General features: G+C 37.4%; 7 protein-coding genes, 1 long non-coding RNA gene and 1 pseudogene across 12 annotated transcripts; 7 read left to right on the top strand and 2 right to left on the bottom strand.

Annotated features, from left to right (window-relative positions):
• Positions 1-333: 333 nt before the first annotated feature.
• On the top strand, positions 334-3,860 carry LOC103930590 (probable protein phosphatase 2C 34). 2 transcript variants are annotated; one of them, XM_048576538.1, is made up of 6 exons: positions 334-710; positions 2,031-2,250; positions 2,422-2,730; positions 2,884-3,001; positions 3,093-3,316; positions 3,497-3,860. In XM_048576538.1, the coding sequence occupies exons 2-6, from the start codon at positions 2,110-2,112 to the stop codon at positions 3,722-3,724; spliced, it is 1,020 nt and encodes a 339-aa protein (XP_048432495.1). In that variant the 5' UTR covers positions 334-710; positions 2,031-2,109; the 3' UTR covers positions 3,725-3,860. The 2 variants fall into 2 exon arrangements, with proteins under 2 accessions (XP_048432495.1, XP_009338220.2); XM_009339945.3 differs by having other exon boundaries at positions 1,943-2,250.
• Positions 3,861-5,545: 1,685 nt separating this feature from the next.
• On the top strand, positions 5,546-14,383 carry LOC103930589 (topless-related protein 3). 2 transcript variants are annotated; one of them, XM_048576519.1, is made up of 25 exons: positions 5,546-5,856; positions 6,954-7,133; positions 7,240-7,353; positions 7,768-7,926; positions 8,493-8,673; positions 8,781-8,910; positions 9,303-9,382; positions 9,490-9,625; positions 9,759-9,868; positions 10,048-10,117; positions 10,206-10,279; positions 10,368-10,463; positions 10,539-10,631; positions 10,910-11,037; positions 11,189-11,423; positions 11,513-11,683; positions 11,775-11,861; positions 11,951-12,103; positions 12,188-12,298; positions 12,385-12,564; positions 12,651-12,779; positions 12,885-12,980; positions 13,289-13,471; positions 13,553-13,728; positions 13,826-14,383. In XM_048576519.1, exons 1-25 carry the CDS (start codon positions 5,777-5,779, stop codon positions 14,043-14,045), a joined length of 3,372 nt encoding a protein of 1,123 aa, XP_048432476.1. In that variant the 5' UTR covers positions 5,546-5,776; the 3' UTR covers positions 14,046-14,383. The 2 variants fall into 2 exon arrangements, with proteins under 2 accessions (XP_048432476.1, XP_009338217.2); XM_009339942.3 differs by having other exon boundaries at positions 9,267-9,382.
• A 3,871-nt stretch (positions 14,384-18,254) lies between these two features.
• LOC125473549 (pre-mRNA-splicing factor 38-like) lies at positions 18,255-21,480 on the top strand. Its single transcript, XM_048576514.1, has 5 exons — positions 18,255-18,676; positions 19,341-19,462; positions 19,597-19,687; positions 19,843-20,040; positions 20,910-21,480. The coding sequence occupies exons 1-5, from the start codon at positions 18,387-18,389 to the stop codon at positions 21,337-21,339; spliced, it is 1,131 nt and encodes a 376-aa protein (XP_048432471.1). The 5' UTR covers positions 18,255-18,386; the 3' UTR covers positions 21,340-21,480.
• Positions 21,481-23,424: 1,944 nt separating this feature from the next.
• Positions 23,425-29,808, top strand: LOC103930587 (eukaryotic translation initiation factor 3 subunit A). The gene is made up of 14 exons (XM_009339940.3): positions 23,425-23,574; positions 24,008-24,097; positions 24,413-24,894; positions 25,515-25,730; positions 25,855-26,223; positions 26,301-26,330; positions 26,810-27,037; positions 27,126-27,287; positions 27,374-27,595; positions 27,683-27,883; positions 27,957-28,163; positions 28,429-28,509; positions 28,730-28,931; positions 29,111-29,808. The coding sequence occupies exons 2-14, from the start codon at positions 24,052-24,054 to the stop codon at positions 29,530-29,532; spliced, it is 2,868 nt and encodes a 955-aa protein (XP_009338215.2). The 5' UTR covers positions 23,425-23,574; positions 24,008-24,051; the 3' UTR covers positions 29,533-29,808.
• A 140-nt stretch (positions 29,809-29,948) lies between these two features.
• On the top strand, positions 29,949-32,809 carry LOC103930585 (single-stranded DNA-binding protein, mitochondrial). Of its 2 annotated transcripts, none has more exons than XM_009339939.3 (6): positions 29,949-30,397; positions 30,772-30,962; positions 31,265-31,473; positions 31,547-31,647; positions 32,164-32,223; positions 32,462-32,809. In XM_009339939.3, exons 1-6 carry the CDS (start codon positions 30,325-30,327, stop codon positions 32,476-32,478), a joined length of 651 nt encoding a protein of 216 aa, XP_009338214.2. In that variant the 5' UTR covers positions 29,949-30,324; the 3' UTR covers positions 32,479-32,809. The 2 variants fall into 2 exon arrangements, with proteins under 2 accessions (XP_009338214.2, XP_009338213.2); XM_009339938.3 differs by having other exon boundaries at positions 30,769-30,962.
• A 5,196-nt stretch (positions 32,810-38,005) lies between these two features.
• Positions 38,006-38,626, top strand: LOC125471934. The gene is made up of 2 exons (XR_007254012.1): positions 38,006-38,275; positions 38,377-38,626. It is a non-coding gene; the product is annotated as an uncharacterized LOC125471934 (long non-coding RNA).
• Positions 38,627-40,171: 1,545 nt separating this feature from the next.
• LOC103930620 (wall-associated receptor kinase-like 20) lies at positions 40,172-40,989 on the top strand. The gene has a single exon (XM_009339979.2). It carries the CDS (start codon positions 40,241-40,243, stop codon positions 40,790-40,792), a length of 552 nt encoding a protein of 183 aa, XP_009338254.2. The 5' UTR covers positions 40,172-40,240; the 3' UTR covers positions 40,793-40,989.
• A 1,697-nt stretch (positions 40,990-42,686) lies between these two features.
• Positions 42,687-46,126, bottom strand: LOC103930578 (probable protein phosphatase 2C 5). Of its 2 annotated transcripts, XM_009339930.3 has the most exons (8): positions 45,935-46,092; positions 44,889-45,142; positions 44,438-44,609; positions 44,128-44,345; positions 43,899-44,006; positions 43,685-43,810; positions 43,363-43,592; positions 42,687-43,263 (listed from the first exon to the last, which is right to left on the bottom strand). In XM_009339930.3, exons 2-8 carry the CDS (start codon positions 45,096-45,098, stop codon positions 43,044-43,046), a joined length of 1,284 nt encoding a protein of 427 aa, XP_009338205.2. In that variant the 5' UTR covers positions 45,099-45,142; positions 45,935-46,092; the 3' UTR covers positions 42,687-43,043. The 2 variants fall into 2 exon arrangements, with proteins under 2 accessions (XP_009338205.2, XP_048432458.1); XM_048576501.1 differs by lacking the exon at positions 44,889-45,142 and having other exon boundaries at positions 45,935-46,126.
• A 2,142-nt stretch (positions 46,127-48,268) lies between these two features.
• On the bottom strand, positions 48,269-53,923 carry LOC125471926 (annotated as a pseudogene).
• Between the last annotated feature and the right edge of the window lie 7,025 nt (positions 53,924-60,948).

Raw genomic sequence — 60,948 nt, 5'->3', positions numbered from 1 at the left:
AAAAAATACCTCATCGACCATCTCACGAAACAAATCGTATCTTATATCAAATGGATGCACTGTGACCGTCTCTATGAATGACCTGGCTTCTCTTTTCTGCCCTTCATTTCTCATACACTCTCATCATTTTTTATTTATCAACATTTTATATCATTATTATTTTTTGTCTTATTATCTCTATAAAAAAATTAATATCAAACGTTAACGTAGCTTAACCGTTATCGTATAAAATAAGAGGGGATGAGAGTAAGAAAACTGAGAGCGCAAAGAAGCCGGTCCCTCTCTGAAACTTAAACATAAGTTGCCTATATAAGTGGAAGGAAAAATAAAATAAAATAGCTTTGTAAGTTGAAAAAGCAAAAACCCTTTTGGTTTCATGACGTAGTCTCGTAGAGTTTGCGTTGAGAAATAGTGTGTTGTTTGTATGCACAGCAAGCTTTGTTATCTTCTCCTCCTCAGATAAATATATATCACTTCACTTCCACCATTGCCAAACAAAAACACGAACACAAAACTAAGAGGAAGAGAGAGAGACTGGGTGTTATGGATTCTCATCGGTCTCCAATTTCAGTTCCTCAAGTTTTCAGCTGGGTTCGTAGGGATTACGCCGGGATCCGGTCGGATTACCAGCTTTCCAGCAACTTCGTCAAGTTTCCAGCTTTCTAGCTTCTGAAATTTTCTGGTCAAATTTTGCTGGAGTTGATATCAAGGTTTTGATCTCTTTGTCTACTTCGGTTGTTTTTTTCTTCCCTTACTGGAGCCTTTTGTTTGGTTGCTGAGAAAATGAAAAGTTTTGTTTTTGGGGTAGCTTAGAAGCTCAAATTGAATTGTTTTTTGCTTCCTTTATGAATGTTCCTTTCTGGGTTTTGTTTGGTAACTGAGAAAGTTTAAAACCCAACTTTTTTATTTTAATCCTCTCTTAATCAAGTCTCATCTGGGTTTCTTTAGGTTGCAGTAACTTTTGTAGGCAAGGGTTAGGGGGTTCAAACGGCAGAGCTTTTAGTTTATGGAAGCGAAGAAAGTGAAGGAAAGGAGAATAATTTACTTGTTTATTTCCCCATTTAGTATAGATCTAAGGACAAATTAGTATCCGTCCCTAGTTACTAGTTCCTAATGTTCACTGAAATTTTATTAGTTTTCAAATTTTGATCTAAGTACTTAACATTAATGTTGTAATAATGAATTTACATGTCGGTTATATAATTTTTCAAAATAAAAATTAATAATTGATTTAGAATTTTAATACGCGCACCTTTATTAAACTCCTAACTAATTTTCAATTCAAAATATTTCCAAAATACATAAAAAAATTAGAATAAGTTTGTACCCATTAGTTTTTTTAAAAAATGTTTTTAATTTTTTAATCTTATATGTACCCATTCATGTAATTTTTTTCAAAATTTTAATCTTAAAAATTACTCATTCTTAAATATACTAATTTGTTATATGTATAATGTACCCTATTTTTAATCCCACAAATTATGGTTTTTATTTAAAATCTCATTAATATAAACTATAAATTTCAATTTTTAATTTAAAAAATATAGTAACATACATAGAAATAAATTATCATATTCATTTCAAGAACTTTGATAAAAAATTGAAAACCAACAAGATTTCAGTAAAAAAATATTCATAACTAAAACCGCATTCAAAGTCTTCATAACTAAAACCGCATTCAAAGTCTTCCTTCTTGTAATTACCATACACGTATGTTATGAACTTTTGCTCTTTTAATGAAAGAATTGCCTTTCTGAGTCAGAGAATGCCTTTTTGCCAGTGACAGTACTCTCACTCAGGTCAAGTTGTTCAATTCAACTTGCTTAAAACTTCTGCATTTTTCTAAGAAGAATGTTAAAAAAGTTCAAAAAAAACAAATAGGTCAAGCATTTTCTTGCCTAAAATGATGTTTAATTGTTTATAAATGTTCAATATTGTTCAGATTTTGTTGAATCTACAACCTGGAAAATCCGGAATTGGAATAGCTAAGCAAAGACATAGCTAATGGGGCACTTATCCTCCATGTTCAGCGGATTGGCGCGATCCCTATTGTTCAAGAAAGGGAAGAACAATGGTGGGGATTCAGGTGCAAGAGGAGCTGCAGAAGCGATGGCGAAGGAGGCGAAGAAGAATGACATGATCCTACGCTCTTCGGGGATTGTCAATGTCGATGGTTCAAATAACTTTGCTTCTGTTTTTTCGAAGAGAGGCGAGAAAGGAGTCAACCAGGATTGCTGCATTGTGTGGGAGGTAAGCAAATGTTGTGCATTTTTCTTACCTTAAATTAGTACTCATTGGAAATTAAATACAAAACAAACTTATACGCATCGCGTGACGAAAACTTGATAAAATAGACTACGATATATAAGCAAGTAGTTCCACAGTCCGTCTCTGAAATATTGACATTTGTTTTGGTTTTAGGAATTTGGGTGCCAAGAAGACATGATGTTTTGTGGGATTTTTGACGGGCACGGTCCATGGGGACATTTCGTGGCGAAACAGATAAGAGAAACAATGCCACCCTCTTTGTTGTGCAGTTGGCAAGAGACACTAGGTCAAACTTCTATTGGCCCGGATTCCGACTTGGAGTCGGATAAAAAGCATCACCGGTTTAACATATGGAAGGATTCCTATATCAAAACTTGTGCTGCCATTGATCACGAGCTCGAACAGCATCGTAGGATCGATTCCTTTTACAGTGGAACAACTGCCCTGAGTATTGTCAGACAGGTATTGATTCATTTTCACTTGAACTAGTTCAAATTGTTGTTAGGCTTGCAATTGTAGCTGGATGTTTACCAAAAAAATCAAGTATAAACTAATGACCTTATGCAGTTTTCATCGGCATTGACACGAAAGTATCTCCGAATTTTGTTTGTTTAGGGTGAGCTTATTTTCATAGCCAATGTTGGCGACTCTCGGGCTGTTTTGGCTACAACTTTAGACGATGGAAGCTTGATGCCGGTTCAGCTTACTGTCGATTTCAAGCCTAGTTTACCTCGTCAGTCTCTATCCCTCTCCCAACACATAAAACTGAAGAAGATAACATATGGTTACACATATTTACATGTTTTTAATGGTTTTGTTTGCAGAGGAGGCGGAGCGAATAATTCAAAGCAATGGGCAGGTTTTTTGTTTAGATGATGAGCCTGGAGTGCAAAGGGTATGGCAGCCGGACGGGGAAACACCCGGACTAGCCATGTCCAGAGCCTTTGGAGATTACTGTTTGAAGGACTTTGGTCTCATTTCTGTGCCTGAAGTGTCACATAGAAATATAACAAGGAAAGATCAGTTTGTTGTGTTGGCAACTGATGGGGTATGTACTGCATTGTTTTCAACAGTAATTTGAGGTCGTAAAAGCACTTTCTGCACGAAGCACTTGAACGTTTAATGAAGTTTCGATGTGTTTTTAGCAAAAGCGCTTATGAACATAAGTATTTTCTAGAGAGCCATTTCTCGCGGACTCTAAAGACATTTTTGATATTTTTGCTTGTAGGTTTGGGATGTCGTTTCGAATCAAGAAGCCGTGCAGATTGTAGGTTCCACGGCAGACAGGGCGAAGGCTGCAAGGCGTCTGGTGGAGTGCGCTGCGCAAGCATGGAAGCGGAAGAGGAGGGGAATAGCGATGGACGACATTTCTGCCATTTGCCTCTTCTTTCACTCTACTTCCCCTCTCTCTGAATCCCAGCAAGTGCACCCTATTAGTGTTGCCACCCCAAAATAAAAAACGCAGAATCTTTGCTCCTTCTCCTTGTTCATCTTGTACCTTTGAATTTTTATTGGTCTTTTATTTAGGAAATTCCGCAACCAAAAGATCTTGGTTCAAGTTTCAATCCAACAGTTATCGGTGTTTCCATCAACTTAGTCCTAAATTCCTAAATTTTTTAAGATACAAGCATATGAAACACTTGTTCTTTAAACAAAAAGTTTAGGGGGAGGGGAGGCTACACATCTCAAGACCAGGGTAGACTACTTATTTCAGGATCAAGGCATACCATAAGTTTCTTTGAGGACTTACATAGAGAACCTTAGACATTTTTTTGGTTTATCGACCACTAAGAGGGAGTTAATCAGACTCAAACGTAAACCTTGATTTAGCGAAGAGAATGATCCTTACCAACTTAATCAACTTTGCATCTCTTGTGGATTTCGTATTGTAAGGTTCTCATTACGACGGTACAAATATTATACATAATCACTTTTTTTATGGCGAATAAACGTTGTTATTTTTACAAAAACGACGATCAAAGGCCGTATCGTTTGCTAGCGAGTGGGCAGTGTCCCAAAGATGTTAACTCGAGACAACTGTTTTGACAGGTATTTTTCATAATCACTTTTTATTGCGCTGCAACCCCATCCATAATTTTTTTTATCGCAAAAAGATGTTATTTATTAAAAAAGGAGTTTTAACGAAATATTTCCGTACTGTTTATTTTAATAAAAAATGATATTTTTACTCCAAAAAGTCACTCTTGATACTATTCACTCATAATATATTTTTATTATTTTGATTAAAACTCAAAATTTTCAAACCATTTTTATTAGTTTTTCGTTATAAAAAACGACTATCAAATGTCGCATTGTTTGCTGTTTAGTAGGTAGTCTCTGCTCCCACAAAGGCCTCGAGACAACTATTTCGACGAATTTTCTAAAAGCTTCAAGGACAAGACTTGAAAATTACAACCCCTACAAAGGACGAAACTACGCTATCGTGCTATTGGGCTAGCAACAGAAGCCCAACCCATTTGTTGATTAGGCCTGGTTCGGGTTGCGTGGCCCAAAGAAATTAGATGCGACGAGTCGCGCCGACAGGACCACAGGCAATAACAGTTTACGACAGCAATTGTAAGATATCGAGGCGAGCCACGAGTTCGATAAAAACTCGCGCGAGGTAAGCAACCTCGTCCATTCATGCCTGCTGAGTCCCAACAAACAAACCTTATCCAAAGGAGGTAGATTCTTTGCTCTTTTACTTCTTGTGCTTTCTGTGCTCTTCTGTTTGTGTGATCACAGTTAAATCATGTTAACATTTTATATTACTATTCATTTTTGTTTTATTATCTCTATAAAAAAATAATATAAAATATTAATATAACTTAACTGTGATTACACAAAACAGAATATCACGGAAAGTAAGAGAACAGAGAATCTGCCTTCTTATCCAAAAGCCCCGCTCATATCGTCTCACGATTATCTCCCGATATATCGGTGACAGAAAGACAGTCGCTTCCATTCATTAAACTCCCCTAATTAATGCCCCCACCCTCGAAAGCGAAAGTACGAAAAGTAAAGGCATGGTGCTCGAATGGACGTGAGTACCGAACATTCAACTTGGTTTTGTATTTTGATTTCGAATCCGCGACATCTCATTCCCACACGCACGATAACTTAAAAAACGTACGTAAATAAGTGAGACTGCTTATCGATAAGTAGTTATGCTTATCAGTGATAGGTCAGTAGAAAGGGAAAGACTCCTGCATCGAACGCAGCGAGACTTCTATAAATCCATCGCGTTCTCTTTCTCCCCCCCCCTCTCTCTCTCTCTATCTGTGCGGTCTTCAAAACCCTAGAAGTCCTCGAAGCGCGAGGTACAACATCCTCAGAAATATCGATGGTTTCTGGGATTTGGAGGTTTCTCTGAGCTCGGATTCGGAGCTCGAGCGTGTTAATTTTGACGTTAATCTGTGTCTGTTTGTGTAGTGAAAGTTGAGAGGTCTGGTTTTTGTTCGGGAAGAAGAGAGGGATTTCTGGGGGCTGAGGGTTTGAGGATCGAAAAATGTCGTCTTTGAGCAGAGAATTGGTGTTTCTGATACTCCAATTTCTGGAAGAGGAGAAGTTCAAGGAGTCCGTACACAGGTGAGCTGAAAGCTTTCCCAAATCCTCTTGTACTTGCATATATAATATTTGTACACGTGTGCACGTGTGTGTACGGTTTAATAACGGAAACCCGTTACTTTTGAGGCCGGTTTTGGTTTTGGATTTACGTGCTGATTGTGTGGTTTTGATTGATGGAGTTTATGTCTTTTCGTATTCGATTTTGTTGTTTTTAATCTTGAATTTTTTTACGAAAGTGAGTCGTGTTTGCTGGCTTGGCGTTGATTATGCCGGTTTTGTTGTGAAAAATGGACAATTAATGCCGGTTTTTGGCTTAATTGAGGCTTTTACACGCGTTATTGGTATGAATTTTGAGAGATGGAAGGATATACATGTGTAAAGTCCCTTGTGGTCGGTTTTAAATTGCGTTGTTTTGGTGGCGACTTGCGCGGAAAATTGCGTTGGGTGGGGGGAGGGGGAGAGGAGAAATGCTAAGGAGACTCTACACGGACTCTCTGCCACCTCTCAGTTTAATGATAATTTCCGTGCCAACATTATAAAACATTGTGCCAAAAACATGAGGTGGCAGATAGGCCATTGAGAGTCTCCTTAGCATTTCCCGGGGGAGAGAGAGAGGTACATTTTGCTTAGTTTGAGCAAAATAGTAGCATTTAAGCTTAGTTGATTAGTGAAAATTAGAGTCAATAACGTGGCCTCTGTCTCTATTTGAAATCTGAATTCATTGACTAATAAATGAGGTTGTAGTGTGAGAGAAATTGAGAAAGTAAAGAAGAGATGGAAGATGAAGATAGGAATATACAACAAACAATAATGATAGAGAAATTCATCTAAGTTGGTTTATTAAGCTTGGTCAAGCAAGCGTCTTGTTTTAATTGGGATTTAGTTTGGTAAATAATGATAACGAGATCTAACGTAAACAAACAATAGGATAGTAGAAAACTAAGGCAAGATTCAGAAGTCACTTGTTTGACAAAAATTTCAAATGATTTCCATGTGTGATTGATTTTTAGCTAAAGATATCGTTTCAACATTTATTTTCTTTTTTGCTCCCCAAATTGTTCTATTTTGTTGTTTGTAAATTTCATAAAAAAATAAAAGTTGACACCTTTACGTTGTAGGCTTGAGAAAGAATCAGGATTCTTTTTCAACATGAAGTACTTTGAAGAGAAAATTCAGGCCGGAGAATGGGACGAAGTGGAGAAGTACTTATCAGGATTTACAAAAGTTGATGACAACAGATACTCTATGAAGATATTTTTCGAAATAAGGAAGCAGAAATATCTGGAAGCACTTGATCGGTAATCCTTAAGTCTACTATTGTTGTTAGTATTTCTTTGCTTTTTGGAAATATCATTTTCCGGAAGGGGAAGAGTAATCTTATGTTTTGTTTTTCTGTTTGTGTAGGCAAGAAAAGCCGAAGGCTGTTGAAATCTTAGTTAATGATTTGAGAGTGTTCTCCACATTTAATGAAGAACTTTTCAAAGAAATCACACAGCTTCTAACTCTTGGAAATTTCAGGTAGTTTCTTGCATATATTTGTTTAATGTCGGTTTTTATTACGACAAAGCCAAATTAGCATATAAGACAAGAATTTATCGAGGAGTGAGTTCTTTTACGTCTTTGATGTATTGTCATCAACTGAGTGGGCCATCTTGTAGTTGAAATTTTACTTTAAAGGAGATGCAATGCGTATTCTTGACAATTGAGATCTAGAATTAGGGTGGCCAGAGTGTAGCCAATTGGTTGTTGGACCTGTTCTATAATGATCTAAGTTCAAATTCCTCAGCCATATGTCGTAAATTTAGCAGAAAAAAAAAAGGAAAGAGAAAATGTACGGCTATATGGGATTGCTTGTTTTTCTATGATACTCTAGAACTCCTAATTTACGGTACATGTATGTAACTAATCTCTTTCTTTGGAAATAACTACCAGGGAAAATGAACAGCTTTCCAAGTATGGGGACACCAAAACGGCTCGCAGCATTATGTTGATAGAGCTTAAGAAACTTATAGAAGCAAATCCCCTCTTTCGTGATAAGCTTGTGTTTCCCGCTCTGAAGGCATCAAGACTGCGGACTCTAATCAATCAAAGGTCAGAGTGATATTCTTGGATGAAAAAACCTGGATTCCCCCTTGTCTTTCCTCTCATAGGTGTTTTAAACATTTTTATACATTTTGAAATAGAGATTTCTGCCCCTCCCCTATCTCCGTAAATTAGCTAAGCTTTGACTTCCTTTGCTTGTGCTTCAGCTTTTCAGTGTTTTTTTCTTTGGTTTGAACGTTTCAAATAAAGTCTTATTTATCGATTATATTCTAATTGATTCATTTCGTTCAAGCACAGGTTGCTTCTAGCACTTGTGTCACCTTTATGAACGACGATTGAATGACTGAAGCTGGTTTTATTTTGAAATTGTGCCCAACTGGCAATCAATAACATTTGTGTTTTTTCATGTTTTCTTTCTTCTTTCCAAAGGGAAAGAAAATCATACGCTAGTAGAGGCCTTTTGTACTTTTGGGTCGTATAGCAGTCTGGGACCCTGGTAAGGGTTTGGAGGGCTAATGAAGTTCTTTTAAAACTTTCGTATTGTAAAGTTGTCATTATTGTTCGGGTTATTGTGCCAAGCTGATATTTGTCTGGTATCTGATACTTTCATGTAGTTTGAACTGGCAGCACCAGTTATGCAAAAATCCAAGAGTAAATCCGGACATCAAAACTTTATTTACTGATCATACATGTACAGCTCCAAATGGCCCTCATACTTCTACTCCTACACCTGTTACTCCTCCAGTTGCCGCAGTTGCAAAACCCACTGCTTATCCTTCACTCGGACCTCATGCTGTATGATATTTTACATTTTATAAGCATTGATATTTTTTTTTCTTCGCCACCTTGATTATAATTTAGGGATATAAAAGTGCGGACTAATAACTGTCTTCTTTGTATAGCCCTTTTCGGTCGGTGCAGCCGCTGTGAATTCTAATGCTTTAGCAGGTTGGATGGCCAATTCCTCAGTCTCTTCATCTGTGCAAGCAGCTGTTGTTAATGCATCATCCATGCCCATTCCACAGAACCAAGGTAAGAACTTCACTTGGATTTTTTTTTAATATAATATCTCTTTTGTTTCCAGTTGGGAAAGAAAAGAACTATAAGGAAAAAGGATATATGTGTGATGTTGATGTTCCCTGCAATGTTATTCGAGTTCTGTGTTGCACATATTGTGGAATGAACTTTCGACAACTTTCAAGTTTTACGTGGCTAGCCAAATTGGAAACTCTTAGCAATTCTAGGTCTAATGTTACAGTACGGGTTATAGTAATATTCAATTGATTTCATGATCAAAGGAATTCATCTTTTTGAGTATGGTTTCCATTCTGCAAATTTACTTATTTCCTAGCATATCTATGTCGGAACGTTCTATTTTTGAATTTAAGGCGTTGCAATCTTGAAACGTCCAAGAACACCTCCAGCTGCTCCAAGTATGGTTGATCATCAGAGTGCTGATCATGAACTTATGAAACGACTACGACCTGTTCAATCTATTGAGGAGGTAATCTAGGCAATATTCTGTTTCATATCTAATTTTGGAATATCTGGTGTTGCCTTTTTTTTTTTCCCCTTCTGTTTGCAGTAATCTTGTCACTGATTTACATATAGGTTGCATATCCAACGTCTAGACAACAAACTTCTTGGTCACTGGATGATCTACCCAGAACAGTGGCTTTTAACTTGCATCAAGGATCTACTGTCACAAGCATGGATTTTCACCCGGCTCTCCATACGTTGTTGCTAGGTTTGACTTTTTCTCATCTTGTTTGGCTTTTAAAGTTTGATTAGTATTATAAATAAGCTCCTATTTAATACGTTGCCTCGCCCCTGGGCTGTCTGCATTCTCTTCTAAGTCTTCTGCACTGCATGTCTGGCAGTTGGTTCTAATAATGGCGACATTACTCTTTGGGAACTTATGTCGCGGGAGAGGTTGGTTTCAAAGCCGTTCAAGATATGGGATATAACAAAATGTTCACTGCAATTTCAGGTCATGTTTATGTTCTGTTCATTTTTTTTTCATGTTAAAATTTTGCTTGCTATGAAGTTTATATGGTCTGGTGTTAAATAAAGCAATTTTACGGAAGCAGTTTTGGGTTTTGCCTATACGTTTGTGTAGTGTTTGGGGATTTGAAATGCGGCTATAGTAACAATTTAGTTTTTATGCAGGCCACTGTTGGCAAGGACATACCCGTATCTGTCAGCCGTGTGACATGGAGTCAAGATGGGAGTTTTGTGGGTATGTACATTTCGAAGTTTGCAAATATTTCTTGAATTTTTGTTTGTGTATCTTATTGTTTTTTTTTCTTTTTTCTTTTCTGCTGTAGGGGTTGCATTTACCAAACATTTGATTCACTTATACGTTTATACTGGACCTAATGATCTACGCCAACATTTGGAGGTGAGGTCATATGACGATAATTTTTCAAATTGATCAAGAAGGCTAAACTTGTGACAGCTGTTCAAATTGCATCCCTTATTTTTCGCAGGTTGAGGCCCATAACGGTGCTGTGAACGACTTAGCATTTGCTCATCCAAATAAACAACTCTGTGTTGTGACCTGTGGAGATGATAAGATAATAAAGGTAGAATTAGAGTTCTCATCATAATATTTGTTTTTGTATGCAAAGTTTCCACTTTATCTAAATGAAGTGAAACAGGTATGGGATTTAACCGGACGAAAGCTATATAACTTTGAAGGTCATGATGCTCCCGTCTATTCGATCTGTCCTCATTACAAGGAGAACATTCAGGTATGTTTGCGAAACATGGAATGCTTTTGTGCGCTTAATCAATTTCTTGCTAGTTTTTTGGGAAGCAAATCTTTCGAGCAAGTTATCTTAAATTCAAATGATTTTTCTGATTTACTGAAGTTTTAGCCTTTTGCTTATCTGAAACAACTAATTACTTAGATTTATTGGTTGAGGCGATTTGTTTGAAACTTCTTTTGAACGTGTGGTCAACTACCCTGCGACCTTGTTGTCTTCTGTTCATTACCATGTGCAGTAATTGGTGTTCGTTGAATTTTCAGTTCATATTTTCAACTGCTACTGATGGGAAAATAAAGGCCTGGCTGTACGACAACTTGGGTTCAAGAGTTGACTATGATGCTCCTAGCCAGTCGTGTACCACAATGCTTTACAGTGCAGACGGAAGTCGGTATGTAAAATTTTTAAAGATGGACCTTTACAAACTGAATATTTAGTAAAACAATTTACTCCGTGTTATTTGAACGTAAGAGTTTTTACATCATAGTTGAAATGTCTTATCAAAACTTATGCGAGTTCCATCATTTCCAATTATCCTTCAGATTGTTCTCTTGTGGAACAAGTAAAGAGGGAGACTCGTATCTAGTTGAATGGAATGAAAGTGAAGGAGCAATAAAGAGAACATATTCTGGACTCAGGAAGAAATCAGCAGGTGTTGTGCAGTTCGACACAACACAAAATCATTTTTTGGCTGTCGGTGAAGATAGCCAGATAAAGTTTTGGGATATGGACAATAACAATGTTATGACTACCATAGATGCTGGGGGTGGACTTCCGGTGAGTATATTGTTATAACTTCTCATTTATCGTGAAAACTCCCCTGGCTGTCGAACTAGAGCATGATGTTATCATATTATATGTTTCAGAGCCTCCCTCGCTTGAGATTCAACAAGGAAGGAAATCTTCTTGCTGTCACAACTGCAGACAACGGATTCAAAATACTTGTAAATGCTGCTGGAGTTAAAACTTTGAAAGCTATCGAGTCCACCACATTGTTTGAGGGATTAAGGCCTCCCATTGAATCCACTGCTATCAAGGTTTCAATAATTTCTTTAATCTGCTTTTTGTGAATTTGTTTACCAATTTTTTCTTCATTTACATCTTTGAGAACCTTTTTATTTGTCTCAGGCATCCGGCTCGGCTTCTGTTACAAATGCAAATGCGGTCAATTGTAAAGTGGAAAGGAGCTCTCCTGCTAGGTCTACTCCAATTATTGTATGTCAGTCGATCTTTTGTAAATATCTTCTTTTTCTTTTTCCTAAAGTGGCGTTGCGTTGATTTGATTTCTTTGGCTCTCTTTCAAGCTTGGAGTTGATCACCTCAGTAGAAGTTTCGACAAACTGAGAAGCGTAGAGGATGCAGTGGATAAACCTAAACCCTGGCTGTTGACTGAAATTCAGGATCCTATACAGTGCCGGCTAGTTACCATGCCTGACACAACTGATACTTCTAGCAAGGTTTGTTATGTACTTCACGCTCTTGATATTGTATTGAGATGTTTATTTGCCATGAGATTCTTAAACCAATGCATTTCAATTTAGGTCGTTCGACTCCTATATACAAACTCGGGTGCTGGCATTTTGGCACTTGGGTCACATGGTGTGCAGAAGCTGTGGAAGTGGGTCCGTAATGAACAAAATCCAACTGGAAAGGTAACAACTAACCTAGAAAAGTTTCAATCATTTTTTTTATTTTTTATTTCTTGTAAATGCAATCTTCTGAGTTTGTGTGTTTAAAGGCCACTGCCAGTGTTGCTCCGCTGCATTGGCAGCCAAACAGTGGTCTTCTTATGGCTAACGATGTCGCAGGCGTCAACCTTGAAGAAGCAATTCCATGCATAGCGCTCTCAAAGAATGACTCTTATGTAATGTCAGCTTGTGGCGGAAAGGTCTCGTTATTCAACATGATGACATTCAAGGTAAATTTTTACATGCATGTCTAGCTAATTTTTTAAAAATTGGGATTCTTTTTTTATGGTTCCCCGTGATTTTGTTTGCTTTGTAGGTAATGACAACATTCATGGCGCCTCCTCCTGCTTCCACTTTCCTAGCATTCCATCCTCAAGATAATAACATCCTTGCCATCGGAATGGAAGATTCTACCATCCATATTTACAATGTTCGAGTTGATGAGGTAATTGCTTCTGTTTTCTACATAGTCTTATTTTCTTTCTCACCACAAAGATTTTAATTCTTATGTTGCATTGCTAAAGACCTACATGATTTCTGTTGATTTTAGGTGAAATCAAAATTGAAGAGTCACCAAAAGCGGATAACTGGTTTAGCTTTCTCAACCAATCTTAATATACTCGTTTCGTCCGGTGCTGATGCTCAAGTAAGTGAAATTTGGGCTCTTTTTTATCTTGTTTATCTCGTTTAACCACGGAGAATTTTTGTTATGCAAACTGTTACAAATGTCATATTTGAAATGAAAAATAGTGAAGCGTACGTGTGTAAAAAGTACAGTATTCTAGTGCATGATATTTGTGCATATGTTGACCCCACGTGTTTCGTTCTAATCTACCTGCTAAATGAATTGGTTTCTTATGTGCCTACTTTGATAAAAGGCTGAACGATCCTTTGCCATGCTTGATGGTTTTGCCCTTTCCATATTTAAAGTATACTTTTAACTGCATCCTGCAGCTGTGTGTGTGGAGCATTGATACATGGGAGAAGCGGAAATCGGTTGCAATTCATATGGTTTCTGCAAAGGCAACTGTTGGTGAGACTCGAGTGCAGTTCCATTCCGATCAAATTCACTTGCTGGTGGTTCACGAGACACAACTAGCAATATATGATGCCTCAAAGATGGATCGCATCCAACAGGTAGTAAATTCTCTCGAATGTTTGACATAAACAAGGGCTGATCACAGATTAGCTTACTCTGACTTTGTTCTTCCATTTCAGTGGCTTCCACAAGATCCACTTCCTGCACCAATATCTCATGCAGCATACTCCTGCAACAGCCAACTAATATATGCCGCCTTTTGTGACGGTAACATTGGGGTGTTTGATGCCGATAGCCTAAGACTCAGATGCCGTATTGCTCCATCAGCATACTTACCACAAGTGGTCTTGAACGGGTAAGCTGTCAAAAACTCACCACGAACATTCAAGATTGTTATTATTAGTTCTTGATTCAGTCATTATTAATTAATCGTGTGGCGTACTGCATTGTAGAAGCCAAGCCATGTACCCGCTGGTCGTTGCAGTGCATCCACAAGAACCAACCCAGTTCGCTGTTGGGTTGGGCGATGGTTCTGTTAAAGTTATTGAACCCAACGAATCAGAAGGAAAGTGGGGTTCGTCTCCACCTGTTGAGAACGGAATACCTAATGGAAGAACATCGTCGTCTACCACCAGCAACCACGCGCTCGATCAAAAGCAAAGACGAGAGTAGCTTCGAGTTCTTGGCACATGTCTTTGGCTGTAATTTACGAGTACAGATTACAGAACTTAGGTTAAGTTGCTCTTTTGTCCCTTATCAAAGGTATTGTGGACATTTTGTGTAGCATTTAGTTGTAGTCAAGTAGTCAGCTCGAAAGTGACAATTTTTATGTCATGTTTGCTTATTTTGGTAATTAAGATGATGTTATGTTACTTCAAAGGGACTTCACGAGACTTTAAGAAAAGACAAGGTATTTTGAGCAAACAGAAGACTTGATGTAAAACTGGATGTAATGACGTTCTAGGATTCATACAACCGATCTCATTTGGTGGGATAAGGTTTTGTTGTTATTTGTACCCATGTAAAGGGTTTATGTGTTTGATTGTTTTCCAAAAGAATCCCTACGTTTGGTTCTGATTAGACAGTAAACGAATCAGATTTGGATTGGATCGGTGTAATCCAAAATTCGAGTTCATTTAGGTCGCGTTTGGTACGCGGGACGGGACGAAACAGAGTGGGACGAGGCGTTCCGTCCCGCGTTTGGTGCGCCTAAAATGAGTGAAACGCGCTGTTCCACGGAACAGATTTTGGATGATTTTTTGTTCCACACCCCCACCCTGGAACGGGTTGTTCCACGTCTGTGGAACAGAAATTTCCAATATTTTTAGACAAAAATGCCCTTGGTCTTTTGCAAAATTTACAACTTCAAAATCAGTTAACAAACCCTAAAAACAAAATCTCTTCTTCTCAGCCGTTTCTCTTCACCTCTGCATCCCTTTCCCCTTCGCAACCTTCCTGCTCATCTTCTTCTGTGCAGCCTCGCAACCTTCCTCCTCGTCCCCTTCGCAACCTTCCTCCTCGTCCCCTTCGCAACCTTCCTCCTCGTCCTCTTCCGTGTAGCAGCTCTGCGAACTTGGTGGTCCTCAGGTATCTCTCTCTCTCTCTCTCTCTCTCTCTCTCTCTCTCTCTCTCTCTCCCCTCTGTATTTTTGGGTAACTTGAATGTTTGAATTGGTGATCACAAAATCAAGATTTGTTTGTTAGTTACAGTATTAATAAGTGCCTGATTTCATTTGTAAACTATTTCTGTTTACAATAAATATGGATTGGTAATTATTGGATTTATGGATTCGTAGTTTATTTCCCAGCTGAATTAGATAATTTTGGTTTTGATTATTTATGTTGGTTGGTTTGCTTTAAGAAAATTGTTTTATTATTTAATTAGTAGTCGATTCTAATTTGGAGAAAATCTTGTGATAGGGTTATTTGGATGATACAATGAAAGTTGAGGTGATTTTAGGTTATGGGTTTCTCTCAGATTTTAATATTTTTATGGGTTTGCGATTTGAATGGAGGATTTGCATTCTGGGTTTAGCTAAGATCAACAGAGAAGGAAAGGGGAGTTTATTAATTCAAATGTCGAATTGTCGGTTTCGAATGAAAAGGAAAAGGACAGGGTAAAGAATTAGTGTTGAGTGGGATCTTAACAACCCAGTAAAAAATATTACAAACAGGCATCTAGGGATTGACTATGCTTGGTTTTTTGTTCTGTCCTGTTTCTAATGACTTGGCCACTGACAATCATTTAGCAGTCAATGCATCTTTTTATTTCATTTTCTCCAGCAACCAAGAGAAGGGTATCGAGTAGTAGAGCAGTAGAGCAGGCTTTTATTAGCTGGCCTCTTTGCTATGGATTTTGGGTTGATTTTGGTTCATTTATTAGTAGTAGAGCAGGCTTTCTGCTATTATACATCTGCTTAGAGCAGTTGGTTGTTTGCTTTGAAGAATATTGATTCACTAAAACACCTAATTTGGTATATATCTCCCATTCAATTTGATTTGATGGAAATCTGATGCGCAGAAAAGGACGAGGAAAGAAGCAGCCAACATGGAGGGTCTTTTCCTTGAAGGAACTGCACGCAGCAACAAACAATTTTAATTATGACAACAAACTTGGAGAGGGGGGATTTGGAAGTGTTTACTGGGGTCAGCTCTGGGATGGATCACAAGTAATCACTAACTTTTTCAGTTTATGTTTATATTTTTACTCTTATCTCTGTTGGTTACTTAGTTAACTTTAACAGTATATAATTATCAATCTTGGTAATTTTGTCTTTTTGTGAAAGAACAGAGATTAGGCATTGTTCTTGATTTAGTTTCGATGGCTGAAGTCCCATTTAGTATATTTACTGTTTAATCCATTAAATTTATAGATTTTGGAAATGTAATTTTATTTCTTATATTGCTTGATTTAGAGGAAATTTAAGGTTCTTTGGCATTCTGGAGTAATTCAATTTCTGAATTGGTATTATTATGAATTTAGAAGGATGACATAAAGCTGGCTTATGTGGTTAAATATAATTTCATGACGTTTTAGTGCTAGGTTTAGATCAAATGTTTGGAAGCCTTTGTGTTTTTGGTGAACACGCAGACAATCTTGAAAATTTGTATTAGAAGACTAATGTTTGTATATAAAAATTGCAGCCATGTGGTAAAGAACAATGGTTCATTCTAAATGTCAATGGACTAATCCATGTGTTGACTGTGTTGAAAGGCACAAATTTTTTTGACATGTTTGGGTTTGATCTCATGTGGATTATTGGAAAAACAAAATGGTATTGCTCTGACAGATTGTTGGTCGCTTACAGGTCTGAAGACTAATATTACGAATCGTGATTCTAAATCAGCCCAAGATCGTTATTTATCTGTGAGTTAGTGAAAGATACCGATCTGATGGGTATTTGGACCACCTTGGATGACTCACAGAAGCCAGATTTCATTAAAGTGTTTATGGAGAGCCTTTGAGGTTTTAGTATTTGTGGTTTTAGTATGGGGAACTTTATCAACTTCTAAGTGTTTTAGTATTTGTGGTTTTAGTATGGGGAACTTTATCAACTTCTAAGTGTTTTCATTATTACTTTAGCAAGACATTATTTGTTTTTTAAGTCAGGACGAATGTTTGATTTCGGATATTTCATGTTTAAGTTATGCATATTTCATTTTCTTTGTTTAAGTTCTAAATGTTTAAACCCTAAAATGTTTACGATATGCATGATCATTAAACTTATATATTTTTCAACATTTGTCATGTGCTCTTATGTGGTTTGCCTTGTTCCTGCAATGGGGAATATTTAGATGGGTGTCCTTCTAAACAAGGCCAATTCTAATGTTTGTAGAACCTAAACTCCCTAAACAACAACCCACAATTGAAAGGACCAAAATTAGGGACTAAAAATTGAATTGGGGTGTGGGTTTTGCAATTTGCACAATAAAATTTGATGGGTTTGTGGTGAAAATTCGAATTGAGGTGTAGAAAACGGGAAAAATTACAAATTTTAAAGGGGTTTGCATGTGAAACACAATATATACCTATTAAAATTTGGACCAAGAAAAACAAATAATGGATAATAGTGTTCAAATTTGAACAACTTAAAAAAAAAAAAAAAAAAAAGAGTCATGTCCCGTTCCGCCCATAAAATTGTACCAAACAACAGCGAAACATGGGTATTTTAGTCATTTTAATCTTTTGGTTCCGTTCCGTCCATGTGCTACCAAACGCAGGACGGAACAACCGTCTTGTTCCGTCCTGCGCGTACCAAACATAACACAGAACATCTGTTCCGTCCCGTCCCGTCTACGTACCAAACGCTACCTTAGGTATCGTTTGGTATGCAGACGGGACGGAACGAAATGGGACGGGACGGGACATGACGGAACGGAGCGGGAGCAAAGATGTCCTCGGATGGAAACAAGGAGGAAGAAGAAGGAGACGGAGAGGTTATAATTTTGTGTTCCACGGATGTGGAACGAGTCGTTCCAGGGGGTGAGGTGGAACGAAAATTCACCTAAAACTCGTCTCGTGGAACAGCTCGTTCCACCCATTTTAGGCGCACCAAACGTGGGACGAAACGTTTTGTCCTACTTTATTTCGTCCCGTTCCACGTACCAAACGGTACCTTATATTCTGATTATTGGATATGGACACTTGTAAGAAATAAAATTTTGAATATGTAATGTGATAATATAGACGGTTGAATATTTTTGTAAGTATGTAATCATTAGTATTATGACATTTTAAGTATCGGCCGTGATTTTATCACATTAAAAATTCTTTGGTGGCGGTGCTTTTAAGTACACGCTTTCCACAATTCTTTTTCTTTTTTGGAAAAGCACGACACTTCGTTTTTAAACCTGGCGGGGACAATTCCTGTTAATATCCAAAGGCACCGTACGCCAACGGCAACCATATTTCTCTCTCACACATTAATTTTAGGGGTAGGGTTAGGGTTTATCTGTCCTTGTCTGCCCCAAATATCCTCAGTCTCCTCCACTTAAATTTCTCCGTCTTCCAGCTATGGCGAACCGTACGGACCCGTCGGCGAAGAGCATAAGGGGGACGAACCCGCAGAACCTGGTGGAGAAGATCGTACGGACGAAGATATACCAGAACACGTACTGGAAGGAGCAGTGCTTCGGGTTGACGGCCGAAACCCTAGTCGACAAAGCCATGGAGCTCGACCACATCGGCGGCACCTTCGGCGGTAACCGGAAGCCCACGCCTTTCATATGCCTCGTCATGAAGATGCTTCAGATCCAGCCGGAGAAGGAGATCGTTATCGAGTTCATCAAAAATGACGATTACAAGTGCGTTTCACCGTCTCATTAATTAATTGCGTGTTATAAATTGTTTTAATTTGTTATGGATATGCGTATATGATTGGCAATGTGCATGTTCTGGTAGCTGGGAGTGTAATAGAGTTAAACGGGGCTGAGAATTTGGGATTTGTGGTCTTTTTCTGAGAAACCGTAATGCTAAAATTGTGTTTTCAACATTGATTTCTTTCGGATGCGGATATCAACGGTTGATTTTTTTTTTCTTCTGGTTTTTGTATGATTAGTATAATATTAGAGAACATGAGTTGAAATCGGGTATTTGTGGTGGTTTGGGTACATTGGAGTATGAAATGAATAACCCTAGTTTCTTTATGTAAAAATGCAGGAGTGATTTAATATTCTCTGCTGTGTTAGGTGAAGGTAAAGGAAGAAGGCGGCAAGTAATCGGGTCTTCTTGTTAATATGTCATACAGTAGTACAAATTGGTGTTTTTTCTTTGTGAATTTTGGTTTAGGAAGGTTTGAACAGAAATGATTTAGATAGTAGTGCAAGTTTGTGTAGTATGGTGGAGATTGTTTTTGGTTTGAAGTAGCCTTTATGATTCTTAATTCTGAATATTTATTTATTTTCAATGTGGGCGTTTTTCGAGTTCTTCTTTTAAATGTGATTTAACGTTTTTTTACTTGGGTTTCAGGTACGTCCGGATACTCGGTGCATTTTATTTGCGGCTTACGGGAACTGATACTGATGTCTACCAGTACCTAGAGCCTTTGTATAATGACTATCGGAAGTTGAGGAGGAAACTGCCCGATGGGAGTAAGATATATGATCCTTATCTGAAATTTTCCTTGATTACTTTTTATGACTAGTCTATGCTACCGTACTTACTATTGAATATTTATGAGCATGCTAACACAAGTATGACTAATCTCTTGCTCTAATTGTTCCAGATTTTACGTTGACGCATGTGGATGAGGTTATTGATGAACTTCTCACAAAGGATTACTCATGTGACATTGCAATGCCACGAATTAAAAAAAGGTTTGTTTTTGGAATAATTTTTTCAAAGTTGATTTTATCATAGTGGTCTGTTTTGGTTCCTTTATTTTGTTTTAGCTATAGACAGTTACATGCCCCGCCAATCTTTATTTTGAACTTTGGATTTGTATATGTGATTCCTTTCTATATACGTACAGATGGACTCTTGAAGCAACTGGTTCATTGGAACTCAGGAAAAGTGCTTTGGAGGAGGACTTTGAGGAGGAGGAAGAGAAAGAGGAGAATGATCAAGTTGATGGAATGGATGAAGATGTCCATGATAGGGATTATTATCATGGCCGAAGCCCTGCCAGGGAAAGGGAAAGGGATAGAAGACGAGACAGTCACAGATACAGGTTTGTTTTTTTTTCCTGTTTGTGGTTTATGTGGATGCTAGATTGGCTGACAGCTTTGAGCATATCATATTGGTTGGTAGCTTTGAGAATGTCAGATTGTTTAGCTTCTTATTCTTTGTGGTGAATGGAGATTATTTTAGGATTTTGGAATGAACTGAATTTATTTTTAATTTTAGGGTAAGTAAAGTTTTGTTGTAAACAGAGTACAAAAAGTAACAGAATGACAGGCGTAAGAAAATTCTTAGAAAACAAAATAAGCAAGTTAAAACTGATTTTATTCTTGTTTCGTAAATGAGAGTCTGGGTGAACTTCAACTGACTTGCTTTTCTGCGGTTTCGTCTCTCTTTGGGTGAATCATTCTTGTTCTTATTGTGAGAAATTCATTAGAGTTTGAAGTTTTACCTTGTGATTGTATTACTTTTGTAGTGGAAGCTGTTGCCTGTGTATACAAATTCAGACTAGTACATTCATGTCATTGAGGTTTCTACCATAGCATTTTAGGCCATAGGTGTTATATAATGGCTTCCTACAGTGATATCCATGATTTCTCTGCACTGACAGTGTGCAGTGAGAAGTATGATGGATCGTACATTTGCTTGCTTTTCTTTTTTTGTCTGGCGTTAGAGTATAATTTACTATGTATTGGCTGTGATCGATCCCGATGAAAGAATCATAAGCTCTTTCGGATTTAATTCTACGACGTAGTTAATTGAAGGCCACGGTTGTGATTTGTGTCACCTATGCTTTAGTGATGTCCTTTCATTTGTAGATGTTGAATTCTGCTGCGTATCCTTTCCCTTCTTAAAGGATTGGAACTGTCATTTATAAGCTGACACTGTCATTTCTGTTTCTTTCCTTACCTTAAACAGGGACCGAGATTATGACAGAGACTATGATAGAGATAGAGACTATGACAGGGAACGTGGACGTGGGCGTGATAGAGATAGGGACAGAGACAGGGATAGGGATCGGGACCATTATCGGCTAAGAGATGAAAAGGATTATGGTCGTGATAGGGATAGGGATCGGGAAAGGGATCGGGACAGGCGAGAAAGGGATCGTGGCAGGAGGAGGAGCCGTTCAAGGAGCAGAAGTCGCAGTAGAGATCGTGATGGTGGGGATAGAGATCACAAGAGACACGCCCGCAGCATTAGTCCCAGAAGACCTGATCGTGAGGAGCCGAAGAAGAAGAAAGAAAAGAAGAAGGAGAAGAAGGATGATGGCACAGACCATCCGGATCCAGAGATTGCTGAAGCAAACAGACTCCGAGCATCTCTTGGGTTGAAACCCCTGAAGTAGCGATAATCTTGGCGACTAGTTCATGTTAATGTGTCTGCACTGTCGTATTACATCTAGACTTTCTACTGCCAGTCCTTTCAGTATCTGCTGTATATCCATTAATTGGCACCCAAGTTCGTATAGAGAGATGATTTAACGATTGTACATACTTTGCTTGTGTCTTTTATGAGCCTTACTGTTTGCAGTAGATATGCAACCGGACGTCAAGGTGGAATTCTGTCGCCCTGTCCCGGTTGCATGTACGTCTCTTACCCGTCGAAAAACTTAAGAAAATAATGCTAAATTCTTCCATTTAACATAAATACAAGGGATTTGAAATCAAAATATTCACCAACAGAAATCATGGGATGAACTCAGTTACCAAAATGCCATTTTCGTCGTACTGAAGAGTCCCAGATAAACTCAGTGGCTTGCACTTGCCTCCCATGAGAATCCTCTTCTTGCACAACTCCGCCCCTACTCTTTCTTCTTGCTTTGAATCATCTCCCTCATCAAACTCCCTGCTTAACATCCTCCCTAGGGACCTTCCCGTACTCGACTTCCGGCCATCGGTTACAATTAGTTTCGATGGAGCCCGATTCAAGTTGCCAGAACTTCCATGTTCCCCAACCACTCTGTTTCTCTTGGTTTTGCTTTTCGTTAAGCTTCCGCCATCTGGTGACTTGATCCTCATGCTGCCGAACGCATTGACAAACACCGAACGGATCTTCGTTGTCAGAACCTTTCCGGGCTTCTTCCTCACTTCCTTCTTCGTTTTCGCGCAATGCTGCCTGTGCTCATTGCCTCCGTCGGCGTCGTTAACGTTGGATCCATAGCGAAACCGTTTCTGCATGGTTTTGAGTAGCAACTTGGGGACCTTGATCCTTATTTTCGGCTGAGGGATGGAGATGGTAATAAAGTACGATAACGGGGGGTTTTGTGGAATTTTATTCCGGTCCATAGAAATATCAAGACCTCTGAAACTACTGTTTTTTGTGATTTCGTTCATGTTTTTCTCCATCTGCAAATCAAAATGGCGAATGAATGCTTTGTCTGTGCTAATTGCCAAAATATCCATTTTTATGCAGCATTTTTCGTGGCGTCCGAGAAAATAGGTTGAGTTGAATCGAATGAAAGTTTATTTGAAAAGTGGAGAGCAGTTGGGAGACGTGGGCGGAGACGTTGTGATTTTCTTTTTTTGATTTCTTTCATACACGTGAGCGGGCGCGGTTTAGCTCCTTGCACCAGTAATGGGATTAATTTCAACGTGCTATTCGAAACTCGATTTTGATTTCACTTTATTTATTGAGATTCAAGAGTCATCATTTTACTTATTGAAACTTAAAATTCGCTCTGCATTGCCGCGTTTTATGTTATTTGCGTCAAAAAACCGTCAATATGCTGATGTGGATTAAAAAAATATACAGCTTCAGAATAAGTTTTTTAGCTACGTTACCTGGAACTTGATTTCGATTCCACTTTGCCTTTTAAAACTTAAAAGTCACCACTTTACTCTTTCAAACTCAATACTCATTTCCACTTTGACTTGTTTTTGTTATTCCTTCTCCCTCAATCTTCAGCTACCTTATCATTAGTTCCATTAATTTCGTTATTTCTTATATTTTTAATTGAAAAAATAACATAAACAATCCCTGAGTTTGATTTTTTAAAATTCTTTTAGAACAATTCGTGGACGTAGTAGAGGTGTCAAACGGGCCATGGTAGATGAGGGATTTGAATTTCGTTTATGGGAAGAGGGAGATGGGGAGAGATGGAGGATTAGAAAGATATAGGAGCGTGACATCTAATATGGAGTGAAAATTTGAGTTTCCAAAAATAAAATGACTACTTTTGAATTTCAAATGACAAAATGGACTCACAATCAAATTCCAACGTAATTAGAAATAAAGCCTTAACTTAAAGGTTGTCAAACGGAATACATAAAACAGGTCAAGCGAATAATTTAGTTTTCCTTGTTATAAAATCCCTTCTAAATAAGGAAGTTGCTCCTATAAAAATCCAAACTCCAAGAGGAATTGCGTGTATGTCTATACGAAAGCCCAGCTCAATATAATAATGAGCCACCCAGCATTCACTTAACCCACCATATCCACAGATGGCCCAATCTGACTACAACCAATCTCGAATTGGACAGCGACAAACCTAAAACCCTAACACTATCTCTCTCCCCTTCTCTCTCTCTCCTCTCCCCCTCTCTCGCTCCTCTCTCTGTGCATACAATTGCGGCCACTTCAGGTACTCTCTCTCTCTCTATCTCTCTATCTCCAACTTCGTTTCCAATCGGAAACCTTCTTCTGTTCGTAATTGCAGCTGGTAGCAACCGAATCTGTACGAAGATTCTCCCTTTTTTTCGCGATATATAAATTTCACGATGAATCCCTCAGAAAGATTTGATTTTTTTATGTGATTTCGTGAAATCTCGGACGCCATGTATTTCTCGGACTTGGATTCAGGAAAAGTCAGAAAATTTATTCCCCGAAACGATTCTGATTTGCCAATTTTTGCATTTTTTTTTTTGGGATGAAACGTTGAAGTGTGCCCTAAAATAACACAGTATCTGCATATGTTTTTGAATTGTGTGATTGATTGGTGTTCTACGCAGACTGATTTGATTTCGATGATTTGTGGGTAAAGTTCAATATTGACAAGATGGAATTTTGTGGTTCAGGTCACTGTTGCATTGTGTGAGGCGGCTGGAGTTTTGAATTCAACATGGCGAATTTTGCAAAACCGGAGAATGCATTGAAGCGAGCGGAAGGTGAGATATGGCTGATTATGGCCTATTAGCTAATATGAATGTTTGATTCGTTAGTTTTATAATTTTTGTTACTGAATTGTCCTAACCATTTATTGTCAGCATGTTACTGTTTCACTATATTATGGTAAATTAGTAAATGAATAAATTTGGTTAAATCATGATGTCAATGACAGAGCTTCTTTAGAACACACGAGTGGTTTGCTACTGTATGTTGGTTTATGATAGTGATTGGGATATCAATTTTTTGTGGATCAATTATCTGGCTTCAGCAATGCCCTGTATATCTTAGTTGACAATTATAATGTGTGGATGCAGAGTTGATCAATGTTGGGCAGAAGCAAGATGCATTACAGTCGCTTCATGATCTTATCACTTCAAAGAGATACAGAGCTTGGCAAAAACCACTTGAAAAGATCATGTTCAAATATGTAGAGCTTTGTGTTGAATTGCGCAAGGGTAGATTCGCCAAAGATGGTCTCATCCAATACCGTATTATATGCCAGCAAGTTAATGTTAGTTCTCTGGAAGAAGTTATTAAGCATTTCATGCATCTATCTACTGAGAAAGCCGAGCAGGCACGTACTCAGGCCGAAGCCCTTGAAGAAGCACTTGATGTCGACGACCTTGAAGCTGATAAAAGGCCAGAAGATCTGATGCTGAGCTATGTCAGTGGTGAGAAAGGAAAAGATAGGTCTGATCGTGAAGTTGTTACTCCCTGGTTCAAGTTTCTGTGGGAAACGTACAGGACAGTACTGGAGATCTTGCGAAATAACTCAAAGTTGGAAGCTCTTTACGCGGTAATTTGTTTCTTGTCCAGAACAAACTTTTGATACCATTATTTTGGTTGTTCTGCGCCTTAAAATATATCACCCATAAGTTGCACGGATTCTAGCTGTTAAAACCACTCGGTTACTGAAAATGCGGTTGTGGCATATTGAATTTCTCCAAGGTTCTAGTACTGAAATCAACTCAGTAATCAAATATTAATTTCTGGATTATTGGGTGTTCTCCAAGGTTAATTGGTTGAGATTTAGCTAAATTTTTGTTGAAACCTTGTTCTTGCTTCGAAGGACGAAACTAAGGGAATTCAATCAATCAGTAGTAAAATCCTGCTGATGTTTACTTAAACTTGTTTAACACTTCATAGTTCTTTCAAAATACTAATGTCAATTACCAGTGGAGTTGGAAGGATACACTTTATAGTTTTGCATTATACCTGGATTTTGTTCTAGCTATGTTTTGTTACAGAAAGATGAGTGGTATTTCTTTTCAATCTTTCCACATAATGGTGCTATGTATTTTTTTTATTTTTTATCATGATCTACTTTTGTTGTTTGTGTTAAATAGTATTGTAATACTTAATATTTCTGGTACATGAAAGAAAATATGGAGTCTTATTGCAATCTTTAATCTTTAGATGACGGCACATCGAGCATTCCAGTTCTGCAAACAATATAAGAGAACGACAGAGTTTCGTAGGTTATGTGAAATCATCAGGAACCATCTTGCGAATCTGAACAAATATAGAGATCAAAGGGACCGACCTGACCTGTCTGCACCTGAGAGTTTGCAGCTGTATTTGGACACGAGATTTGAGCAGTTGAAGATGGCCACCGAGCTTGAACTGTGGCAGGTGTCTAAATTGTTTTTAAAGTTTTTATTATGCGTGGATTCTGTGAACAAATTGAAATTTTTTTCTATCTGCTTGAAAGTCCTGTTTATTTCTCACAATAGGTTTTTCATGAATGTGTCTGCAGGAAGCGTTTCGTTCCGTTGAAGATATTCATGGCTTGATGTGCATGGTCAAGAAAACACCTAAAGCGTCCTTGATGGTGGTTTATTATGCCAAATTGACAGAGATCTTTTGGATTTCAGCTAGCCATCTTAATCATGCTTATGCATGGTTCAAGCTTTTTACACTGCAAAAGAACTTTAACAAGAACCTTAGCCAGAAGGATTTGCAACTGATAGCATCATCTGTAGTTTTGGCTGCACTATCAGTTCCACCCTATGATCAAACACGTGCTGCATCGCATTTGGAACTTGAAAATGAGAAAGAACGCAATTTGAGAATGGCTAATCTCATCGGGTTTAATCTTGAACCAAGAGTTGACAGAGGAGATGTGGTATTGTCATTTTCCAGTGTTTTTCTTATGATTCCATTTTTTCAGTTCTCCTTTCTGACCATCTGTTTTGTGTGCAGCTGTCAAGATCAGCTCTTCTCTCAGAATTGGTAAGTTTGCTGTGTTATCGTTATTTACATGGTCAATTGAGCTTGAGTTCCTTCTTCTTCTGAGGAACGTTAGCAAAAACTTTTCTTAGTAATAAAGCCAATGCTTCTTCGTAATGTTGCGTGATTTTCAGACCATGACAATTATGTATCATGTTGAGATTTTATCTTTTTGGTACTGTGGATGAAAGTTGGCTTTTATTTTGTCATATATGCCTCGCTGTGATATCATTTCCTTATGTGGTATTACTTATTGGTACACAGTACTCAGTAGTGTTTTTTTTGTCATTTCAAATTTTAATAGCTGTTGAGATTTGCTCATAAAGTGATATTTGGGAATATTTAGTTGCAGACCATAAGGGAAATAATTTTTTTTTTCATGTTTCAAATGTTTTCTAAATGTGTATGTTTTGTCCACCATAGAATATTTTGTCTTTTGTTAAGTTGCAAGTAATATGATCTGATTTCGGTTTCATTTCCAGGTCTCAAAGGGTGTGTTGAGCTGTGCAACCCAGGAAGTTAAAGATCTTTACCATCTCGTGGAGCATGAATTCCTACCCCTAGATCTTGCTATAAAGATGCAACCATTGTTGACCAAAATCTCAAAACTTGGGGGTAAGCTGTCTTCAGCATCTTCTGTTCCAGAAGTGCAACTGTCTCAATATGTTCCTGCCCTTGAAAAGCTTGGTACTCTGAGGTTGCTCCAGCAGGTGTGTTATCTTCAATGATTTGTAGTAGGATCTCTGAGTTCATATAAATTTTAACATAGTTGTTGATTCTTCCGTCTACAATTTTCAGGTCTCCCAAGTGTATCAGATAATGAAGATTGAATGTCTATCTCAGATGATCCCATTTTACGACTTTTCTGCTGTTGAGAAGATTTATGTGGATGCTGTTAAACATAACTTCATAGCTATGAAAGTTGACCATATGAAGGGTGTTATGTTGTTTGGTAACTCGGTAAGTTGAGCTTGCAGACAGTATTTTCATCATTTTTCCAAGCTGTACAAGTCACTGACTGACTGTTTTCTCACTAACTTTTTCAGGGTCTGGAATCTGATGGGCTTAGAGACCACCTGACTAATCTTGCCAAGTCTCTAAATAAGGCTAGGTCTATGATGTACCTTCCAGTTAAGGGAGTGTCAAAACTAGCTGAAATTCTGCCTTCTTTAGCTGATACTGTTGATAAGGAACACAAAAGGCTTCTTGCTAGGAAATCAATCATCGAGAAAAGGAAGGAAGACCAAGAACGTCAGCTTCTGGAAATGGTAAGTCTCTGTTTACATCTACCTTGAGTTGCAATTAGTAATAGTACGGGAATGGACAAATCATAGACTAAGCTTTCAATGTCCCAGGAACGTGAGGAAGAGTCTAAGAGGCTCAAACTACAGAAAATAACTGAAGCAGCAGAACAGAAGAGGCTTGCTGAAGAAGCAGAACAAAGGAAGAATCAAAGGATCCTAAAGGAAATAGAGGAGAAAGAAATTGATGAAGCACAGAAGCTCCTTCACGAAGTACGCAGTAAAAAGAAAGGAAAGAAACACATTTTGGATGGAGTAAGTGAAGGTTTTCTCATGAATTATGGTTTAGATGGAAGACCCGATCTTTATCTATATTATTTGTGTACAGGAAAAGGTGACCAAGGCAACTTTAATGGAGTTGGCCCTGAGCGAACAGCTCAGGGAGAGGCAAGAAATGGAGAAGAAGTTACTAAAACTTGGGAAAACAATGGACTATTTGGAAAGAGCAAAAAGAGAAGAGTCTGCTCCTCTAATTGAAGCTGCATATCAACAACGTTTAGTTGAAGAGCAGTTGCTTCATGAGCGCGAACAAACGGTATGTATTATGGTTGCATGTTTGTTTGTATTTAGCTTACCAACTAAATATATCCATTATATAGTACTCTTGTCTTAAAGTTCAGTTTTCACTTTAAACTGCAACTTTCCGCAATGTTGGCCATGGCCTGCGGTTTCTTCCTTTTGTTTTCTGCTGATTTTGGCCATTTGAATGACTGCATTATCATTTCTTTTTCTTAAAATTCGTTTTTATTTTGTCTCTCTGCCTTGTATGCTAACCGTAATTCAATATTTTGCTTTAACAGCTGGAAGTTGAGCTGAGCCAACAGCGCCATGAAGGAGATCTGAAGGAGAAGAATAGGCTGTCACGGATGATGGACAATAAGGTGAGTTTGCAGTTTTATGTGGCTTAACTATGGAGGATTGCTCAGAAAAGGAGTTACACTTCTGATCTTCATTTTTAACATAGATGGATATGTCTAGATTATATATACTGCCCTAAAAAATGTGCATGCTCTAATCCTGGGGAGAGAGATAATGTATGCATGCACAAAAATTTCTTTTGCTATAAACAAAATTATTGTGAGTATTTTTTCTTTTTGGCAGACTATCTTCCAGGAAAGGGTGTTGCATCGTAGGCATGAAGAATACGAGAGGAGGAGGGCAGAGAGAGAGGAACAGATTAGCCAACTGATTTGGGCCAGGAAGCAAGAGAGGGATGCCAAGAGAAAGAAGATATTCTTCGTGCGGTCTGAAGAGGAGAGACTGAGGAAGCTTCGTGAAGAAGAGGAAGCGCGCAAACGTGAAGGTAGTTGTCCTCCCTGACTATTTACTGCTTTACTGTTTCTGATTCCTCTGGCTGTTTCTCGGCAATTTAGGGAAACATTGTTGAGTAACTTTACTTTCTATGATGGCTCTTGCGGTTGTTATGTCTTGTTAGTGTTGTCTTCTGATGTGCATCCATCTTTGCTGCTTTGAACCATGCAGAAGCTGAGAGGAAAAGAAAGGAGGAGGCGGAGCGCAAGGCCAAACTGGATGACATAGCTGAAAAACAGAGGCAAAGAGAGAGGGAACTGGAAGAAAAAGAAAGGCTAAGGAAAGAAGCACTTTTTGGGAAACCAGCTGAGGTTCCTAGGCCTGTTGAGCCACGTGCGGAGCCCGCTATTGCTCCTCCTGCTGCTGCTGCTGCTGCTGCACCTGCTCCTGGGAAATATGTACCCAGACACCTTCGACAAAGGGGAGCTGAGGCACCCGGGCAGGCTCCTCCAGAGCCTGACCGAAGGGGAAGCAGGCCAGATGACCGCCTACCACCTTCAAGTGGTAGTTGGCGCAGCGGCAGCGATGAGCGCAGACCCACCCTTGGTAGCAGTGGCGCAAAGTGGTCTTCATCCAGGGGTCCAACCCGCTGATTATGCGGAGTTTTGGTCTCTCATTTCTTGATCCCGGGGCATTTTGATTTTGTTTAAGCTGGGAGTGCTCCGGGTTTGGACTAAGAAGTGGTCATTTAAATTGAAGTACTAGATAAACTAGAGTGGATATAACCTTTGCGTTAAGTTAAATTCTCTTTTTGCCTGTTTCGTTGCCAACTTACGAGCCTCTTCTCCGTCGAATTTGAATGCTCTCTTCTCGGTCGAATGCTCGTTGTTATCTTGAAAATTCAGACTTGGAAGTTGATTTTGTTCTCACCATGCGTATTTAGATTCTCACAAAGCTTGCTTCTCTCGATGGTGGTTTCCCATTGTTCTTCGTCGCCAACTTTTCAACAACTTTTCGATGTTGTGAATGTCAAGTTATCAACTTACAGAAACGGTGTGCTCTTAAGCCACTCTAGCTACAAAACCCAAAAAAGATACAATTGTGTGTAAATTAAGTCCCGCGACAATGCTATGTTTCACTTTGTTGTATGAATTTCCTGCAAAGATTTAATAGTTTGTAAAGACTAATCAAATCTCTATATGTTAGATGAAATTATTAATTTTTCGGGCCATTAAATTATACTTACGATAAAAATAAAATTGGAGTAAATTTGGGATTAAGAACATTTATTTTTATTTTTATTTATTATTAAGGAGGCTCGTTTAGCTCGCGTCTACCCCGCTCGGTCTCGCCTCCTGACACCTAAACCCTCCTTGAACCCGCCGCAGTCCACACTCCTTCCCAATTCGATTTCCCTGCACTGACTGAGTTTTTCAGCAGAGAAAATGAGTTCAGTCGCTGCCAGATTCGTCAAGTTTTTGAGGGTCTCCGTTCCTTCCTCGCCTACATCCTCACTTGGTTCTCTCTCTCTCTCTCTCTCTCCCAAAATATTATTATTTTGTTGCTCATTACTGATTTCTTATTTGGTATTTGCTTAAAGTTTTTATTTTTGTTAATGGGTTGGGTTCAAACCCCTTCTAAATGGAAGATAATTTTCCCCAATGCAAGTTTCTGCAAAATTTGATGATCTTGTTGGTTCATTTGCTGTATTGTTTTCTATCTTATGTTTCCAGAGATGGGTTTAGTCCAGAAAAGCATTTTCAATAACATGTTGCATAAAATTCGGCATGATTACATGTTTTTCGAAGAACAATTTTCTCGAATAGTGAAGAATGACTGTTTTAGGTGGATTAATTGGTGTTTATGTTGGTTTTTGACCATTATTACAGCAGTGGGTGTGCAAAGAAGCTCAAAGTTGTGGTTCTCGAGCACCCCGTCTGATTCTGACATTGGCAACGATGACACAAAGAACAATGTGGCAGAAGATGATTTTGATGACTTTATTGGTGCGAAGAAAGATGTGAATTTGCAACCCCAAGGTGTTGATCCCAGGAGGGGATGGGGATTTCGTGGTGTGCACAAGGTATTTCATATGTCGTTTCAGTAGAAAACAAAAACGTAATTGTTACTCATGTGCATGTTAACGAGCTGTCGTTTGCATATAGATTTACTTAGAAGTTTACAAATTTGAGTGCATTATGTTATAACTTGTAAAAGATCTTTAACGTCTCACGGAAAAAAATTATATGTCATTGGGGATGCTAAGAAACAGAAACAGCATAAAGATTCAGATAGTAGTTTTGCTTTAGTTTTTATATGAGCAATCAAAAAGTTTAGGAATATGTTCTTCATATGTTTATGCTAGGCTCTGCTGAATTTATATAGGCAATTATCTGTGGAAAAGTTGGGCAAGCCCCTGTGCAAAAGATCTTGAGGAATGGTCGAACTGTAACCATCTTCACGGTTGGGACGGGAGGCATGTTCGACCAAAGGGTAATGGGAGCAAAGGACTTGCCAAGACCTGCTCAATGGCATCGAATTGCTGTGCATAATGATGCACTTGGGGCTTATGCGGTTAAACAATTGGTTAAGAAGTATGTGTCCATTTTTTAATATGAATGAATGTCCTTATATGTTGTGTCTCTAATGATTGGAGGTTTTCTGCAGTGCATCAATTTATGTCGAGGGTGACATTGAAACTAGAGTTTACAATGACAGCATCAATGGTGAAGTGAAACATATTCCAGAGATATGTATTCGTCACGATGGTATAAAAACCAACATTTTCTTTTCCATTTATTTTACTAAATGTTATTTTTTTAGTTCGGTTTTCTTTGCTCTGCAGTTCTTTTGGATTGAATTGCGTTTCATATGTATACTTTTGCTATGTATTCAAACATTTGTTGCGACGATAACTTGAAGGGATATAGTAATCTTAGATGGGATATTGTTGATGCCCGAAATTCATTGAGTTTAAGCTTTCATTAACAGATGAATAAACATGGCCATGAGGATTCATATTTTTTGGTCGTGTTCTGCATCAATAGAAAATGCTGATATGGCAAATAAGATCGTAAGGATCAACATCGATATTTAGGCTGATTCCATAGATAGTTGAAAGGTCTACCCCATCCCTCCAATCTTTCATAAACAAGTGTAGAAATCGAAAACATATTCATGTAGCCTGATATATAGGCTGATTCCGTAGATGCTATATTATTCATTTGTTCTCCTTCCATATTGGCAGTGTGAAATTTCTTAATAGTGTGATATACATCTTACAGGGAAGCTTCGTCTTATAAAGACCGGAGAAAGCATCAGCAGTATATCCTTGGATGATCTGCGTAAGTTCCTTTACTTATTTTAACGTCTAAACCGATGTCATGCCCAACTAGTAAACAGTAATGTACTCCTGTGCTATCCCGAGTTGAGACTCTGGTTGGATACTTAAATTACGTGTAATCATTGTTACTTATGTGCTTCCGCTGAAGTTTTTCAGACCAACCACCGTAGGTATTTGAGTTACACCATTCCATCTTTTGACATTGATTTTTGATCAACGTGCTCATCGATTACTTGCAGGAGAAGATTTGCTTTAGCTAACGGAAAAATTGATTGGCACACTAGGGAAAACTCCAACTTGGAAACGAAACCTAGCTCAAGCCACTTTTGTAGGAAACACATGTTATATTTGCGTGTCTAGTCTGGTTGTAACCCGGGAAAGAAAAATTGATGGGGTTTCGTTCTTCTGATGTGTTGATATATCACTCAGTTTATTAGTCTGCTCTTCATTGCTTTCTTACTCCAGTGAGTGAAGCCATTTATCCTTTCCTCTCGTTCGCAGAACGGAGCGTTCTTAACGATTGAGATCTTGTAAAGACTTTTAATGTTCTTAAATCCCATTAATGAAGTTATGTATTGTTCCTTGAACTATTTTAGGGCCTGGTTCGAAATGCTTCTCTAGAAAGCACTTCTACATAAAAGCGCCTATTAGAAGCACAACTGTGTTCTTAATAAAAAAGCACTTCTACTCAGTTTTTCCTGTTATGTGCTTCTTGAGCATGTGTTTCTTTCAGAACGCACTTCAAGGGTTCTTTGCAACTCAAAAAGACTTTTTAACTTTGTCAGCTAAATATTGTGAGAAGTATTTTTGATGAAATGGACATGCTTGTTATTTAAAAGCACTTTTAAACAGGCCTACCGTCTAACTATATGGATTCAAAAAATGAAAACAAAAAAACCATTTGTTTCCATATACTTTGCCTATCCTTGTTCTCGTCATAACCTAGTTATACACACCTTTAAATTATATGTTTTATACAAGTGAACCTGAAAGAATTAAACTCAAAATTTCAAGTTTAAAGATTAGAAATTTAATTAACAAAAGTTGTTTGTGGATGGTTTATCGGGTCCATGTATAAACCACTTATTCTTTCAAAAAACGAGTTATTATTAGTTTGATTCCTTACAATATAAGATACAATTTTCAGTAGATTTTACACATGTCAACAATCTAGTATTTACACATGATTGCACTACTTTTCTTCTTTTGCACATAATTTGTTTATCTATATTGATTTTAATTTTAATTTATTTATTTAACTCAAAAATATGAGTACTAAGGAGTCGTGGCCTAATGTTTTAAATTTACAGTTCTTAAATTGTACAATTGGAACTTTGTCCTTTTGCTTGATCCCAAAGTGTATGTTGCTTTATGGAGGCCACTTTAGGAAATGGGTGACCCACTGCCCATCAAAGGAAAAAAAAAAAAAGAAGAGGAAAATTAATAAAAAAAGATTGAAAACTTTGAGTTTTAACGACAAAATAAAGGGTAAAGTGAATAGTATCAGATTTGATTTTTTAGTGTAAAAATATGATTTTTTGTTAAAGTGAACAGTACCGCGGATTTTTTCGTTAAAACTCCCAAAAATAAAAGGAGAAATGCTGAGGATACTCTCTTAAGTGTATTTTTAGACTCTCTGTCACTTCACTATCTTAACACAATAATTTATAATGTTAGTATGAAAATTATGCTAAAAATATAAGATGATAGAGAGTTTCACATTTGAGAAAGTTTCATTAGCACTTCTCAAAAAAGAAACCAAAACGTGTTTTTGATTGATTGGTGATTTTCCAATGTGTTTGTAAGTTTGTCTTTTGCTTGATCCCAAAGTGTATGTTGCTTTTTGGAGGCCACTTTAGGAAATGGGTGCCCCACTACCCCTTAAAAGGAAAAAGAAGAGAAATTGTAAGATCATCTCCAACCGAGGGCTGGGTAGAGGGCCAAAATTTTAGGAAATGGGTGCCTCAGTGCCCCTCAAAAGGAATAAGAAGAGAAATTGTAAGGTCATCTCCAACTGAGGGCTGGCCAGAGGGCTTGTTTTAGCCATCTAGCCCTCCAGGATATTAATATTTTAATGAATAGTATAGGGCCATATTTGCCTCCGCCTCCAATCGATGCCAAAGGGCCAGAGAGCTCGTTTTAGCCATGTCACAAAAAACCGTCTCCAACCAAGGGCCATAGGGCAAAACATAATTTATTATTTAAATTTAAAAATTACAACAACTTAAATTTAAAAACTACAACTTATATTTAAAAACTACAACTAAAATTAAAAACGACAAATTAAATTTAAAAACTACAAATTAAATTCGAAAACAACATTAATTTAAATTTAAAAACTACAACAACTTAAATTTAATATCCATAATCAACATCATCTCCATCATCCGCCAGCGTAGAAGTATAGTCAGAGGTAAACAATTGTTGTTGGCTCATAATTTCTTTTTTTTTTTCCCTATCAAAATAGACTTTGCTCATTGAAGTGTAATTCAAAGTATTCCTTTCCATATTCTTACTATCCATCTCTTCTTGTATTGTATTTGTTTAGCCCGTTCTTCATGCCTACACTTCATTTCTTCCGCCTCAAGGGCATTTTGCTCCGCCAATAATTGCAATGAGGCCACCACTTCATGTTGAGCGGCGTAATCATCATTTGTCTTGCTCTTTTCCTTCAACCTTCGCACCTTGTTTCGTTCCATAGTCCTAGGTATGGAACCTTCACCCAAAGACGGATTTTCTACCCTTGTTTGTTGAATGGTTGGAGATCCATCTTCATCCATATCTGCAGTTGAGGATGCAGTTCCGAACACCGGCGTAGAAGCTCTCTGTGGTGGATCTTCAAATAACACCCACCCTTTACAAATTTCCCAACAACTGTGAAACTAAAAGGGTTTCGAGCTACTGTTCATATACAATTCCTCCGCTTGGCGTACCTAGAAAAACATTAAAGGAAATTAATTTATGAAATTAAATGTAATATAATTAAATATTTTAAATAAATTGTGAAAACACTTACTTCGTCGTAATAATTAGCGCCCCTTTCATGCCTACTTGCAGCTGCTAACAATGCTTGATGCCATTTGTTCAAACTTAATTGAAGATGTTTCTTCCATCTTGAAGAACAACTCTCGTGGTTTCGAATATTCACTAGAGTGGTAGCTTCATAGAACTCTAAGTATTTTTTGGACACACGAGTCCAAACACCGTCATTTGTTTGACAATTCTCCCTAAAAAAACAAAAAAACAAAAAAAAAAAAAAAAAACTAGCCATTGGATTCAAAATTCTTTTTAAGAATTCTTGTCGGTTATAACCGACAGGATTAATCAGTTTTTTGGCCAACCCTCCAGCCTTTTCAGATTATGTGGGGCCCTCTCAGATTCCACAAGCCCTTTGGCCTAACCCTCGGTTGGAGACGGTTTTCGGGCTATTTTTGACACTCTGGCCCTCTGGACTCTTCGGTTAGAGATGGCCTAAAGGACTTTCTTAAGTGATTCTCAACTCTCTGCCACTTTACTATATTGGCATAATAATTTATAATGTTAGCATAAAAATTGTGCTACAAATATAAGGTGACAAATAGTTTCATATTTGAGAAAGTCTTATTAGCATTTCTCGAAAAAAAAAAAACCAAAAAACTTCCTTGGAAATTGGAAAGTAGGACTAGGACTGGTGTGACTTTGATTGATTGGTGATTTGCCAAAGTGTTTGTAACACGAGATGATACATCACGTGTCATTATACAAGTGGAGAGACACTTGAAAATAAAACTTCCTTCCAATTATATAATGGCATGTGGTGTACAACCAGTGTATCAGGCAACTGCAAAATTTCTCTAATGCTAAAGAGATTATTAATTCAAACAATAATTTGTAAACTATATGATCTGGTTGATGATTAGGTTATTAATCAACACATACTTATTTTTTATTGGTGAAAAAATCATATATTCTGCAAATTATATATAATAAAACTTAGTTGAGTTTTAGCACTGTTCAACAATAGTAAAAGGGCGGAAATGCCCCTGATTTTTTCGGTCCATTACCATTTTGCTGCCTGCTTCACACAATAAAATACATGTATTGCCCATGATTGCCACATGTTCATCATCCTTTGTCCTCCCAAATTGCGTGTCTATGATCGTCGAATTGTGGTACAAAGAAAGATAAAATAATTAATTAAAAAATTGACAAAAAATTATTTAAAAAATATGACTTAAATCAGACCACATGGTTTGTGGCGCACAACACAATAAAAAATTATAAAAACATTGAATGCGTGGACAAAATAATTATTAAAAATTGTGAGAAACCCACCTGTCCCCATTGCTTTGCCTTTTGATTATTTTATTTTTTGATTTTGCTCGGCTTTTTTCTTTCATGCCGAGTCACCTGCAATAGGTGGCACGGAACACAATAAAATATTATAAAAACATTTGAATGCAGAGTGTAGGCACAAAGAAAGATAAAATAATAATAAAAAAACTGACAACAAATATTTTAAAAAATGAGTTAATCCAGGTTTGTGGCACATAACACAATAAAAAATTATAAAAAATTTTGACTGTATGGAAACCAAATATTAAAAATTGTGAGAAGCCCCGATGTCTTCCACCTTGCCTTTCGTTATTTTATTTTTTGGTTTTGCTCTGCTTTTTGTCTTCCACGTGTTGATCATCGGGGGATTTTCTGCTAAGAGGGCTTCTCTCTTTATCTTTCATTTTTATCTCTTTCTTTCCTTAATTTTTCCTTTGCTTTTTATGCTTCTTTCTTTCGCGTTTTAGCAAACGGTGCTTCGTCTTTTTTTCGTTTTTCCCAAGTGTTATGCTGTCATTTTCATGCTGGTTCTACTTCAGGTATGTTGTTCTTCTTTTCTTTTTCTTTTTTCTTCCACTTACTTTTGCTTATTTTCTGTTCTTGGGTAAATTTGGTGTTTAATTTAGAGCACAGAAAATAGGAAATAATTATTAAAAAATTCTGTTTTTGGATGAATTTGATGTTTAAATTATAGTAGAGAAAATAGGAAATAATAAATAAAGAACGAAAGAGAAATTAAAAAATTTATGCTTTGTTTGACTAGGGTAAATGAAAAATATAACTCCAACTCCTATCGATAAATTACAGCCGTATATAAAGCTCACGAAGTTAAGAGTCTGAATTTGCAGGATATGAAAACCATCGATTCCCAGAGCTGCTCAAACATAAGCAAAGCAGGTGATTTATAATAAGTGCCTTTTTCTTTGTTCTTTATTGTGCTACTGAACTGAATTTTAGTATATGTATAATTTATCATTGTACATTTTTTTAAATTTTTCTGTGATAACAAACAATAAAATTTTTATACCTTCTTAACTTTTTAAACCCATGTTTATCTGATGGGAAGACAAAAAAATATTTAAAAAATGTGATTAAAACCGGGCCACATGATTTGTGGCATAACAAACAATAAAAATTGATACCAGCCCACGTGTCAGTCATCACCACAAGGTAGTATCTCTACTTTTGTTCTTCTTTCTTCCATATTCTTTTCAATTTTTCTTTGTTGTTTTTCTTTGCTTCTCCCGCTTTTGGCAGTTGTTTGCTTTCTTCGTTGTCTTTGTTTGCTTCTCCCGCTCTTGCCAGTCATTTTCTTTTGTTTTTGAATCGTTCTCAACACCTGAACCAAGTGATCAATCTTATAAACGAAAAAGAGAATCTGTGAGAATAGCGTTTTTCATTCCTGGCGAACAAGGGTTTGATATCTAATTTCATACTATTCTCAAATATTATGTTTATATTTTTACATCATGTTGTAAAAAATTTCCATGTGGTCACTTCAACTTTCTTAAAATTTACATATTAAACATTTTCAATACTATGAATTATAACTAGGAACCATATTTTCTTCTTTCTATGAAAAACTATATTAATGTTGCATAATCATTCAACTCAGTGAATCTGAAGAAATTTCAGAAGTTGATCCAAGAGAATGTGATGAGGTTCCGATCAAGTTATTAAAAAAAAAATCACCTCCTACTCAGGCAAAGCCACACATCAGCACTAGAAATAATGATTTGGTTAGTATGCTTTCAAGTTGTTTTATCTTTTCTTCCATTACCATTTAAATGTGATACTAAATCCTATCTAAATATGTTATGCCCTATTCCTCGTTGTTCAGGTTGCTTTATCAATGACAACAAGGGCTGAAGACACCTTTCACTACTCTGATCAAGAATGTTTACCGTGTTTTGTTTATCTATATTAAATCATGTTTAACACGTGTAAAAACCTGTACATATCTTTTTTTGCCCAAAACTCAACAATATTTTTTGCATCCCCATACAACAGCATCTCCTCATTTTTTGTATGCAAAAGCTGGAACATAGTATATTAGATGGGGTTATTAGAAGAAATTTAGTTATTATAATGTTTTTTGTATCTTTATACCAAGATTTCTATTTTTTGTAACTGAATGTAATCCTCCTGGTCCAGAAATACATAGAACTGCTACAATATAATGGATAACTATAATTTGTCATATTATCTAAATTTAACCATTTCCAGTTAACGCTTTTCCAAATTCATTGTTGTTATCCTTGTTCCTATTTTGTAACCGAATTTTTTTCATTTTTGACATCTTATCTTAACTTCAAACCCGCGGGTATTAAGCACTAGTATGATCTAAATATTAGTCTGCCTATCATCTTAACCCAAACGTCCTTCAAACGTATTGACAAAACGATAGTCCACATTAAATTAATTTAAATCGTAGAAAGATGGATTCGAATTTGAACGAAAGATGGAGTGCGGCCTGTAGAGCACATATAACGCACAGTCGGGCAAGGGATCTCTCTCTCTAAAGATATCTAGAGAGAGATGTGAAAGTACTCTCACAAATGGGACGAGAATGTGAATTCAGACTCGAAATCTATTTTAAAATGGGGACGTTTTAGTTGATCTTTGAAGATCGATTAACCTAATTGATCTTAACCTTTGCTTTCTCTCTTGTTTCCTTTCCAAATTAGTTGCCACTTGCTATTTCCTCTGGTTTATAAATTTTAAAGAATGGGAAAGCAGGGGCATGGTGGAGGAAAATTCTAGATCCAATATCATATATGACAAACCAATGGTTGAAATCAGCTAATTAGCTTCACCCTTCATGGGTGCCAAGCCTTATAAAGTATCAATGCTTTTGGTAATTAGGATTTGATTATTCAAACCCATTTCTTAATCTCTTCATCAAATTCCTAATACACTGACAGCTGTTGGCACACCACCTTAACCATTATTCAGTTTCAATGAGGACGTTACTTTCACACCCATATAATTGATGATACAATGTATTTTTTATTTTTGGCAAAGTGACGTTTAACTAGAATTTAAGGAAAGGAAGCCAATGGCACTACCTATGTGGTATTGCTCGTGACTTTTAATTGGGAGGTTTCGGTTTTAGTTTGATTGCCATAAATGGCGTGTTCAATACCTAATAATGATTGACCTGTTGTGTTGTTTAGCATTAGGCAATTCTTCACACTACTAATATCGTTGTTTACAAAAAGAAAGGAAAAAGGAAGTCGAATTAGGAATTTAGGATACAAAGAAACAGAAAAAATGACTTTTGCCAACTAGCGTAACTCACATATGCCGAGATTCTACTAGTGCTAATCACATAAATAGGTGCGGATATTTTAAGATCCCATATTGATAAACTAATTATAGAAGCGCCAAGTCCAGTGAACTCTCTACCATTTCACAGTTTAAGGTTAATTTCCGTGCCAACATTATAAATATTGTGTCAAAAGTACGAGATAACAGAGAGTTTACAGAGAGTCCTACTTTTGAGAGAGTACCTTGGAATTTCTCAAATAATTGGTCCCTGTGATGCTAAACCCTATAAATAGACATTCAGTTCTCAGCATTTCTTGCATCCTCTCACTTCTACAATGGCTTTGAAATCTTTTGTGTTCATGGTCGTGAGCCTCGTGATCACCATCAAAACATTCCATGTTTCAACTCTTGGTGCTTGCCCTAAATGTGGCAACATGGAAGTTCCATACCCTTTTAGCACAGACGACACGTGCGGGGACTCAAGGTATAAACTCTACTGCAACAACAATGGAGTTCTTGAGTTCCAGTCAGCTGAAGGCTTCAGCTACAAGGTCCTAAGCATTGACCTAGCTGCTCAGAAGCTCATCATAAAACCACCTGATCTCGTACAGGATGACGACATGTGTCGCACTACTGATTTCTCTTCAGAAGGTCTGAGACTTGACGAAAACTTGCCCTTCAACGTGTCTACCCGGAACACCGTCATACTGCTCAACTGCTCGGACAATCTTCTCCGATCGCCTCTCAACTGTTCCTCAAACAGTCTCTGTAGGGTTTTTGAGGGTAAAATGTTGGAGGGGAGGAATAATGCATGCAAAAGCAGGCTGTGCTGCCATTACTTGAAAGACTCGCACATGACGTCGTACATGATTAGGGTTAGGGTTGGAGGGTGCACTGCTTATACTTCTGTGGTCGATATTCAACCCCAAGATCCTGCTGATAAATGGAACTATGGCATTGAGCTGCAGTGGATGCCTCCTAACTGAGTCCATCGTGATGTTCTAATTTACTCCCAAATGATGTTGTTTTCTAGAAAGACGTTTCTCTTGTTCGTAGTTGCTTTCATGCAAGGTTTCATGTTTAAATTTGTCATGTGTTGCTTTGGTAAGGGAAATGTAAGAGTAGTGGCGAAGCCAAGAACTATCGAGGGGAGAGGCGAACTTAAGAGTGTAAGGTTCAAAAAAATGGCAACAATCAAATCCTTTTATATAGTATCTTTCATAATTTATCAATACAAACAAATTACAATTGTTGCCAGCGAGGTTTCATATCATAAAAACGTCGCATAATATGCTCATTATCAATAAAAAATAAATACATCTTTCTCTATGTAAACTCAGTGACCTCATTCTGTTAGGAACTACCCGGTATACTTGAAGAAAGAATATCAGGAATATTCAAAGTAGGACTACTCGGAATATTTGAAAGAGGATTAGCCGACATATTTGAAGGAGGACTAGCTGGAATATTCTAAGGAGAACTGGCTGGAATATTTGAAGAATGATTTAAGCACTATTTCATAGTGCCGTTTCATTATGTCACTGTATAATAAGAAAAAAAGAGTCGTAGACTCTTAACCCTAGAGTAAAATATAGTATATGACTACTAACTAATTAAGCCAAAGCAGCCTGCTCCACGATCGGCATCGATCAGAATTCATCATCGTGCACCTCCATCCCCAGCAAATACCAGAGATCCAGCCAACCGATGTCCCATAAGTGGTGGAAAAGAGAGCTCCAACCTGCCTCCATCAAGCACCAAATAGATCTAAGCCATATATTGTGGTTAGAGCAACATTTTAAAGGAAACCAAAGGAAGGAGATCCCACCAGTAACGATGCCAATAAAGGCATGCACATGGAAGGTGGTGGTGTTTCCACCGAAGCCGGAGCTGTACGCACCTTCCGAGAGGTTGTGACAAGTCGCGTGAGGAAAAATGGTCTGCAAAGCCCAAATTGAGTGAGATAGAGGAAGGACAAAGCAAGGTTTGATGGATAGGATGGTGAAGGAAGAGAAATAAGGATGTGAAGGGGAAACTGAGATTGGAAGAAGAGGGGATTAGAGCTAGGAGTGCAGGTAGATTGGGCCGAAACAACGGGGACAACGCAGGCCAACGATCATGCAGAAAATAAAAGAAGAAAAAGAGAAACAGGAGACAGCCACCGACCCTGGACACAGCCAGGGCCGGCGACGGAAGAGGGAGAAAGCAGTTGAAAACAAGCTCTCACAAGGGGAGAAGGAACTCTCCGTCAGAACGGAGTTTTGTACGTTAAAACATCTTAAAAACATCCTGAAAGTATTTTAAGAAGCTTATGGTGTGGAGAAAATTCTACAAAAATTGGATTTAAATTTTTTGTTTTTAGCATTTCGCAATAACATTGTAAAGGAGCTTAATGTGTAGAGTTTTTGCAAGACCTTTAGCTTGCACAGTAAGGAAGTTGTTACAAGCCATTTCGAAGCAGGGTTACCATTTATCGAGTCCAATAAGTGTTTTTAATCTAAATTTTAAGTCCCAAAAAAAAATCGATAACAAAAATTCAAGTGAGTCCCTAAACAGAGTTTCGTCAATTTTAACATCGCAACAATGTCCAGTACGAATAAGGTGGTGCTTATAAATCTTACTCTTGTATTTCAAAACACCAATTAAACGAGAGGGATTTAAATGGACCGGGACACTACAGACATGATGATTTCGTTTCATGCAAGTTGTTCTCCAATTAAGCACATTTGGAGCAATACACAATCAGGTAATTAAAGACGGCTCTAATCTTATAAGAAATAAATAAAGAATGAATTATGTAATACTCTGTCAACCCCGTTACAAAAAAGAATCATAGTAAAGTGGCAAGGCAAAATCTAAGCAGCATTTGCAGACAATTGCTAAAAAAATTTGCCTATCGATTATATATTCATTTGTGCTAACACAATGAGTATGGAGAACAACACACAGTTAGATTCGTTCTAACACAACGATTACACAAATCTTCGATTTACTTACAAATTAACGCTGTTAGCGATGAGAACACTTGAACCCTCTGTGAGTCAGTCAAACAGCCGAGAGCACAAACCAGAATCGACACAAACTCAAACTGCAAAACACCTACTTTACTCTGCATATCTCAACTTCATTTCTTACACACATCTATAAATAGTCACCACCTGAAAAAGGAAAACCAAGTATATGCTCACACTGCCAGATAAGAAAGATGCAATTTAGGATACGTAATCGGGTAAATTACTACAAGACCACAGTAGGTCTGGTTAGTCTTTTCCCTTCCATGGCGTCTTTCTTGGTCTGACACTTTGCGCAGAGGAAGGGGCCTTCCCATGGCTTTGATGCTGGGGAGAAGAAAGACCCAGAGTTTACCGATAAACCTTCTACTGGGGGCTGATCCACTTGGCAGACTGCGCATCGGAAAATCCCAGAATTTGCATCCACAGGAGAATCCTTCCCCAACCTGTATTTCCATCGAGAAAGGAAAGAAATTAGGGTTCTACTCAAACTAGAAATACAATCTTATGATTAGCAATTAGATAATAAACCATGCTGAACTGACCTTTCATCAAGCATTGCTGAACCTTCTTCAAACAACTCTTCTACAACTCCGATAGCAGAAAGCTTATTTGTTTTGTTCACAGAATTCTGACTTTTCTTCCCAAAGATAAGTGAAGCAAGCATGTTTGGTTTCTTCATCGGTGTTGGAGGTAAGACAGGATGACCCGAAGGGATTATGTCAACAACTACGCAGGTTGTATCATCTTTCAGTCCCCTTGACCTCAGAGCCTCCTGAAACAGAACAAAGAAAAGCAGGACTAGATCAGTAAAATCAGACTTGTTCTCTTGGGCTTAAGGTAATGTTTGCATTATAGGCGCATCACCTTAACGACCATCTTTGCAGCAAGCTCTGCAGGCAATCCTCGACATGACTTTGCCGCCATATCGGAAGACAAAGCATCCCAGATGCCATCAGAAGCTATTATAAGTCTTCCCCCAGCATTTGAAAGCTACATAACCAGGGAAAAAATAAGTTGAAAATTAAATTGTAAGAGAATAGTAAATAGAACCATTGGTTATAGCACAAGATGAATTTACCTTCACTTGCTTGACATGTGGTATTGGGACAATGTATTCTCCCACATCTGTGTCACCAATTGACCTAGAAAGGCACAATCCACCAGGCCAGCAGCGGAGGGGACCAACCTATGAACCACGTAAACATAAGAAATTTACAACCATCAAACAAATGTTGTTCCATTGAAAATTGAAATGCCTTTCCGTTTACAAGGCAGAAGGATGAAGAACAGAATAAACCAGGATATACCTCATTGCCCCCAAAAACATTTAGCCTTCCTACTTCACCCCCACTGGCAGTAACTCGCTCCCTCTCTTCTTCATTTTCTTCCAGCCTGTGATCAACAGTCAAGAGTGAAACAACACCTCCCTGGGTGTCCAATATGCATCGAGAATCCCCAACAGATGCAGCAGTCACAGTCCAACCATCGATCACAACAAAAGTCACCGTTGTACCAGAAGTTTCCCCTGAGGTTGATATTAAATCAGAATGCTAAGATAAGCAAAATCAAGCAAATGAAATAAATAATTATTGGAAATTCAAACGGCTTGATGTATACCTTTCTGCTGAAATTCTATATCAGTTTTGACAAATCCTGCAACCAGCGCCCGAGGAAGGGCAAGCAGCCATTCATGCCTACTGATTCCTTGCGGAATGGCACTCAAAACATTAGCCAATAAATTCTCCTTTGTAAAAATAGCAGCTGATATACCGTTATGCCCATCAAAAATCTGCAGACAATAATTTCAAATTTGTATCAGAAAGAGTGAGGGAATGAAGTGATGCTCTATCGGTGCTGACAAATGTATGAAAAGAAGAAAAGTTACTAAACAGTGATTGCTCTTTTATCACACCGTTTCAAACCTGAGAAAAAACAAAGTTACACTTAACCGGACACAAATGCAACTATCAAATTCACTCAAGGTAATCTTTACACTTTTAATGACTCTCAAATTCTTTTCCTTTTCTTTATATAGGTACAAAGAAAGAAAATAAAGGGAGGAAAGTACCGCAAAGACAGAAAATGTTGTTGACGGATCCGAATGAATTCTTTGGCAGTCAGTTTTTATAAGAAAGTAATCTTCTCCTTTCTTCGCCAAACCAGCCTGGCCATACTTCAAATAAGGTTTCTCAACTTCTTCACCCCTAAGCTCCTGACCAATCAGAGTCGCAAGTGGGATGAGAGGAGATTTCATCGCCGATACTTCAATCTGGCTCATTTTAGTGTCCGTTGTGACATTTCCAGGACCCAATTGCCAAAACCCTATTCATCCAAACGATTAAACTAATCTTGTCAGGACTTCATTGCAAACGTGTACATCTAAATGTACTAAAATCACCTCATACGTCCACCAACTGACTTGAATGATTTACACATTAAAGTTAAAAATTATAATTAGATAATGGAGCATATGACACTAAATTTTAAGTCAAATATGAAGCAAACAAAATAATGTTAAGCATAAATTAGAATCTTGCCCATCGGTCTAGGCCTACTGAATCTAAAACCGTCACCGGAAACTGACCTGGTGCTTCTATGCACATAGTTCAAAACAACTGTAAGCTACAAGCGAAACATACTACATACAATTTTGAAAGGGAAAAGAAAAACTAACAGAATTCGTACCGAAAGGGCAAAAAGAAAAGGTTGTTCTTGCCAGTATAATTTTTGAAATTTAGTACCAGTTTCTCAAAACAATCAATCAGAAGCCATTTTACACCATCAACATGAGAAAATTATATAGAGTACAAGCAATTGACAAAAAAAACCCCACCTACCAATCAAAATTTTCAACTTCCCTAAATAGCAAAATTCAAATTCAAATAAAAAACTTCACAAACTATGCAAAGATAGTTCCTTCAGAGCCCGAAATCTAAAGCAATCTTGCAGAACCCATTACAATTAACTCACACGCAAGTCTACAGAATCCCCAGGAAGTAAAATTGAGCTAACCCACGAACTAAATGAACTATAAAAATATTCAAAAATTGAGGAAATTCAGAAATAGTAAAAAAAAAAAAAAAAAGGAAAAATCAGAGGGAAATATTGGGGTACCTTTGAATGCAGAGCAAAAACACTGGTATCCAGAGACGGATCGAGCACGGAGGATCTGACATTGAAGTCCATCTAAAAATCCTTCATTGGAACTGAGCTCGCACTGGTTGCTCGGAAATAAACCCCAGGAGAGAGAGAGAGCTTCGCACTTTTTCTGTGATTTGATTGGAAGACAGCTTTAGAGAGAGAGAGAGAGAGGGTGGGCAAGATTCTATTGAAATGACGTTTATGTCCGAAATTTCCGGCGGAGAATTGCGAATTCGTGGGGGAAATGACGAAAGTGACCTTTGATGATGGAGTGGCGTTTGGTTGACAGCTGGATGTGGTTACCCGCACTTTTCATCGGCTGGTGGAGGGGACTGGGGAGCCTCACTGTTCGTATCTGCCAGATGAGCCGGTAGGCTATCTCTAGCCGAAAGAGTATTATGTTTACGAGAGATTTTTTAATGTGATCAATATACAGTATAATACATCATGTATTATTATATAAATTGTAAGATATGTGTGTTAAAAATTAATAACTTAAAAAAGAAAAAATTTCACCACTTATATAAAAACACATGGTGTATCACCCGTATTCCGGTTATAATGAAAAATTTCTCCATGTTTAGCCATATAGTCCTGCAAGAAATTGTTTTTAATGAATAGTGTAAGATCATATTTTATACCATCTCCAACCGAGTGAGTCAAAGGTCCATGGGCCAAAAACATAGTCCGTTTGACAAAAAACTCATCTTTAACCGAAGGGGGCTATATTTTAGCTCCCTCAATAATTTATTATTTTAATTGAATTAAGATGGTAGTTTAATTAAATTAAACTATCATATAAAAGTAAGGTTTTCAACTTTTCAGACATATTTTGAGTGTCATTTGTTGCTAAATGAATAAGCCTTCGGATTTCTTATCGCTATATAATAAAAAGGATGTGAAAATTTGAAATAAAATAAGGTAAAGTAGTATGGGATGGTAAAAATGAGGTGATAAATGGTGTAGAAATAGCTTAAGTATTTCTTATCTTATCTTTAAATTTTGTCTTAAAAAAAAAAATTCAAATCCAACAGTAACCTGATGTCTGCTAGCATGGGTTTGGGCTGGTGCAAACGGGCTGGCTAGCTGGCTCCTTTTGGCCAGCCCGCTGGCCTGGTGGATGAAGTATGGCCCAATGGGACCCACAAGCCATTTGGCCTAGCCCTCGGTTAGAGACGATTTTCATGTCAAAATGGGCTATATTTTGGCCTATGACTCTTTGGTCAGGTTGGTTGGAGATGTAATGGCCTTACATGATGGTGTGAGTTTGAATCTTGTATCTTAGATATAATCTAACAAAATTTACCGTTTGACAAAAAAAAAATTTACATTTGATGCAAATCTCAATTGTAGTTTAGATTAATTAATTGGGTCTACCACAATGGTACATATCACTCAATAATATAAGTTTCAGTTAATAATAATACTATCCACACACCCAACATTTATCTCAATTTTCGACCGTCGAATTTCTATATGCAAGATTTAACCGTTAATATTATCACTCTCTTCCCCTGTGCTCGCTTCACTTTCTCTTTGCTGCCGAGTACATACATTTATTTAAGGTTCATTACTTTCACTGCACAGTCTACTTTATTCCACTATTATTTTACTTTCAATCTTTAATTTATTCGTATTTTTTACATATCATTTTATCTTATGACTATGCCACCTGTCTGGAATGTGTCAACAATCCCTACTCCCCCTCCCTTCCATTGCCAATTGGTTTGAGTTGCTGCTTCACAAAACACGTAAAGGAACTTTTCAGCTAGGAGGAATCAGCGGTGATTTTCTTCAACATTTGTACCGGAAAGTTCAAGTACCTTCCGATGACGATGTGTATCTCGACCATTGTCAAGCTGTTGTTCATTTCATGCATGCTCACGTACTTTCGATTAAGTGAGGCAAGAACTTAACGAGGAAGATATAGTTTCCCAGTCTTTCTCCAGTCGGGAAGCTTGACCAAATTTGTACTTAGTAATTAATTAATCAAATAGGAACTGCATTACGACATTGATTTGTTTGTGTTAATTGATAATGTGGATACTCTTGCATGAACTACATAGGGTTTTTCAAACTAGTATGACTTCAATCATGCGTGAAGGACTTGTAGCTCAAGTTGTTAAAAACGGTTACCGTGCATCCAAGATATGCTCCTAATATCGTTTGTATCGAAAAGAAAAATATAGACTCACTTCAGTCCCGAGGGGATAGTAGTTCATCAGAATGTTGCGTTTGATTTCTCTACATCTGAAACAGTAATCCACACTGTCTCTCATTTTTCTTTTGAAGGACACATCAAAGATAAAAAATATATATCATCGTTGTTTGATTGTAATATCAACACTCATAAAAAAAGACGGAACGGGGTGCGATCGACAACATACATTTTATGAGCACCACCGGAGAAACTCAGGCAACCGGAAATATTGCCACTTTTAGAAAACCTCTCTCTCTCTCTCTCTCTCTCTCTCTCTCTAGGTATATATGAACACACAAAAAATGACCCCAAAAAAAGAAAAGAAGAGGAATCATAAAGCAAACTTCCCTCAACACACCATTAAAAAGCAACCTCATCGTCGATATTACTTTGCACTCCCAGGTCTTCGCTTCCCTTCACCGATCCTTCCACTTGCGGTCCTGTGCAGAGGTTGGCTCACCCCATTGGGTGGTTTCCGTGATGGCGAAGGAATCAATGATGGAATCATGCTCCTGGTGACAAGGCGGAAACATCTTATTAGAACATAGGTATATAAGAGATTTTGCATAGGAAACAATATGCTCATAATGCAGCTTAAAGAAAACAACGTAAACTTATAACAATCGGAGTTTACCTAGTTTCCGGGCTCCTTATTGGCCTTGAATTAGTTTTCTTCGCTTTTGATCCCAATCCATTTGGAATGCAGGTAGGTTTCAGAAGGTTTTGTTGCCAAAGCATGTCTGGCTCTGAACAATCACTAGTTGCAGCATCAAGTTGATCATCAGAGTCATCGGTGTTGGCCATCTCATTCCGACTCCTTTGTGCTTCATTGTCTGGGCTGTCCTCTTTGCTCGCCGTTAACTTTCCAAAATGTGGTTCCATGTATAACTTCGGAGGGTCAGGGAGGCTACTTGGACCAAACATCTCCGGCAACTGTCTGTTGTCCATATCCCAACTTCCTAATAGATTCTCTTCTCTATTTGCACCTTCATGTTTGTTCACCATGACCTTATCAACCCAATCTCCAGAGAGTACTGAATCCTTATCGGCTTCCTCCTTTACATTTAGTCCTTCATTATTAGTGGGTGGCCAGGGAGGCGAACGCCCTTGTGTCATCATATCTTGAAGATCTAAACTTCGCCTTTTTGGCTTCAATGCAGAAAATTTGCGAACCTATTGCAATCAAGATGAACCTCAATTGTTAGATTCATCAAATAACATGGACAAAACAAAATTTTCGGCTTATCAATTTAATACTTAACCAATACCTCTGTGTTTCCAAAATCATCTGCTGCTTGCATGGAAGCCCCAGACAAATCTCCGGTGCTTTTCCAATTAGAATGCAAAGGGGAAGACCCAGCAGACTTGATTCTGGATCTTTCTGGACTCATGGATTGTGAATATTTAAGTTGCGCTCGCGCTCCCTCGCTTTCCTTCCTTGCTAAGGCTGCCTTAAGTGTAGCAATCTTGTATGGACAGAAAAACTGGTAAACAAGAGGTTTTATTGTACGTTATAACTGGATATAAATTAACTACCTGTTCTTTGAGCTCTTTTACATCTGCATTGTCTTTGTTAACTCGGGCGGCACCAAGTTCAACTGTAGAAACCCTTTCTGCAAACTTGAGTGTACTAAGTGTCTCTCCGAGAGCGTCAGGCTCAGGGCTGATATGAACAAACATGAGCGTCTTCGCTTGCCCTCCTGATGGAATAAGGATGCATCAAATGATTACAACGGAGACCAACAAAAATGAGAAAAATGTCTGCAAGTTTATTAAACAATCTTACCGAGTGAGTCTTGGAGCAGCTGTGTGAGTTTACTGTTTCTGTAAGGAACGTGTGCGTTCTTTTGAGCAAGAGAGGCAATGACGTCTCCTAAAGCTGAGAGAGATTTGTTAATATGTTGTGCCTCCTTTAATCTGTCTCCCGTCACCTCAGATTTGTCAACTCTCTCACTTCCTGCCAAGTCAACTAGATGCATACAACCCCGGAGAATGCTTCCCGATGTCAGGTCTCTTCCGTGAACATGAACTGTCAAGCAACTGTTTATGAAATGTGATAGGAGTTAGTTTAGACGGATTCATGATCACTTCAGAGTTTTACTTGTAATGTGAAACGAGAAGGGATCAACTCAACGTCTGTCTAAAAGGACATCATTAATCTTACCTGTGCGATCTACTACTCCGGTCATTCATGGCTGTTGCACTCACTGAACGATTCTTATGCCCAAGGTTCATCAAATATATAACATCAAATGTCGATGAAACAGGAACAAGGTTCGCCTCAGGTACATTAATTCCGTTCTGAGAACTGTTGCGAATTTCTAATGTATGTTGGAGTTAAGGAAACACATGAATATGATATGCATTCTACAGAAAGCAATAGTAAGGAGAAGTTATTATTGTCAGCACTCAAGAAGGATATCGTTTGCTAGAACCCTCCACCGCCAGGAGATCCTTGACTTGCTCATTGTAAATTTCAAGCATCTGAACAGAAATTTCATAACAAATGGTGTCCTTTCTCTGTTCTGAGAGATAAAACAAATCACTGAGTGCTCTGTAATTTACACCTCGACTTTCCTCTGTAATATCCTTCGGTCCAGTCTACATCGGTGAAAAATATGAATTTATAACTCGTCAGGAGTGGTTTGGTCAAAGAGTAAAGATTATATGATGAAACATCTATGCACATATTTTACCATTGTAAAAGTTTTCCCTGATCCGGTTTGGCCATAAGCAAATATACAGACATTGTAACCATCGAGAACAGACCGAATCAGAGGCTGCGTGTCTGAAAATACCTCCTCTGCAGAGAAAGAAAAGTAGCAGTGAAAAATGCTGACACATATGAAAGATTAGAAATGAATCCATATCGAGAGTAGCTAACCTTGGGTTGAAAAAGGACCAAAAACTTTGTTGAAAGTGAAAGATTTCCTTCCCTCTTTGCCATATTTGGAAGGGGTGATAATCTTAAGACTTCTGTCATCTATGTGATCATAGCTACTGGCCCGGTTTGATTGCCCGGGCAAGAAGGGCCGCACTCGACAGTATACCCTTATATTACCTAACCAAAATAATAGATGGACCAATTAATCTCATACAAAACACAACTTATAGAACTCGAGACAATTTAAAGAAGACCGGAAATAGTACCTTTCAAATCCTGCACTTGATTGTATAACTTGCGATTTTCTTCAAGAACCTTCTGGTATCCTGTTGCTGCAGAAGCCAAACCATGGAGGTGCTTGCCTACATGCATGGGAAACTACTCATGGTCCTCCGTTGAGAACTTGAAACAACTTTAAAGTATTCGAAAAAATGTGAGCTAAGCGAGCCTTGTTAAAAGCATTTCAAATCATTTTTCGTCACAAGTCATACCTAGGTTGTTGAACTCCTGCCGGTACCTCATTTGTAGAAGCTTCATTCCTGCTTTTGTATCGTATAGAGTATGTTTCAGTTCCTACAGAATACAGACTATTAACATAAGTTTCCAGTACCTTAGGGCAAACAAAATTTTGTAGCTGCTAATATGATACAACCGCAGTTTACCTGAATATCTTTCTGTTGTCGGTCAACCAATGTTATCTGCTTTCGAGACTGACTTTTTGATCCCTCGTCATGGTTGTATATTTCCTCCTCTTTGTTTTCAGAGGCAGCGTTCTCTTCAATCTTAATCATCCATCAATGGAAGCAAAATGTCACCCAATTGTGCTACTGATAAAACATACAAACAAAACCGAGACACTTGCACAAAACGAAATCATAATGACACAAATTTGCCAATTCTACGGTGAATCTAAAACTTGTACCTTCATATCACCAGAAGCACATTCAGAGGCACAGTCAGAAAGAGGTCTATCAGGGCCGGACAACATCATATCTTTGGAAGTTGTTTTCATCTGTCATGTTATAAAGAATTCTATCATCCCACGTATAACATTTTTTCTCGAAAGGAGGCAATGAGCTTTCTTTGGGAAAAAAGCAATGCACATATGAAACGGTAAGCCAATGCTGAAGAAATGCTGCTGCTTACCAGTTCGCCTTGGCTAGCTAACCGATGCTCAAACTCCTCCATGACTTTACTCAGCAAATTTTCCACAATCTGTCAAATGCAACAAGAAATTGTTTCTCTAAGTTAGACATATATGCATATATAAACAGGAGCGTGCTCGGGTGAAACGAGTGGAGACTGCCATCTGCATTAGTGTGATTTATTAAGATAATCAACATAAAAGGTAGAAGAACCCTTACGATTGGTATGTCTTCTTGCCTCTTGTCCGAAAGCACTTCACATACTAGCGCATGTAAAGAATGAGAGGAACTCTGCAGATCAGAAAGAAGAACAATTAATTTCCTGCAATATTACGAGTGTACAATGAAAAATTGAGAAACACCTACTGCTTCATAGAGATCTTCACAGGACAAACTTTCGTGTGGCTTTTCGCCCCATGATAAGGTCCTTGAAAAGGGTTCTGAATTTTTCAGCAAGAAGTATTTCCCGCAGGCAGGTGGTTTCAAAGCTCCACCATATTTCCATGATCCAATTCCACCTCCTTGTTTCCACTCATAATATGATTTCAATGCTAGAACGCAGTTCACAATCCTCGCAGATTTCCCTCCCTGTAAACTCAGAATGTGGAATATGTCACACCCGAATGACAAAATAACCACAGAAATCATGCACTTCAGCCTAAATCATATGGATTCATCAACACGATAATTGTTTTCTGAGCACAAACCTGTTCCAAATCGGAAGCTTCAAAGGTTGGAAGCCCCATTTCCTCCACAGCCACACGGAAGTTTCTAACATTTTCGAAGTACTGATACGCTGATAGAGCTGCCCCATCGGGAATAATAACGGAGTCACAAGGGCCTTCAACTACCTAAAAACAAATCTCCAGTTAACGTTATCAAAACCAGTCAATAAACAAAAGGGCTTGAACAAATGCAAAGCGAAAACCAAGTTGAGCAATTACCTTTGGCACTGCTCCGGGTTGAACCTTGTTAAGAACATTGCAAAGGATTATTCCACTCCGCAATCCAAGCCGGAAATCTTCTTCAGAAGGCTCAGCCGGCAAATCTTTACCCCCCACAACGCCAACCGTCTTTCGTAGCCACCTCGCTGCTTCATACCTTCTCAAGGCTGCTCAACAACAAGGCAACATTCATAGGATCAGAAGATTTGCTTCTGCTATGGAATTGTCATAAATTTGGAAGAACCAATGAAACAGATAAATAAAACAAAAATTAATCCAAGATTAAAGATTAAACAGATGAAGAAAAGATGATTACATGCTTCCTCGGCCTTCCTGGAAGCCAAGTCGATATCGCTCAGACGACTGCCATGCTCCTGAAGAACGCATTCAACCACAGAAGTTATGGAGAACGGCAACACTTGCTCCGTCGCCATTTACCGCCAAAAAAAAAAAAACCCCAGGAAAACACCAAAAATCTGACCGTTAAAATTCAACTCCTACCCATTAATCCAACATGCTAAAACTACCCAAATCACAATTCAGAAGCCGAAATTGCAATGGGAATACCGAAAAGTTTGAATCTTTTTGTTTGAAAAAAAATGTGAAGTTTATAAAAAAAATATGGAAATCTATGAGGTATAGATTCAAATTAGAAATAGGGGAAGACTTGGATGTGAAGATACAAAAAATATAAAATAGGTTTTGGAAAGTAAAGAGAGAGAAGATTTTTGGGTTCGGATGACTTGATTCTCTCTCTCTCTCTCTCCTCTCTCTCTCTCTCTCTCTCTCTCTCTCGTTTTAGGCTTTAGCACTGTTTTCCTTCTCTTTCTCTGTTTCTGGGTTTGTCTAATATTGAAGGACAAAAGCTACACCGAACCTGGTTCCGAGCCTCTCGCGGGGAACTTGGCTTTAAGCCTTTAACTGTTTGTATTTAACGGATCACAAAATCTTTTAAATTTAACCAATTAAAAAAAAATTGTGTGAAATATAATAAAAAGAGGAGAGAATCTCTTTGGTGAATTGGATTGGTCTTGAGTCAAACATTTTTGTCTCTAATATTAACATTTTCTTTGTTACTTTGTTATTTCATTTTTGGTTGTCAAAAGAAGAGAACAATTTACACGATACGAGTACATCATCAATGTGACGTTTCGTATCAATGAAGTAAGGATATATATGTGAACAAAAACTTACACATGCCTTTATTTTATTGACATGAGACCCTACCATGATAATGTATCCATACCATATAGGTCATTCTCATGAGAAGGAGTTTTTTTTCTTTCTTGGAAGTGGGTTAATGTGGTATTTCTTCAATTTTGTGGTAACATGAAACCTAGTTTGACCCTTGCCTTCCTCTTTGGTTAATTGGATTGGTGTTGGATCAAATATCTCTAAGAAACTTGACTTTTGCCTTTGTTTCTCATTTTTTTTTTTTGGTTAAAAGGAGGTGTGGTTTGGGTATTTATCAAATATAGCTAAAAATTAACTTTTAATTTCAAAAATGTCATTTTTTATAAAATCTTTCAAATATATCTAAAATTCCATCTAAATAGACACAAATACTCTCAAATTTAACAATCAAATAAATTAAAGGTTTTTTAGCCAAAATGATTTGTGACATTGACATAACTCTTTAATATGGTCCTTAACAATTAATGATAATCAATAGTAGTGTTCTTAAATTTGTCTTTCGTGAATCATTTTAGAATGTATTTGAATTTGTCCATCGTGGTCATTTTAGTTTTTTCGTGAAAAATCTGTCAATTGCTCTGTTAGTGTGATGATGTGGCGCCACGTGGGTCTCACAAATACAATCATATAATGACATGTGGATTAACTTTAAAAACTATTTTTATATTTAAAACTAAAAATGATATTAGTAAGAAAAAATGTGTTGAATGCATGATTGAAATTATGTTGCTCCCACTTGCGGTAATCGCGGCAGAGCTCAATGTCAGTGATGAGGGGGTCGAAAGGGATAGGGTTGTGGTTGTGGAGTGTAGAAGTGAAGGTGAAGTTGGACCGGATCTTGAGGCGACAATAGCTAAAAAGCCTTTAATTTATTTAATTGTTAAATTTGAGGGTATTTGTGTCTATTCAAGTGAAATTTTGGATATATTTGAAAGTTTTTATCAAAATTGACATTTTTAAAATTAAGAGTTAATTTTTGGTTATATTTGATAAATACTCGTGTGGCTTTGTGTAAGGTAGATTAATGAGAAATTTTTTAATATCGTCTTGCTATTACAAATTCATGTGTTATTATACATTGTATGACATTATTAAAATATATATACACAATATATAATACTAACAAATAAAATATACATATTATAACGTAAGTGAATTTATTACACCACATAAACACAACGAAAATTAAGAAACATAACATTTGATAAGAGTCAAAATGTAGTCAAAACCTTTTATGTTCAAAAAGTAAATATAATCTTCCACACATTTCTTAGAAAAGTCTACATCTTCTCAAATGACTTAGTCATCTACTTGACATTTGGTTAATTGATAGAAATGACCTAGTCTATGCTTTCACTTTGCTTATGTGTAAAGCCTAAACATGTGACCATATTCAAAATAAATAAATAGATAAATCTTAAAATTTAGGATATGATCATTAGGGCCATTGTACTTGACCTAAATTTGAGAACTTGGCCTTTTTAGATATTATTACTTGAATTAAACTTAATATTATTCAGCTGCTAGTTCTCATGCAATTAATCAAACTCTTCATAAGGCACTTTAATTTAATTAAACACCATATAAACAAATTCGCAATTATGAAAAACAAAAATTTTAAATATAAATTTCAGTGGTTGAGGACGAATTCTAAGTCTGTATTTTACACAGCATGCCTTGGGTTTGATTCTTAGCGCTCGTGAATCACACGATGGTTGCCAAGGAAAGGCTAAAATATCTTAGTGAGTCTTCTCAGCCTCTAAAAAAGTGGACTGTCATGACAAAGCCACCAGCTAGTTCCCTTTTCTTTCTTTTTTTTAAACTAATGAAAATGAAATTGAAAGATAAAAAACACCAGTTGCATGCACCACCCTATCCTCTTTGCCCCTCATTCCACTTGTCACTAAAAGATTATAGATGACTCATTTGAATAGCACATGATATGTGCACCACTTCATGATTTAGGCCATTTGTAGTCACAATAAAAAAAAATTCTTTTCTATTACAAGCTTATAAACTAACAACTTTAAACTTTGCTAATAATATTTCTTTCTTTTGGGTTCACTTATTTTTTAATGTTTTTTTGGTAAAGTTGCATAACCCTAGATCCTTCTAGGTTTTGTCATTGTGGTGGGGTGGGGATAAGGTGAATATGCACATGATATTCAAAGTCTTTTTCTTTAGGGTCTATTGGAAGCAACTTATAATTCATGATCCAAACTCCATTTGAATGGAATGGCCCCAAAAATGAATTACAAAATAATTATTATGAGCATCATGGTAAATAAAGAAAAGAAGAAAACACATTTTCAGTTGTTCAAACGGTATTCAGTTTTTACCTTGTTCAAGAAGGTTTTAAGTTTGGTTCATATAAATTGCAAAGATGATATACAAGCTCGTTTGTAAGTACTTTTAAAAAGCTTTCAGTTATATTAAAAACATTTCCAAACGGGCTTTATATTTATATTAGTGAGTATATTTGTAAATATCATATTATTTGTTAAAAAAAAAAAAAAAAAAAAAAAAGGTATGGTGTCAATTGGGGCTCCGTTCCCTCCAACGGTTGAATTATTCAAACTTACCCGGTTCGGATTACGAGCCTAGACAGGTTCGGCACCAATTTTAAATGTTCGTTGGTCGGAGATTTGACAAAAGCCGTTGTGGGGCCCAAAAGTTAAGAGGTCCACACGGGTAGGACCCAAAAGCACCACGCCGGCTTTGTAATATTTAGTTAAAGACATCCGGCTGCCGGCCCAAGCCCAACAATCACACAAGTGGGCCCCACAGGCCCGGTTAAAGACCTACCCAATAAACAAACACGACAACAAATTCACATCATAAGTTATTTTTAATCAGAATTAATTACAAATTTGTCCCCTTAATTTTAGTGGTTGTTCCACTTTGGTCCTTGTACTTGTTTTCGTTATAAGTGGATCCTCAAAACTTTTAATGTGTCAAACAAGGACAACGGTACTGAATGTGTTTGACGTAGAAACTTTCGGACGAACACCTTTTAAAAGTTTGAGGACCAATTTGGAATGAAACCAAGTAAACATGGTTGTACTATAGTTTATTGATATCAGTATTTTTTTTTTCTTTTTTTGGTGCAACGATATATTTTACATTAAGGGAGGAGGAGAGTTCGGTTAAGCCACACAATGGGCAACTTAATTTGGTATCGAATTCGTCATGTACAATATTCGAACCTAAAACCTCTTACTTATAAGTGAAAAAGAATACCGTCATACCGTAGTACCAAGTAACTATTGATATCAAAATGAATGTGAACGAATGACATCATAGAGATAGAGCCTAGAGGCATGTCCCTTCCTAGGGACGAAAGCAAATGTGCACATGTTTAGGTTGCAAATAGACCATGCATATTTTTTAGTTTGGCCAAAGCGGGAGACCCTCCATCTCCAAACAAGTTAGTCATTGTCTAAAGTTGCAGGACACTTATGTTTCCAAATTAACTAGAATCTCTAAACTTAAGGGATCCATCTTAATGAGTCCCACAAAGTTTAGTGAACTGTGATGCGATAATGTATTTTTTTTTTTATACCATTGTTGCTTTGCATTATAAGGAATTACTTTTACAAATGATGCAGTAGTCATCAATAATTGTCAGTCATTGACATACATGGAGCTTGTTCGTTATTAAGACCACTATAGGTGTTGGTAATTATCATCCCTTGCCACCATAACTAGATAATGGCACCCCATTTGCACCAAATTGCTAGCTTCGAAGGACAATCATGATTGAGGAGAGATTTTTGGCTGTTTGCGGAGATACATCCCTTCATATAACAATAAACACATGATCTCGGTTGTATGAAAGATAAGAGAAGTTTTTGGCTGTACGTATAGATGTATCATCGTCTTTCAGTAACACTCAATACATGATGTCAATTGTATGTAAGATGCTCTCCAATTTTGGATCTCACTGACCCAACACTTTTGGCTATTTAACTCTAGATATCCGAACCCACGTCAAGCTCAGGGATTAGGGCTTTGGTTTGCACTTTGGATCTGCACACTCAAAAAAACTTAGAAAGAACGTCAAGATACAATATCCAAATTCCAATTATCTGACCCTTTTGTTGTGAAATAAAAAACCTCAACCTAACTGGACCCAAAAGTTATCATAATTTTCATAATTTTGAAGCATATAAATAAAACATGTTGAAAAGTGAGGCCATCATATGCAGTTGTGGCTGGTGAGTCAAGCCAGTCATGGCACTTTCCCCCTAAATCATGACAAGATCAAAATTCTATGTCTTTTGCTGCCTGGCCTCTTTTGGACCAAACCAAATAAGATGGAGGTAAGGGGCAAAGTTACAACATGTAATTTCTCTCACTTGGTGACATTTCTCCACATTGGTTTGTCTAATGCTCCAGCATCATGTAGTTAAGTGTGTTAGTGCAGTGTGACTATCACACACAGGACTAATATGTTAATTTAAATGTTTAGCACACACTCCTAACTGAAAGAAATTTCATTTTGAACTTATGTCGAAGTTATGGGTGTTCTGCTTATTTGCAGTCGTTGATGTTTGCCTCTTCAATTTTACTTGGCAAAACGGGAAAGGAGCCTTTATGTAACTACGACAAAGGGTGTTGCCGAACTTGTTTCCCAAAACAAATAATACAACTTATCATATGAGATTTCGGACAAGCATAAGTCGCATTGTCTAAATGACTAAATGGCTTATACTCGTCCACAATTTTATTAAGTTTGAATATTCCTCCATAACTTAGATTAGATTAAATATTGCTCAAACAGAAAAAGAAAACAAAAATAGTAGATCAAAATAATGGGAAACTTTTGTGTGCTAAAGAACTTGTTAAATTATTATGTCTACACTCCTTTAATCTCACACTAAAATCTAGCATGGAGGAGCTTGGTGAAATTAAAGATAAGCACATTAATTCAAGAGATTTGGGATTAAAGCTTTGGAGAAATTTTTCAGTATTCAGGAACACTGCTCGATACATCAAGTTTCATAAAACAAGTAATTGTGTTTTTTTTTTTTCACTTATCCAACCACTTATATTATGACATTTTGTATACCAAACCGTATTCCCGGCACTCTAAAAAATCTCTCAAAGCTTTGGTGTTCTTTTTTAAGGGGCCAAGATTCTGTCTTCTTTTATCCCAAACCTTCATTATTATAAGCTAATCAGTCACTAGGTGGTCCATAAAAATTTAGTTTGAGTGGCTAGGGGATAGTTAATAGCCAATGCCATTGAATTAGACAACTCAACTCCCTTCAAGTCGTATCATATGTAGGGAAAAAAGGAAGTTGATGAGTTGTTAAACCTAAAAGAAAGGTAATTGATTCCAATTAGTGATTCAAAATATTGTAAAGCAATAAGATATGTTAAAAGTATCTTCTAGGTTTTTAGAAACCTAAATATCTGGGGAATTAAGAGCATCTTCGAGATAAGTTGTAAAATTATTAAAATTTTTATTTCAAGAGTGAAATCTAAAAAATTTATCTCCAACATACTTCATAAAAGAGTCTTCGTTATAGCAAAATGAACGGTTACTCTTTAGATTTAGAGATCAACTGTTCATACGCTGAATATTAAAAAAATAATAAAACTCAAGGGTGTACCCGTGAGCCGAGGAGAAAGGGAAGAGAGAAGATGATTTTAGAAAAGGGTAATAATAGGAAGACTAAATTTTATAAATTAAATGATGTGGTTGTTGATGGTTTAAAAGAAAAAAATAACCTCAAATCATTGAAACCACTTTTAGATTACCCCAAACAAGAACTTTAATGAATCAAGGGCAATACTGAGCTTCAATATGCGCTTCTTTCATGAGGCAGAGTAAGGTGAAGAAAAAAGAAATGAAAAAAAGAAAGAAAAAGAACATGTGGAGGTTATTTTAGGATTAATAGGGGTGGGAAACTAATATTTTAATTTTTTAACTTTTTATGGCCAATGGAATTATAAGTAGGTGGGAAAATAAGATAATGGGTTAGGTCTAGTAGCACTCTAAAACATTCAATGACACATCCCGACCAAAATCAAGGCGTGCTGATATCAAAGCCAATCCCTGGCCGGATGTGTGTCGATGAGGACGTCAGGGCCCTAAGGAAGGTGGATTGTAAGATCTCACAATGCCCAGGGGAGTGGATCCTATAAGCCTTATATGTATATTCTCATCTCTACCTAGCACGAGGCCTTTTGGGAGTTCATTGGCTTCGGGTTTCATCGGAACTCCGAAGTTAAGCGAGTTCGGGCGAGAGCATTCCCAGGATGGGTGATCCACTAGGAAGTTCTTGTGTGAGTTCTCAGAAACAAAACCATAAGGGCATGGTCGGGGCTCAAAGCAGACAATATCGTGCTACGGTGGAGTCGAACCCGATATGTGACATTCAAGGTTTGTTAAAATAGAGCAAGTTGTTGGAGATCAAAAATTAAATAAATTAACTAAAGTAGTTGTTTGACACTATTCACCTATTAAACTAGCAAAAATTTAACAAAAATGTTGGAGATGCTCTAAAGCTTGTATAATTGGATCAATTGGTTCTTGGCCTAGTGATCAATGACTAATGAAAACTCGAAGAAACTATAAATTTCAATTCGTCCTCCCCTGTTGATTTAAAGGA

Source organism: the organism of the source record quoted next, unplaced genomic scaffold (assembly GCF_019419815.1).
Source record: "Pyrus x bretschneideri cultivar Hongxiangsu unplaced genomic scaffold, Pyrus_bretschneideri_v1 Contig11, whole genome shotgun sequence".
Lineage (NCBI taxonomy): Eukaryota > Viridiplantae > Streptophyta > Magnoliopsida > Rosales > Rosaceae > Pyrus > Pyrus x bretschneideri.
Note: the sequence above shows the minus strand (reverse complement) of the source record. Positions and strands in the feature narration are given on the sequence as shown.

Excerpts from the sequence above, each read along its gene's own strand:
- LOC103930587 (XM_009339940.3), top strand. The coding sequence starts at position 24,052 with ATGGCGAATTTTGCAAAACCGGAGAATGCATTGAAGCGAGCGGAAG. Across the intron at positions 24,098-24,412 it reads TGCATTGAAGCGAGCGGAAG|AGTTGATCAATGTTGGGCAG; the intron begins GTGAGATATGGC and ends GTGTGGATGCAG. Across the intron at positions 25,731-25,854 it reads CCGAGCTTGAACTGTGGCAG|GAAGCGTTTCGTTCCGTTGA; the intron begins GTGTCTAAATTG and ends ATGTGTCTGCAG.
- LOC125473549 (XM_048576514.1), top strand. The coding sequence starts at position 18,387 with ATGGCGAACCGTACGGACCCGTCGGCGAAGAGCATAAGGGGGACGAAC. Across the intron at positions 19,463-19,596 it reads GAGGAAACTGCCCGATGGGA|ATTTTACGTTGACGCATGTG; the intron begins GTAAGATATATG and ends TAATTGTTCCAG. Across the intron at positions 19,688-19,842 it reads ATGCCACGAATTAAAAAAAG|ATGGACTCTTGAAGCAACTG; the intron begins GTTTGTTTTTGG and ends ATATACGTACAG.
- LOC103930585 (XM_009339938.3), top strand. The coding sequence starts at position 30,325 with ATGAGTTCAGTCGCTGCCAGATTCGTCAAGTTTTTGAGGGTCTCCGTT. Across the intron at positions 31,474-31,546 it reads GTTAAACAATTGGTTAAGAA|TGCATCAATTTATGTCGAGG; the intron begins GTATGTGTCCAT and ends GGTTTTCTGCAG. Across the intron at positions 31,648-32,163 it reads GATATGTATTCGTCACGATG|GGAAGCTTCGTCTTATAAAG; the intron begins GTATAAAAACCA and ends TACATCTTACAG.
- LOC103930589 (XM_009339942.3), top strand. The coding sequence starts at position 5,777 with ATGTCGTCTTTGAGCAGAGAATTGGTGTTTCTGATACTCCAATTTCTG. Across the intron at positions 10,464-10,538 it reads GAGATGATAAGATAATAAAG|GTATGGGATTTAACCGGACG; the intron begins GTAGAATTAGAG and ends GAAGTGAAACAG. Across the intron at positions 13,729-13,825 it reads CCACAAGTGGTCTTGAACGG|AAGCCAAGCCATGTACCCGC; the intron begins GTAAGCTGTCAA and ends ACTGCATTGTAG.
- LOC103930590 (XM_009339945.3), top strand. The coding sequence starts at position 2,005 with ATGGGGCACTTATCCTCCATGTTCAGCGGATTGGCGCGATCCCTATTG. Across the intron at positions 2,731-2,883 it reads CCCTGAGTATTGTCAGACAG|GGTGAGCTTATTTTCATAGC; the intron begins GTATTGATTCAT and ends TTGTTTGTTTAG. Across the intron at positions 3,317-3,496 it reads TTGTGTTGGCAACTGATGGG|GTTTGGGATGTCGTTTCGAA; the intron begins GTATGTACTGCA and ends TTTTGCTTGTAG.
- LOC103930620 (XM_009339979.2), top strand. The coding sequence starts at position 40,241 with ATGGAAGTTCCATACCCTTTTAGCACAGACGACACGTGCGGGGACTCA.
- LOC103930578 (XM_009339930.3), bottom strand. The coding sequence starts at position 45,098 with ATGAGCCAGATTGAAGTATCGGCGATGAAATCTCCTCTCATCCCACTT. Across the intron at positions 44,610-44,888 it reads CAACATTTTCTGTCTTTGCG|ATTTTTGATGGGCATAACGG; the intron begins GTACTTTCCTCC and ends TATTGTCTGCAG. Across the intron at positions 44,346-44,437 it reads TATAGAATTTCAGCAGAAAG|GGGAAACTTCTGGTACAACG; the intron begins GTATACATCAAG and ends TATCAACCTCAG.